This window comes from Artibeus jamaicensis, unplaced genomic scaffold (genome assembly GCF_021234435.1).
Source record: "Artibeus jamaicensis isolate MK-2021 breed Jamaican fruit bat unplaced genomic scaffold, CSHL_Jam_final contig_65, whole genome shotgun sequence".
NCBI lineage: Eukaryota > Metazoa > Chordata > Mammalia > Chiroptera > Phyllostomidae > Artibeus > Artibeus jamaicensis.
Window position 1 is genome coordinate 1,202,035 of NW_026521913.1, and position 72,089 is coordinate 1,274,123.

At 42.0% G+C, this 72,089-nt stretch overlaps 1 protein-coding gene across 2 annotated transcripts; it reads right to left on the reverse strand.

Annotated features, from left to right (window-relative positions):
* Positions 1-12,697: 12,697 nt before the first annotated feature.
* Positions 12,698-44,503, reverse strand: OVOL2 (ovo like zinc finger 2). Of its 2 annotated transcripts, none has more exons than XM_037131050.2 (4): positions 44,272-44,503; positions 41,860-42,086; positions 30,337-30,526; positions 12,698-13,595 (listed from the first exon to the last, which is right to left on the reverse strand). In XM_037131050.2, exons 1-4 carry the CDS (start codon positions 44,363-44,365, stop codon positions 13,282-13,284), a joined length of 825 nt encoding a protein of 274 aa, XP_036986945.2. In that variant the 5' UTR covers positions 44,366-44,503; the 3' UTR covers positions 12,698-13,281. The 2 variants fall into 2 exon arrangements, with proteins under 2 accessions (XP_036986945.2, XP_036986944.2); XM_037131049.2 differs by lacking the exon at positions 44,272-44,503 and adding an exon at positions 42,751-43,136.
* Between the last annotated feature and the right edge of the window lie 27,586 nt (positions 44,504-72,089).

The following is a 72,089-nucleotide window of genomic DNA, read 5'->3' on the forward strand; positions in this document are numbered from 1 at the left end:
GGGATACCCTTACATGTTACCAGTGGGACTGCAAAGTAATATATCTCTGTGCCAGGGAACTGAAAAATTCAATTGACACTGTGGTGGGCATATCTTTAGCCCTCACAACTGCACTTATGAAAATTTACCCCACAGACATGTACGCACATATGTGAAATGACATGTATAAACTTACTCACTTTAGCATTCTTTGTAGTAACAAAACATTGGAAATAACATAAATGTCCATTGGTAGAAAACAGATAACCTCTATTATAGTATATCCATACAACACAATACCAGATAGCCATAAAGAAGAATGAGAACACTTTTTTGTTTTATTATAGAAAAGACTCTTAGATATATTATTAAAAGAAAAATGCAAGGCTCCAAACAGTATGCATAATGCTATCTGCTGATTAAAAAAAAACAGTAGAGAACAAGAATAATATTTATATTTGCTGAGACTTCTGCCAAGATGGAGGTGTAGGTGGAAACACTTTACTTCCTCGCACAATCAAATCTAAAAACAATAAAGTTTCAACAACAATAAACGCAACCAAACCACAGAAAATCAGAAAATACGGAGTCCGAAAATATAGAACTGCTCAGCTAAACTGGTGAGAGGGGTGAAGCCAGCAGTGGAGGGGTCGGGCAAAAATGATCCCCTGACCCGGGTGGGCGGTGCGCAAACAGCCGAGTGGGTGGATCCCAGGTGCGGAGTAGCTACCCCAAGGCACAGTGTGGCTGGCAGTCTGAGGTCGCACATTTGCGCGCAGATAACCAGTGAAGAGACGTGCATTGAGACAGACCGCACAGGCCCTGGCGCAAGGTGTTGGGTTTGCACTTTTACCCTCAGATAAACAGGAGGGGGCAAGCAGTGAGGCTGACTGGGCCAGTGGAGAGGACCACGATTGCTCCCTCTCTGACCCCGCCCCCACATACAGCATCACAAACCAGTGACCTGGGTGGCCCCGCCCTGGTGAACAACTAAGGCTCTGCCCCTCATACATAACAGGCACAAGCAGACCAAAACATGGCTCAAGAAGAACTCAGAGCCCCAGAGCTGATAAATCCAAGCAATGAAGAAATAGCCAAACTTTCAGATGTGCAGTTCAAAACACTGATGATTGGGATGCTCACAGAACTGGTTGATTTTAGTCACAAATTAGAGGAACATATGAAGGCTAAACTAATTGAAATGAGTGGAAATACACAGGAAACGAATAGTAATGGAAAGGAAATGGACTCAAATCAAAAGAGTGGACCAGAAGGAGGAAAAAAATGACCAAACAGAAAAGGATGAAGAAACAAGAATTCAAAAAAATGAGGAGAGGCTTAGGAATCTCCAGGACATCTTTTAATGTCCCAACATCTGAATTATAGGGGTACCAGAAGGGGAAGAGGAACAGCCACAAGTGGAAAACTTATTTGAACAAATAATAAAGGAGAACTTCCCCAATCTGGCAAAGGAAATAGACTTCCAGGAAATCCAGGAAGCTCAGAGAGTCCCTTCTTGGACCCAAGAAGGAACACACCAAGGCACATCATTACATTATACAAGATTAAAATAAAGGAGAGAATCCTAGAAGCAGCAAGACATAAGGGGACAGTCACCTACAAAGGACTTCCCGTAAGACTGTCAGTGGATTTCTCAAAAGAGACCGTCCAGGCAAGAAGGGGCCAGAAAGAACTATTCCAAATCATGAAAACCAAAGACCTACAACCAAGATTGCTCTATCCAGCAAAGCTTTCATTTAAAATGGAAGGACAGTTAAAGTGCTTCTCAGATAAGATCAAATTCAAGGAGTTCATCATCACCAAGCCCTTATTATATGAAGTGTTAAAGGGACTTATCTAAGAAAAAGAAGTTAAAAAATAGGAACAGTGAAAGGACAGCAAACTCACAGTTATTAACAACCACATCTAAAACAAAAGCAAACTAAGAGGACAGCTAGATCAGGAGCGAACCATAGAAATGAAGATCACATGGAGGGTTAGCAACAGGGGAGTGGGAGAAGGAGAAGGGGGGAGAAGGTACAGAAAATAAGTAGCATAGACAGTAGATAGAAAATAGATAGGGGGGAGGGTAAGAATAGTATGGGAAATATAGAATCTAAAGAACTTGAGACACGTGTTCATGAACTAAAGGGGGGATGGTGGGGGAGGGGTGTGCAGGGTGGAGGGGAATGAAGGGGGAAATAGAACAAATGTAATGGCATAATCAATAAAATTTTTAAAAATTTAATAAAAAAATATTTATATTTTCTTAAATATGCATAAAGAAACTCATGAAAGTTCCACAAAAAGCTAACAGTGGTTGGTATTACAGAGAGGAGGGGCTTGACAGATGAGGGACAGATTTAAAGGGACAATCTTTTTCAAATACATTTGAAAATATTTTTTATTTCTCTCTCAAATACCACATCATTTTCTGTAAGTGATTCACTCCTTTAGCTTCAAAAGAGGTTCTCTACCTAAATGTAAATATTTCATGGAGAAATACCTTGAGCTTAAGGACTTCCATAATTTTTAAAAAGATTTTTACTTATTTTTAGAGAGAGGGGAAGGGAAGGAGAGAGGGAGAAAAACATCAATGTGTGGCTGCCTCTTGTGTGCCCCCTACTGGGGACCTGGCCCACAACCCAGGTGTGTGCCCTGACTGGGAATCAAACTGGTGACCTTTTGGTTTGCAGGTCTGCACTCAGTCCACTGAGCTACACCTGTGAGGCCTATCTTTTTTTTAAATTATGTTTTATTAATTAAATAAAAGAAATTTAAAAAGAAAAAATAAATAAATAAAATTATATTTTATTTATTATATTATTATAGTTATCCCAATTTTCCCCATTTGCCACCCTCCACACAACACTCCCCACACCATTGATCATGTCCATAGGTAATGTGTTTAAGTTATTTGGCTTCTCCATTTCCTATACTGTACTTTATATCCCCATGACTATTCTGTAACTATTTGTACTCCTTAATCCCCTTACCTCTTACCTCTGTGGAATTTCCCCCACAACCCCCTAACATCTACCAACCATGAAAACACTCTGTATCCATGACTCTGTTTCTGTTCTTCTAGTTTGCTTAGCTTGTTTCTTCAGATTCAATTGCCGATATGTATTTATTGCCATTTTATTGTTCATAGTTTTTATTTTTTTTAAAATAAGTCCCTTTAACATTTCATATAATACTGATTTGGTGAATTTAGTTTTTTTGTCTGGGAAGCTCTTTATCTGCCCTTTGATTCTAAATGATAGCTTTGCTGGGTAGAGCAATCTTGATTGTAGGTCCCTGTTTTCATCATTTTGAAAAGCCACGTATTTCTTGCCAATTCCTTCTAGCCAGCAAAGTTTCTTTTGAGAAATCAGCTGACAATCTTATGGGAACTTCCCTGTAGGTAACTAAATTCTTTTTTCTTGATGCTTTTAAGATTCCGTCTTTATTTTTAACCTTTGTCATTTTCATTATTATGCATTTGGAGTGGGCCTCTTTGCACACATCTTGTTCGGAACTCTCTCCGTTTCCTGGGTTTGCATGTCTATGTCATTTACAAACCTAGGGAACTTTTTTAAAAAAATTATATTTTATTGATTATGCTCTTATAGTTGTCCTGAATTTTCCCCCTTTGCCTCCCTCCACCCACCGCCTACTACTCCCTCAGGCAATCTGCCCACCATTGTTCATGTCCACGGGTCATGCATATACGTCCTTTGGCTACTCCATTTCTTATACTGTACTTTATAACCCCATGGCTACTCTGCAACTACCTATTTGTACTTCTTAATCCCCTTACTTCTTCACCTATTTCCCCACACCCCTTCCCATCTGGCAAACAACAGTGAACTAACTTCTTTTCTTTTCTTCTTTTTTGCTTTTAAGAGTCCTTTGTAATCTTTAACGTTTGGCATTTTAATTATGATGTGTCTTGGAGTAGGCCTCTTTGCATCCATCATAATTGGAACTTTGTGCTTCCTGGACATGCATGTCTATTTCCTTCTCCAAATTAGGGAAGCTTTCATAGATTTCCTATTTCTTGCTCTATCTCTTCTCCTTCTGGTACTCCTATGAGGCGAATGTTGGACCTCTATAAGTTGTCCCTGAGGCTGTTAATACTATTCTCATTTTTTAAATTATTTTTCTTCTTCTTGTTCTGCATGGTTGTTTTTTACCTCCTTATGTTCCAAATCATTGATCTTATTCTTGGCTTCATCCATTCTACTTTTGTTTCCCTGTAAATTGTTCTTCATTTCAATTAGTGTATCCTTTGTTCCTGATTGGGTCCATTTTATGCTTCTGAGGCCCTCACTAAGTTCCTTGAGTATCCTTATAAATGTTTTGAACTCTGCATCTGATAGATTGCTTATCTCCATTTTGTTTAGCTCTTTTTCTGGAGTTTTGATCTGTTCTTTGATTTGGGCCATGTTTCTTTGTCTCCTCATTTTGGCAGCATTACTGTGTTTGTTTCTATGTATTAGGTAGAGCTGCTATGACTTTGTCTTGGTAGCATGGCCTAATATAGTAGGTGGCCTGTAGGGCCCAGTGGCACAGCTTCCCCTATTACCAAAGCTAGGTACTCAAGGTTTGCCCTTTGCATGGGCTGAGTATAGCCTCTTCTTATAGTTGAGACTCTAGTGCTTCTGACAGATCAATGGAAGAGATTTACACAGGCCAGTCAGCTGCAAGGACTGGCTGTGACCAGTGACTATCAACCTTCACCATCCATGGAGGATCAGCTGTGCAGGGGCAGGGTGGTGATGCTTCTATGTGGTCTGCAGTTGTCTGCTGGGCATGCTGACCCTGGGATTTTAGAGAGATTTTCTTTCATTGTTTTTCAAATAGATATTCAATTTCTTGCTTTTTCTCTTCTACTTCTGGTACCCCTATGATGTGAATGTTGGAATCTTGAAGTTAAAGTACTTCCATCTTTTTTACTCTTAAAAATCCATTACTGATCCTGGCCATGTGGCTCAATTTATTGAAGCATTGTTCTAACACCAAAAGGTTGCAGGTTCAATCCCTGGACAGGACACAGACCTGGGTTCCAGGTTCCATCCCCAGTCAGGGCATGTTAACGTGTAAGGGAGGCAACTGATCAATGTTTATTTCTCTCTCCCTTTCTCTCTCTCCAAAATCAATAAACATCTCCTTGGGTGAGAACTTAAAACATTTTTTAAAAAAGAATCCACTACTGTGATTTCTCTCCCTTCCCTTGGAAACCTCAAAGTGTACCAGCCTCAGCTGCTTAGAGAATTGGCTGCTAAACAGCTTGGTGGTCGTGCCTTTTCCCCTCTCCCGCAGGGGTACCCACAGCCAATGACTGGCCCCTGGCCTCAACATTAGACAGTGTTTATTTTGCCACTCATACTGCCAAGCTTTCTGTAAGATCAGGCTGAGGCTAGACTGCAATTTAACACATATCTTTGCCTAATTTGTACCTCCTCTATTGTACCTTGATCCTTTTCCTCATTGGTTTACCCCTAGAGCTTCCCCAAGTAAATCCCTTGCCTCAAAATTTTTCTCAGGTTTTGCCTGTAGGAACTCAGCCTAAGAAATCAACCAAGACTTCCAGTCAAGATGGTGGCATAGATAATCTTTGTACTTGCCTCCTCCCACAACCACATCAAAATTACAAATAAACTACAGAACAAACATCATTCAGAACCACCCGAAATCTGGCTGAATGGAAGTCCTACAACTAGGATATTAAAAAAGAAGCCATGTCAAGGATGCTAGGAAGGGCAGAAATGCAGAATGGGCTGGTCCTACACCCCTGGGCAGCAGATAAAAATCTTGAGGGCTATCAGCTGCAGAGGTCCATCCTGAGGAGCAAAAGGTTCCAACCCCATACTGGGCCCCCTAGCCAAGGGTTCCAGTGTCAGATAGAAAAATCCCCCATAATTTCTGGCTATAATAACCAGCCAGGAATAAGGCTGACGAAGACTGAGGGCTTATGGAGTCCAAGGCAGTTCCTCTTTTAGGACCCACTCATGGAATTACACGGACTCACTCCCTCTGAGCTCCAATGCTGGCACAGCAACTTGAAAGGCTGAGTGGGCACCAGAAACACAGGCAGGACCTGAATTGTCTGACATAAGGTGGGTGCTGGGGTGGGGGCAGCTTTCTCACAGAGAGAAGTGCTGCCATTGTTCCTTCGATGAGACCTCTCGTCACAGATCCAGTAGGCACCATGTCTGAGAATCCATCTACATGCCTCACATTCTTTACCCAGCCCTGGTGATCCCTTGAGGCCACATCCCATACAACATTGGGGCTCCCTAAGTTGCTTTCAGTGGCTTATCCATGCAAATTGTTTTTATTGCTTCATGGTTTGGACCTTCCAAAAATCTCTCAAACAAGCAGCATATGGCTTTAGTTTGCTCTGTACGTCTCACTAGGTGGCTTTAGGCCAGGCACTAGAATCAGCAGGTACCTTTCCCAGGCACCTCCAAACTCAGGACAAGTAGCAGCCGTCTGCAGATCACTTTGTTGCTCATGCCAGGTGTCCCCAGGCAGAACAAAGTGGAGGCTGACCTTGGCTAACAGGTCCCCAGAGGCCCCAGAGTCAGTGAACCCAGTAGACAGCTTCAGAACACATCAAAACACCACCACCCAACCACCTCCACAAGTGACACACTCAAGGGGTGGACTCAGTGAACACAAGAGCCCTGCTGCAGTAAATCCTGCTCTGTAAAGTGGGCTGTTGCACAGCTCGTCCTCCATGGTGGTTGGTGATCACAGCCAGTCCTTGCAGCTGATTAGTCTGGGAATATATCCCTCTCATCAATGTGCCCAAAGCAATCAAGTCTCAACTACAAGAGGAGGTTGCACCTTGAGTGTCCAGCTTGGGTAATCCAGGAGGCTGTGCCATTGGACCCTAAAAGACACCTCCTACATTAGGCCATTCTACCAAGCCCGGGAGATGGAGCAGTTCTACCTAATACCTAGAAACAAACATGGGAAGGCTGCCAAAATGAGAAGACATAGGCTTTCCCAAATGACAGAACAAAACAAAACTCAGAAAAATAACTAAATAAAATGGACACAATCATTCCATTAGATGCAGAGTTTAAAACACTGGTTATACTTCCGGCCAAGATGGAGGCATAGGTGGGAAACCTGTACCTCCTCACACAACCAAATTTAAAGACAACAAAGTTTTAGTAATAAAAACACAACCAAAACACAGAAAATTGAACTGTATGGAAGTCCAACAACAATGAACCATTCAGCTAGATTGGTAAGAGGGGTAGAGTCAGTGGCAGAGCAGGGTTGGGCAGGAAAGATCAACTGAAGGACCCAGGAGCACAAGTGGCGGTTGATGGATCCCAGGCATGGGGTGGCAATGGGCGGACCCACTGAGGGTGCAGGTGGCTTGCTGACCATGGTCACACATTCGCATGTAGATAAACCAAGCAAAAGAGCGAACAGTGAGACAGACCACTTAGGCTAGGGCCCCAGCAACAGGAATTAGAGCCTGAAAGCACCAATTGGAAAGACTTTTGGAGTCAAGGTGCCAGGAGAAGCTCCCAGGCTCACAGAGAGTTCATTGGAGAGACCCACAGGGTCCAGGAGGGTGCACAGGCCCACACATCTGGAAACCAGTACCAGAAGAGCCCAATTTGCTTGTGGGAAGAAGCAGAGGGAACAGAAATCTGAGAGAAAGAGGAACAAACGCCATTGCCCCTCTCTGACCCTGCCCCTACATACAGCATCACAACCCAGTGACTGGATCGCCCCACCCTGGTGAACATCTAAGGCTCTGTCCCTCATATGTAACAGGCACAAACAGACCAAAACATTATGGCTCAAGAACAGCTCAACGCCCCAGAACCAATAAATCTAAGCAACCAAGAGATAGCTAACCTTTCAGGTGCACAGTTCAAAACACTGGTGATCAGGATGCTCACAGAATTGGTTGATTTTAGTTACAAATTAGAGGAACAAATGAAGGCTAAACTAATTGAAATTAAGGGGGTAATGCACAGGAAATCAATAATGGAAAGGAAACTGAGACTCAAATCAAGGGAGTGGACCAGAAGGAAGAGAAAAATGACCAAACAGAAAAGAATGAAGAAACAAGAATTTTTAAAAAATGAGGAGAGGCTTAGGAACCTCCAGGAAATCTTTAAACGCTCCAACATCTGAATTATAGGGGTACCAGAAGGGGAAGAGGAACAACCACAAGTGGAACATTTATTTAAACAAACAATAAAGGAGAACTTCCACAATCTGGCAAAGAAAATAGACTTCCAGTCAGTCCAGGAAGCTCAGAGAGTCCCAAAGAAGTTGGACCCAAGGAGGAACACACCAAGGCACATCATCATTACATTAGCCAAGATTAAAACGAAGGAGAGAGTCCTAGAAGCAGCAAGAGATAGGGGACAGTCACCTACAAAGGAGTTCCCATCAGACTGTCAGCTGATTTCCCAAAAGAGACCTTACAGGAAAGAAAGGGCTGGAAAGAAGTATTCCAAGTCATGAAATCCAAAGACCTACATCCAAGATTGCTCTATACAGCAAAACTTTCATTTAGAATGGAAGGGCAGATAAAGTGCTTTTCAGATAAGATCAAATTCAAGGAGTTCATCATCACCAGGCCCTTATTATATGAAATGTTAAGGGGACTTACCTAAGAAAAAGAAGATAAAAAATATGAACAATGAAAGGACAGCAAACTCACAGTTATTAACAACCATACCTAAAACAAAAGCAAACTAAGGGGACAGCTAGATCAGGAGCAGAACCACAGAAATGGAGATCATATGAAGGATTAGCAGCAGGGGAGTGGGAGGAGAAGGGCGGAGAAGGTACAGAGAATAAGTAGCATAGATGGTAGACAGAAAATAGACAGGGGGGAAGGCAAGAATAGTATGGGAAATATAGAATGTAAAGAACTTGTGACACATAGACATAAATGAAAGGGGGTGAGAAATGGTAGGGGAGAGGTGTGCAGGGTGGAGGGGAATGAAGGGGGAATAGGATAACTGTAATGGAATAATCAATAAAATATATTTAAAAAATTTTAAAAGTCACTGGTTATAGAAAACAAAAAACACTGGTCATAGGGGGGCTCAGTCATTATTGAGAACTTCAATAGTGTAAAAAGGGATTAGTCAAAAATGAAGGGTACATGGTATTGGGAGATCTGGACAACTACATGCAAAAAAAAAACAAAAAGAAAGAAACTTGACCATCAACTTATGCCATACACAAAAATAAACTCAAGATGGATAAAACCACTGATGGATGGTTGGCAGATGGGAGGGTGGTTGGGGCATAGGTGAAAAAAGTGAAGAAACTAAGAAGTACACATTGTTAGTTACAGAATAGTCATGGGGTATAAAGTACAGCACAGTGAATATACTGAATAATATTCTAATACCCCTGAATGTTGTCAGATGGGTACCAGATTTATTGGGAAGATCATTTAGTAAGTTATTTAATGTCTAATCACAGGGATATACAGCTCAAACTGATATAATAATGTGTGTCAACTGTAATTAAAAAATTAAAAAATAAAGATATCATCAAATAAACTACAGTGATCGATAACAAAGCAAAATTAATCAGTAGGAGACACTTCTGATGAACACAAGCATTAGTTTCTACACTGGGCTGAACTAATACCAGGCAAAAGCAAACATAGTGCTGGGTAGACTCTGTATAGGCTAATAAATGGTTTATAATGAGGGTTATAAAATGCAGATGATGACTCATCCATCAATCTACACCTCCACCACCTATGGACTTAAGATTCCAGGGTCGCCAGCCTGAGATCCAGTGCCCTAAGTCATGACCCAGCACACTCTGGCTGAATCTCCTGACCACTGACTGACAGCAGGAGAGACAAACAGGGATGGGAGGAGAAAGGAGTCAAAAACAAAGGTGGACCTCATTGGTTTGGACTCCCACGGCAGAGACTGCAAGCTATCTACCATAACCCATTCCCGAATTCTGGCATAAAAGAGCATTATGGCTGAGAAGGCTGCATTTTCTCACCGACCACTACCCCCCTCAACTCCCAAGCAGAAGTAATATGGCAAAATCCTTGCCCTGGAATGTGAGTGGAAGGGCCATGTGCCACGTCCAGGCCAGCAGCTTTAGAGAGAGTGACCTTTCCACACCTGTACCAGACCTGGTGTCACCCTGTCCAGGCCTCCTCAGCATTCAGTTCTATGTACTGAAGGCTGCTTATGGCCAACCTGCCACTCAGCCTGAGGGCTTTTCCTGGCACAGGAAGTATGCCCAGGAAGCCAGTGCACAGGGCAGGTTGGAAGGGCCCAGAAATGAATGTCCTTATAATGCCACCACCTCAACTAAACCCCCAGGGATGAGGAGGTAGTGGACAAATGGTTTCCTATGCCCTTATGTGGGGTAACTCTGAGGCACATCTGTACTGTCTCCTAGAGATTCCTGCAGCAAATAAGCTCCAGTTGCGCACAGCAGTAACTTTCTCAATTTAATTCCCTTTGCTTGTTGTCTTCCCATCCCTGTCACATTTCCCTACTGCCCTACAGATGCTTCCTGGGATCACCCTCCACAGCGATAGACTTGAATTTGAACCCTTGCCTCAGAATCTGCTTCTGGAGGAACTCAAACCAAGATAACTCTCCTATAGGCTGAAACCCACAGAAACCCAGTTTCAACTATGCCTATGTTGACAATGTCCTAGGGCTTGGCAGAGTAACAAAGAGAAGAAGTCTCAGTCCCCTAGTGATGGCAGGGAGGAGAGTCACTCATAAGCCTGGAACTGCTAGGTAAAAAAATAACCTTCTTTCTGCCACTGCACTTTTTAGAAATTTTTGTTACTGCAGCTACACCTTGTCTTAGCTAGTATACCTGCCCAACATCCATTTTTCTGTCTGGTTACAGCATCCTGCCTTTCTGCTGGGGAACCACTTTCCCACCGCTCCCAGGCCAGAGGTATAGCTGACCTGCTTTCTCTACCCCTGCTTCAGGGGAGGCAGGAAGCTTATCACTCAGGCCTGGGCAAAGAGTGCCCCATATCTCTCAGAGCAGGGTGATTGGCTCAGGTGCAGGCCCAAGAGCCAAATCAGGCCAATCAGAGACAAGAAGTATTAACCCAAGATCTTTGGTTACAAGACAAACCCCGCTTCTGTTAGGCTGCTGCACAATGGGATAGAAGTCCAGTGGGGGTGGTCATACAACTTCCAATTGAGCCAGCCTGTGAAAGAAGCCACCTGGGGGAAAACCTGATAAAAGAGAGAGATGAAGGATGATAACATGTTTAAGCACTTATACCCAGCCACTCCTGAAATGGGAACAACCCTAGACTTATTATTTAATACATTTTTTTTCTGTTAAAGACATTTTAAACCTACTTTCTGTCACCTGCAACCAAGAGTTCTGTTTATTAAAAATCTGATCCTAAAGAGAAAATCATATCAGCTAGTTCACAATTCCCTGTTCAAAACAGCCTGCAGGTCAGCTGCCCCGACCAGAGTAATTTAGATATTCCTTTATAGGAATGTCCATTTTTGTTGTCCAAAGACCCAGATAACTGAGGAAAGCAAATCAACCACCTTCTAGCTTCTCTTTCCTCTGTATAAAGTGTTAGGAGACACAACACAATGTCAGCAATTTGCCCGTGGAACCAGGGTTGAGCCCTCTGCACAAGCTCTGTGCCTATAGGCTGCACTTCATCCCGTTGTGCTGCTGTGGGCCCCTTTCTTTTGCCACCCAGTGCTGGCCTCTGCTGTCACCTCATCAACTCACAGGCACAGAGAGCTGACCCTTAGTGCTCTAAGGATGGTTCCAGGGAACATGTGCAGCACCCCCTAGGTCGTAGGTGTCCTGCAAAGGGGTAGATTTCCTTCCTTTTGAAAGAAAAGTGCTAATTCAAAAGAGAAGTGTTATAGAATATGCTACTGTCCAGACATCATCATAATGCCTGGCCCACAGTATGAGAGAAGAGAAAAGCGAAGGAAGGTGAAAGAAAAGGAGAAAAAGAAAGGGAAGAGGGGAGGAAGGAAGATGATGGAAGATGGAGACAGAGAAAATAAGAAAATGGCCTCATCAGCCAAATGTTTCCCTCAAACAAGGGGTGACCTAGTCCCGAAGCAAGATTTTCTTTTCTTCCAGGGTGGAAATGGACCTTAGGCACTCAGGCCAGGCAGTGCCCAGGGGACGCGGGGCAGGACAACATGGTATAGCTGATCAGCACTTCACTCAGTTCAGGGTACAGGGTTACTACCTCTCCCCCACACCATGGTTTCCTAAGGCTTCTGGGCCTTTCCTACTACCTCTCCAGGCATGGAAACACCTGAAACTTCCTCACCACCTCCTCCACCATGGCCTGCTGCCTTTCTTTTGGCCTATCATGGTCTCATGTCGGTTTATTGTTAACCTCCCAGGCTTCCTAGGAGAGGAGATACAGGTAGTTAAAGGTCACTGTACTCAGCAGTCACATGCTGCTGCTGCAGTCCCTCCCACGTGTGCACTGTGTGTGCCAGTGAGCATTCCTCACACTCCAACATTTATTACATAATGTCCCCAGTGCTGGACTCACAGAAGGGAAAAGTGCCTTGAGTCAGTATGTGCCAGCTCCAGAAAGCCAGAGGCATCTCTGGAGTAACACCACGGCCACAAAAAGTGACCAAAATGTTTGAGTTACCTACTGATTTGACTCCAGGAGTCTCTGCCCATCAGTGTGGAAGTCAGCTGTTCAGTGCTTTCTTTTCACCAGCTATCTGTGCTCCTTCCCAACACTTAAGATTTGCCTCTTCAAACCCACCCACTGAAACAAAATAATCAAGCCCCAAATAACCTGAAGTCGAATGTCACACAATAAGCCTGAAACAAGGAACTATATAGCTCAATGCTCTCTTGTTTTGTTATTATAAGGAAAGTTTCATGAGGACATTTCATTTATTAAAATAATTCCTATAAACTCTTTTGGGATAATAAAATTATTTTTGCTTAAGTAGCATTTCAAGTGGAAGTACTTTTATTTCAAGGCACCATAACATGATGGTTTTTCTAAGAACACCTCTGGCTCCATGTGTAAAAATCCTAAAAAAAAAAAGAAGAGTCCTGCACAGTGACCACAGCCACCCTTTAAATTTCACTAATATGGTGGTGTTCAGTAGGACATGGGTTAAAGGGGACCTGACACCACTATTACAATCAACAGTCTTGGAACAGATCCCCCTGCTGAGGCCCCAAAAGGACAGAGATCAACTGAACACCTGTAATTAGAAAGAGCCAGTGGGGCCCTCAAAACAAAAAATCCATGTAAACATGTCAGCACTGGCATCTTTCCCTTTTTCCTCCTCATTTCTCCTCCTCCTCACTCAGGTTCGCATTCCCTTGGAGTGTGGATGTCAGCTTGTTTTGCAAAAGAGCTGCCAGTTTTTTGGATGTTTTTTTGAGAAACGCACTGCCCGGGTGGGCACTGTTCACATGCAGGTACAGGTCCTCCTGGGTGGGGCCTGTGTAGCCACAATCCTCGCAGACATAGAGTTTGTCCCGGCGTTGCTTGTAGGCATACTGTTGCTGCACCCCATGGATTTTCTTCAGGTGGGACTCCAAGGAGCAGCGCTGGGTGAAGGCTTTGTTGCAAATGTCACATTTGTAGGGGCGAATGCCTGCAAGGGCAAAGGGCAGACACATCACTGGTTGGTCATGGCCAAGCCAGAGCCTTCCAGCTAGGCTCACCAAAAATTATCGTGTATAACCAACCCAACAGCAAAAAAAAAAAAAAAAAAAAAAAAAACCCACAAAAATACTACCTGATTCAAAATCAGGAAGAAGAACTGAACAGACATTTTTCCAAAAAGGATGTACGAATGGCCAACAGTTGCATGAAAAGGTGTTTAACATCAATAGTCATCAGGGAAATGCAAATCACAACCACAGTGAGATACCACCTCACACCTGTCAGAATTGCTATCATCAACAAATCAATAAATCAACAAACTAGTGTTGGTGCAGATGAGGAGAAAAGAAAACTCTCATATGCTGTTGGTGGGATTACAAATTGGTGCAGCCACTATGGAAAACAGTATGCAGGTTTCTCAAAAAAAATTAAAAATTGAACTACATTATGACTCAGCAATTCCACTTCTGGGTATTTATTCAAAGAAATCCCAAACACTAATTCAAAAAAATATATGCACCCCTATGTTCATTGCAGCATTATTTATAATCCAAGATATGAAGCAACCTAAGTATCCATTGATAGCCAAATGGGTAAAGAATTGGTGCAGCCCTGGCCAGGGTGGCTCGGCTGATTGTCATTCTATAACCCCAAAGGCCAGAAGTTCGATTCCCAGTCAAGGCACATATCTGGGTTTCAGGCTTGATTCTTAGTGGGGGTGCTTGCACAAGTTGATCAATATTTCTCTCTCACATAGATGTTTCTTGCTCCCTCTCTCTCCCTCCCTTCCCTTCTCTTTAAATTCATTAAGCATGTCCTCAGGTGAGGATAAAAAAAAAATTTAAAAAGAATGCAATCTTACCACATGCAACAACATGAATGAACCTAAAGAGTATTAGGCTAAGTGAAATAAGACAAATAACACATGCTTTCACTTATATGTGGACTCTAAAAAATAAATAAACAACAAAACAGACAGGCTCATAGATACAGAGAGCAAACTGATGGCTGTCAAATGGAAGGAGGATTGAGAGGCTAAGTGAAAAAAGTGAAGGAATTAAGAAGCATAAATTGGTATTTAAAAAATAGTCATGGGGATGTGGATGTAAATTACAGCATAGGAAATATAATAAATAACATTGTAATAACTATGCATAGTGCCAGGTGGGTTCTAGACTTATTGGAGGAACTACCTTGTAAATTATATAAATGTCTAACCATTATGCTGTACACGGGCAACTAATATAAAATAATATTAAATGTCAACTGTCATTAAGTTTTTTTTAATTAGAAGTAGGTGTAGGACTTCAGACCAAGATGGGGGTGTAGGTAGATACACTTTGCCTACTCTTATGACCAAAAGAAAGACAACAACAAATTTAAAAAACAAAAAAATAACCAGAATTATCAGAAAATCAAACTGTAGGAAGGTCCAACAACCAAGGAGATAAAGAAGAAACATTCACTCAGACTGGTAGAAGTGGTAGAGACTGGCAGCCAGGTTGGACAGAATGTGAGGAAAGGAGGTGGATGGAGGACCAGGCAGGGGATGTGGTGAATGGTGGACTGGCTAGTCCCATATCTGTATGCAGATAAACCAGGAGGAACAACTTGGGAGTGAGACAGACCGCACAACCCAGAGTTCTAGCACAGGGAAATAAAGCCTCAAATCCTCTGGCTGAAAAAATTTGTGGGTATAGTGGCAGCAAAAGAAACTCCCAGCCTCACAGGAGAGTTCATTGGAGATACCCACAGGGTCATAGAACATACACAAGCTCACCCACCCAGGAACTAGCACCAGAAGGGCCCAATTTGAATGTGGGTAGTGGAGGAAATGACTGAAAGCTGACTGAGAACTGAGCAAGTGTCAGTGTTCCCTCTTGGGCCCCTCCCCCACATAAAGTGCCACAACAAGCAGCAATCTGGGATGCCCTGGCAAATACCTAAGGCTCAACCCCTTACTAGGTAACAGACTCACTGAAACAAAAATATATGGCCCAAATGAAAGAACAGATCAAAGCTCCAAAAATAGAACTAAGCGATGAAGAGATAGTCAACCTATCAGATGCAGAGTTCAAATCACTAGTAATCAGGATGCTCACAGAAATGGTTGAGTATGGTCACAAAATAGAGGAAAAAGTGAAGGCTATGAAAAGTGAAATAAAGGAAAACACACAAGGAACCAGTGAAGGGAAGGAAACTGGGACTCACATCAACAATTTAGAGAAGGAAGAAATAAACATTCAGCCATAACAGAATGAAGAAACAAGAATTCAAAAAAATGAGGAGAGGGTTAGGAACCTCTGGGACAACTTTAAACATTCCAAAATTGGAATCATAGGGGTGCCAGAAGGAGAAGAGGAAGAGCAAGATATTGAAAACTTATTTGAACAAAGAATGAAGGAGAACTTCCCCAATCTGGTAAAGGAAATAAACTTCCAGTCAGTCCAGGAAGCTCAGAGAGTCCCAAAGAAGTTGGAGCCAAGGAAGCACACACCAAGGGACATCATAATTACATTAGCCAAGATGAAAGATAAGGAGAGAATCCTAGAAGCAGCAAGAAAAAAGGAGATAGTTACTTACAAAGGAGTTCCCATAAGGCTATCAGCTGATTTCTCAAAAGAAACCTTGCAGGCAAGAAGGGCCTGGAAAGAAGTATTCAAAGTCATGAAAGACAAAGAACTACATCCAAGATTACTCTATCCAGAAAAGCTTTCATTTAGAATGGAAGGGCAGATAAAGTGCTCCCCAGATAAGGTCAAGTTAAAGGAGTTCATCATTACCAAGCCCTTGATATATGAAATGTTAAAGAGACTTATCTAAGAAAAACAGAGTGATAAAAAGTATGAATGGTAAAATGACAACAAACTCACAATGATTGACAACTGAACCTAAAACGAAACAAAACAAAAACAAATGAAGCAAACAACTATACAGGAAAAGAGCCACAGAATTAGAGGTCACATGGATGGTTATTAGTGGGGAAGGGGAGGGAAGAGAATGGGGGAAAAGATACAGGGAATAAGAAACATAAATGGTAGGTACAAAATAGACAGGGGAGGTTAAGAATAGTGAGGAAATGTAGAAGCCAAAGAACTTACATGTATGACCCATGGACATGAACTAAGTGGCGGTGGGGGGGCAGTGAATGCTGGTGGGAGGGGATGCAGGACAGAGAATAAAGGGGAGAAAAAAAAATGGGACAACTGTAATAGCACAACCAATAAAATATATTTTTAAAAGTAGTTGTATTAAAATTCACATTTAAATTGTTTTATTTTACAATAATAGAATTTACTATGCTTTTATTATGTTTGCTTTAATGGGTGTATTTATCAAAGAGATTTTCAAAATCTACTTATTCCACTTAACACTATTCCTGGAGTTTCCTCCATTTTGGTGCTTACAGCTCGATTTCATTCCTTTTTAATAGCATCACACCATTTTGTTGTGCAGCTATACCCAAATCCCACCTTTTAAAACTATAGAGGTTGAGGGAGCATTGCACCAGCCCACACCCCCACATCATATGCCATACTGCCTTGTACAGCCTGGTTCGAATGTGGTCCATGGACCAATGGTCAAACTGTATCACCTGCAAGCTTGCTGGAAACAGTCTCAGGCCCCACCCAGATGCACACTAAATTGAATGCAAAGCTGTGGCTCTTCAACCCAGTAGGGTTGTGAAAACACAAGTTCAAAGCCCCACCTGTGGTTCTGGGATAAGGCTGAGACTTCATTGCTAACATGCTTCCCAAGTGATGCTGAAGGTGCTTGTACAGGAACTTCAGCAAATTAAGGGTAAGGTAATTATTCCCCCCACTCCTCCCAATATCTTCTCTTCAAGGTTAAATGCCACCAATTCCTTAATGATGGTTTGTAGGTGGGATAGGGGAGCTAAGAGAGCTCCAAGAAAGCTCTGCTTATTAATATTTTTAACATATATAGATGATAAAAGAAGTCAAAATGGAAAAAAAATTTCCCCTAATTCTGTCCAACAACCTGAACAAATCAAGTCATTCATTTTTCTTCCAGTAAAGAAACACATATCATTTCCTTTAACACTCTGTGATAAAAACTGTGTTGGGCCCTGGCTGGTGTAGCTCAGTGGATTGAGCACGGGCCTGTGAAGCAAAGGGTTGCTGGTTCGATTCCCAGTCAGGTCACATGCCTGGGTTGCAGGCCAGTTCCCCAGTAGGGGACACATGAGAAGCAACCACACATTGATGTTTCTCTCCCACTCTTTCTCCTTCCCTTCTCTTCTCTCTAAAAATAAATAAATAAAATATTTTAAAAAATAAAATAAATAAAACTTGCTTAAAAAAAGAACAAAACTGTGTTGGATCAGTGTTATGGTGAGATGTTACTCCAGCCTACTGAAGCAGAATGCAGGCCTGTATTATATTTCACACATTGTAGAAAAACTGCCCAAAATTAAAGAGACATTTTGAAATAAATTGAATGAACAAGAGTTTACATCTATGGAGCTAGCTTTCTAGAAATTTAAAGGCTATGAGACCTTTCCAGTCTACGGCCATACCACCCTGAACGCGCCCAATCTCGTCTGATCTCGGAAGCTAAGCAGGGTCGGGCCTGGTTAGTACTTGGATGGGAGACCTTTTCAAAGGAATAATATGCCCACATACATGGCATCTGGCTGCCCCAACCTCTGGCAGATCAAGCAACAAATCTGATTTGATTTCAAACCCACAGCCCCTCAAAATAGAAATTCACCCAGAGACCAGTTGCTCCTTTCAATAGTTAATGGAAAAAACCTGCTTTTAAAATATCTAAACTGATCACATGGACAAATTAGCACACTTACACCAGGCTTTAACTTGGATGCAACAAACTCTGGATTATCCTAGAAATAGATGCTTCCAAACTTACAGCAACCACCTGGAAGTGGCTGAACTACTTTGCCTGATCCCTTAGGCCCTGGAACAGGCCAGTACGCCAGAACCACCTCTGGTGAGCACAGGGTCTTGCCTCCTTCCTCTCTCCATTCAGTAGGTCAGCCAAGCATCTTCTTTGAGCAGAGCTCCCTGCAAGGCCTACACAGCAAATGCCAGAAGATTTCAGAGCCCTGCCTCTTCTGGACAATAAAGAGAATGGGGGTGACTACAGCATGGGTTTTCCCCCCACCCCCAGGGAGGGGTGGGAATGAGCCTGGCTTAGAGGAAGGGTGACTCACAGACAGAGATGGAAAGGAAACAGTAGGCTCTGAAAACTCTAGTTATAGCAATTCTGACTTTTATAAACCTGCTTTCCCTCCCTTCTCTGTGAGTACCGTATTCAAACCTCACCCATTGGTGTAGGCAGACACTGCCATGCAGCAGCCCTTTGGTGACCTTTCTGGAGTTGGGAACAAGCCTCTGCCTCCTGAAGCCGCCATCCTCCACAAATTCACTGGTGGAAGGTAAAGGTGGCCAGACAGCTGCCCTGATCAAGGGGAACGGATGCCAAGGCCTCCCCGACATTGTGGCCTCACCCGCCTTAGTGCTTTTGAGCAAAGGCCAATCTTGTCTATGTCTGGAGCCACTAGGGTATTAAAAAACACCACCCCTTCCCAGTCAGGGCACATGCCTGGGTTGCAGACCAGTTCCCTGCAGGCCAGTTCCCAGCAGGGGACACACGAAAGGCAACCATACATTGATGTTTCTCTCCCTCTCTCCTTCCCTTCCCCTCTAAAGATAAATAAATAAAATATTAAAAAAAAAAAAAACACCACCCCTGCTCCTGGCACAATTAACCTACTGACACCTAGAGAGCAAGAGAGTTCAAGGCCACTAAAAACCCAGGCACCACACAACTGCTCCTCATTAACTGAGTCAGTCCATGGTCAAATTGTTGGAAAACCTCCATAAGCTCCAGTTTTCTTACATGTAAAATGGGGATAACATTCATACCCCTTTGTAAGGATGCTCTGAGGATTAACCGAGACATCACATGCAAAGGGATGGTACATACTACTGCTCAACAGGACACAGCTACAACAGCTTACAGTCCAGCTCAAAATAACACAGATACACTTCATTCATAAACTGGCTGATGGGAAGACGAGCAGTTAGTATTTGTCCTTAAATTGTACCTATGTATATATTTTTATATTTGTATGCACTTTGTAATTTATTACTTATTTCACAATAAAAAAATGGGGTGGGGGACGGGATAATTTTTAAATGGTGGTCATTAAGTGGAGAGAGGAGGGAAGGGACTTCATTCATTATCTTCTCTTGAATGTGTGTTATAGGCCTGTATTACCCAGTCCAAAAAATATTGTGTGTTGGGTTATCAGAAAAGGTTTCTCCTTTTTAAATCTGCTATTTCTGCTACCGAAATCAAGCATTAAATAATTGAAAAAAATTCTTCATTATTGGTGCCTTCTGCTTGTCTTCCTTGCTATAGCTAAGTGGTCCATTATTTAAATGGTCCACTTTATCCAAACATGAACGTCAGTGAGAAACTTTTTACAGGCCTCCTTGTGGGAGTGGATATTTAGGGTGCCCTCTTTGGAAGGTAATGTGCCAATACCCATAAAAAAATCATACTGTCATACCCTTTGGCCCACTTCAGGAACATTAGCTACAAAGAGACTACACAGGTAGGCAAAGGTTATACAAAGATATTTGTGGTAGTACTGTCTGGAATTTTAAAAACAAATAAAATGAAAAATGCTGAAACTGGAAATAAGTGTCATCAATTGGGAAAAGGGAAAATGGTGGTGCCTACATATTTGAAATTATGTCATAATCTCATGTTTAAGAAATGTTCTGACAATTAAAAAAAGTAAGGTGTGTCTACCTGTGCAGATGTGAAACAATATCCAAGATATACAGTGCATTAAAAAAGCAATGTGTACTTAAAATTTCTATAAAATTTCTTTTTTAAAAAGTTTATTTATTTTTAGAGAGAGGGGAAGGGAAGAAGAAAGAGTGGGAGAGAAATATCAATGTGCAGTTGCCTCTCATGTGTCCTCTACTGGGGACCTGGCCTGCAACCCAGGCATGTGTCCTGACTGGGAATTGAACCAGAGAGACCCTTTGCTTCACAGGCCCGTGCTCAATCCATTGAGCTACACCAGCCAGGATAGAAAATTTCTTTAAAAAAATTAATAGTGTTTCACTTTCAGGAGTGGAACAAAGGCATGAGGAGGGAGGCTTACTTTTTTTTTTCCTGCCATTTTTCCCTTCATGTTACTTTTTAAGCTAAAAAGTAAGTCAAAATAAAACAGAGGAGGGATGGTTTGATGAGTGAAGGAGGCAATCCCACAAGACAAACATTCAACTGGCTAGAGGTAGAGAATACTTATTCTTTTTCCTTCATCTCTCCTGCTTCAAACTTTTCCCAATCTGCATTTTCCTCAATCCAGTCAACCCTTCTCTTTAGTCCCCAAAACAAAGACACTATTGTTTCCTCTTCTTCAATCAAAATGAGTTTCGTTTGCCTTCGGTCCCTCTCAAGGTGGCTGATGGAAGATAAAACAGAAGTCATCCTAGTGGATGGGGCAAATATTCCACTTTGGCCATTGCCGCGTCTCTATTTCCCTGACCTCAGAATGAGAATATCCTCACCTTCTCTCTGTGGAACTCAGAAGCCTCTCCAGGAATGGTAGGAACCTTGAACCAAGTCCTCGAATACTGTCACAGTTGTAAAGTTATAATCAACATGGCATATATCCCTGAGCACCCTGACCCCAGAAAACTGTGCTGGGGGTCCTACAGATATGTGTGCCTTTTCAACTCTTTATAGTGGCTTACACTTTCTTCCCTATAGCTTTTACATTGGCTGAAGTCATTATACAAAGGAGAAAAATTAAATACTTTCAATAAACCTGGACTTCTCTCATGAGCCTGGCACATCTGGTCATACTAGCAAACAACGTCCAGACCATACTTGACATGTGGCCCTCAATAAATGTGATTCTGTGGTTCTAACATGCTCCCAGGTGCTGCTGGTGCATGCACAACATGCATTTTGAGTATGAGGGCATAGACAGAGTGCAGAGCCTGGCACAAGCAATTGTTAGTAGCATTATTTTTTACTCAAACCCAGATCTCCCTCCACCAAAAGCAAACCATTCCTTCAACAGATGGCTACTCTTAGAATGCATCCCAGCTGATTCAACCTAAACACTTAAATCCAAAAGAATATTCTCTAAAAACAGGCTCATGATGGTTTTCATCAGCTGTGAATTGAATATACACTGGTTTCTTTAAAGCTCATCTCTCACTTGCCCCCTCATCCACTTTGACCAACAGTCATGATTTCCCATGTTGGCCTCAGTGATACTGTCACCTTAAATAGGGCAAGTCCCTTTATTATGTGTGTACCAGATGCTGTTGGTCCCCACTCCAGACCCTTAATGCAAGCCAGCATCTCATCCCCCAACTGTCGTGTTTAGCGACCTAACAGTGCCTGGTTGCCCCCTTCTCCAAGGAATGGGCACTGAGTAATTGACCTGCCTGCCCAGGGAAGAGGCAGCCCTCAGCCAGTGCCTAACTGACATGACGTAGAAGTGTTTATAGATTGATTGCGGATAGATAGGAAAAGGCTGTGGTGCTGTCCACACCTGGGAATCGCAGCGGGATAAGGCTGGTGCTGGAGGGCACAGTCCTGCTCCACCCTCCGCCCTGCCCAGTTCCTTCCTCCCTTACATGTTTCTTCTGACTGCTCTCCCTCAAAAGTCATTTTATGAGAATCTGCTTCTAATGAACCCAACCTAAGACAATTTGGATTGAAAATAGCCATTCGTTTTCTGAAATATTTTCACAAACTGTTATGGAGTTTTTTCTGCTCTAGTTTCTCTCTTCCAATCTTGAATCAGATATCATTTGGCCCCATCTGATACACACTCCTCTGGTTTACTCTTCTCTTGGAGAAGTCATATCCAGAAAAGATGTCTTAATCTTTTCTTTCATCTGCTTGAATATTAAGGTAAGACATTTTCAGGCTCTGGTTTCCCTGGATCTTTTCCAAGATGTTCCCATGTGTTTTGAGTCTTTCCTTAGATGCCCTGTCCCCTTAGTAGTTACAGGGCACAGGAGGAGATGGGGGTGAGGAGGCGAGGAATTAATCCTGATTCTTGGATGGTCCCACTATCTTCACCTACCTCATCAATATTGTAGCTACAATCTCAGAAGGGTCCTGGGATCCCAGAGAAGTCTTTGAATCAGTTGCAGCCTGGCTAATCAGACTATGAGCAAACATACCCTTTGCTCAACTGTCTATTGTGTTTGTGTTAACAGTGTCTATATCTTTGCTTCTGGTCTAAATACAGCATTCACTTAATAGTCATAAGCAAAATCCAACATTTGTGTCGCATCCAAAAGCAAGACTGACACAGAATTCTGGTGACATCATTTGGAAACAGGGAGATTGTTCAATAAACTAAAAAAAAAGTCTGGAAATCCCAAACTTTTGCTCATTTTACAGATTATCTTTTTTGTATAGAGCTCAAGAGATGGCAGGGCAGGTGTCTCACACCAGAAGGCCAGGCCTGTTCCTCTAGCTCCAGGCACAGCAGCATCCCCCAGCTAATCTGCAGTAAACCCACGGGTCCTCTTTCTGGTTCATTATTACTTGAAGACACATCTCCATCAGAAAATAAACCAGGGCAGGGAAAACAGGTTGAAGATATTTTCATAGTTCTATTTTTTTTTATCAATTTAAGAGTCAAAATTATGATTAAGATTTTAAAAAATGGTTATCTGTAGATTTCAATGATCTTAGTGCTGTCCAGTAGAAATCAGAATGCAAGCCACTTTGTAATTTAAAAATATCTAGTAGAGCAAAAGAAATTGAAGCAGTAATCAAAAAACTCCCATTACATAAAAGCCGCGGACCAGATGGATTCACAGGAGAATTCTACAAAGCATTTAAGGAAGAGCTAACCCCCATTCTTCACAGACTATTCCAAAAAATCTAAAAGGATGGAAAACTCCCAAACTCCTTTTATGAAGCCAGCATCATGCTAATTCCAAAACCAGATAGAGATACAACAAAGAAAGAAAACTTCAGGCCAATATCGCTGATGAACATAGACGCTAAAATCCTCAACAAAATATTGGCAAATAGCATCCAACAATATATCCAAAAGATTATACACCATGGCCAAGTGGGATTCATCCCAGGGATGCAAGGTTCAAAATGATGGTTCAACATTTGCAAATCAGTAAATGTAATTCATCACATAAACAAAAGCAAAGACAAAAACCACATGATCATATCAATAGACGCGGAAAAAGCTTTCGATAAGGTACAACACCCATTTATGATAAAAACACTCAGCAAAGTGGGAATAGAGGGAACATTCCTCAATATAATAAAGGCCATTTATGAGAGACCTACAGCCAATATCATACTCAATGGGCAAAAACTAAAAGCTTTTCCACTAAGATCAGGAACAAGACAAGGATATCCACTTTCACCACTTCTATTCAATATAGTATTAGAAGTTTTGGCCACAGCGATCAGGCAGGAAAAGGAAATAAAAGGCATCCAAATAGGAAAAGAGGAAACAAAACTGTCACTGTTTGCAGATGACATAATAGTGTACATGGAAAATCCTAAAGACTCTACCCAAAAACTGCTCAAACTAATTAATGAATTTGGCAAAACAGCAGGATACAAAGTCAATATCCAGAAATCAAAGGCATTTTTGTATACCAACAATGAATCAGCAGAAGGAGAAATCAAGGAAAAAATCCCATTTGATATAGCAAAAAGAAAAATAAAATATCTGGGAATAAACCTAACCAAAGAGGTAAAAGACCTGTATGCAGAAAACTACACAGCACTGAAGAAAGAAATCAGGGAAGACACAAACAAATGGAAACATATACCGTGTTCATGGATTGGAAGAATTAACATCATCAAAATGTCCATACTACCCAAAGCAATATACAGATTCAATGCAATAGCTATTAAAGTACCAATGGCGTATTTCACAGACATAGAACAAACACTTCAAAAATTTATATGGAATCATAAATGAGCCCGAATAGCAGCTGCTCTTTTGAGAAAGAAGAACAAAGTAGGAGGGATCACAATACCTGATATCAAATTCTATTACAAAGCCACTGTAATCAAAACAGCCTGGTACTGGCATAAAAACAGGCACATAGACCAATGGAACAGAACGGAGAGCCCAGAAATCAACCCAACCCTCTACAGTCAATTAATATTCAACAAAGGGGGCAGTAACATAAAATGGAGTAAAGATAGCCTCTTCAGCAAATGGTGTTGGGAGAACTGGACAGCTACGTGCAAAAAAATGAAACTTGAGCACCGACTTACACCATACACCAAAATAAATTCAAGGTGGATAAAAGACTTAAATATAAGCCGTGACACCATTAAAGTCCTAGAGGAGAACATTGGCAAGAAAATCTCAGATATTCCACACAGCAACATTTTTACGGATATGTCCCCTAGAGCAAGGAAGATAAAGGAAAGCATAAACAAATGGGATCTCATCAAAATAAAAAGCTTCTGCATGGCTAAAGAAAACAGTATTAAATTAAAAAGACAACCAACTGTATAGGAAAACATATTTGCTAATGATACCTCAGACAAAGGTTTAATCTCCAAAATATACAAAGAACTTACACGACTCCACTCTAGGAAGACACCGAACCCAATTAAAAAATGGGAAAAGGACTTGAACAGACACTTCTCTAAAGAGGACATAAAGAAGATCCAGAGACACATGAAGAGATGCTCAATATCGTTAGCTATCAGAGAGATGCAAATTAAAACCACAATGAGATACCACTTTACACCAGTCAGGATGGCTATAATAGACAAAGCAACAAACAACAAATGTTGGAGAGGGTGTGGGGAAAAGGGGACCTTAGTTCACTGTTGGTGGGATTGCAGACTGGTACAACCATTATGGAAAACAGTATGGAATTTTCTCAGAAAAATAAAAATTGACCTGCCTTTTGACCCAGCAATTCCACTGCTAGGATTATACCCCAAGAATCCTAAAACACCAATTTCAAAGAACCTATGCACCACAATGTTCATAGCAGCACAATTTACAATATCCAAGAGCTGGAAGCAACCTAGGTGCCCATCAGTAAATGAATGGATCCAAAACCTATGGTACATATACACAATGGAATTCTATGCAGCAGAGAGAAAGAAGGAGCTACTACCTTTTGCAACAACATGGATGGAACTGGAAAGCATTATGCTGAGTGAAATAGGCCAGGCATTGAAGGACAAATACCATATGATCTCACCTTTGACAGGAAGCTAAAGAATAAAACAAACAAGCAAACAGAATAAAAACAAAGATACTGAAATAGAGAACAAGTGGGCAGCGACCAGAGGGGAGAGAGAAGGGAACTTAAGGGGAAAAAGGGGGAGGGATTTTGAGGAACAAGTATGAAAGACACAGAGATGAGGACTGTGGGGGGGGGGAATGGGAGGGAGGGGGGAGACCAGGCGGGGGGGTGGGGTGGGATGGGAGAAATAGATAAAAAAAAATGTACTTGAAAAGTAACTAAATAAAATTTAATTAAAAAAATATCTAGTAGCCTCATTAAAATAAGTAAAAAAAAAAAGTGAAATTAAGTTTAATGATAGATTTTGTCTAACCCAATATATTCAAGTATTACCATTTCAAAATGAAATTAACATTAAAATTATGATATTTTACATTATGTCTTCAAACCCTAGTGTCTGTTTTGTAGTTACAGCATGTCTCAATAGAACCAGCCATGTTGTGGCAGCTCAGCAACCACACATGGCCAATAGCTGCTGCCCTAGCCAGTGTGGCTACAGGTTTTCCGATTTGGTTTGAGAGTATGAGATAAACTATGTGAAGCCCTTTGGGAAAGCATCATATGGAAGGCATTTTTATTCACCAACTTCAATGATTTCAGCCCCTCCTATAAGTCACGAGAAGTATCATCTTTTAGTAGCAGGAGGTGGAGGAACCAGGAGTCGGGTGAGGGGCATGCATCCCCTTTCTTTTTTAAAAGACTTTATTAATTTATTTTTAGAGAAGGGAGAAAGAAAGGGAGAGGAACATCAATGTATGGCTGTTTCTCTCACATCCCTTACCAGGGACCTGGCCCACACCCCAGGCATGTGCCCTGATTGGGAATCAAACCTGCGACCATTTGTTTCACAGGCCAGTGCTCAATACACTGATCCACACCAGCCAGGGCCCAAGCCATCCCCTTTCTTGCTCACTCTGTGGGCAGAGGACATCTAGACACCACTGAATGAATACACATGCTCAGGCTCCTCTGCAACCTGCAGAACCCCAGGCTAGAGTGTGTAGTTTGTGCCAGGTCTGAATTTCCTCTTTTATCTCACCTTCTGGCAGAGCAAGCAAGCTTCTAGAAACTGAAATGGGGAAGGCTGGCGAGGCCCCAGTCTTAGGGATGAAGCTAAGGAAGACATTGGGAGGCAAAGGGGTAGAGAAGGGAATATAGAAGATAAAAGAACATGAACTTCAGAACCTGCCAGGCTGGTTCTCAGCTCCACCACCTCTGGCTGTTGAGCTACCTGAGCTTGTTCTCCTCATCTGTGAAGTGAGTGTAACAATAGCACCAACTCCTTAGGGTTGTTTTGGATAAGAGGATAAATGTTGAGGGCCTGGTATGAAGGAAACTGACCAATTGCGGCTTGCTGCCTTGTCAGGAAGCTGAGTAACCCTTTGTAGGGTCTTCATTCTCTGCCGAGCCATTTCCTTTACTTGCTAACCCTTTTTCCTGGGAAGACACTCACCCAAATCCCCTCAGCCCGCCCAACCCTCCATCCAAATCCTCTGAGCTTCCAGCCAGGTTATCTCAGGCAGCTCATTTAAGGCCAGTGGCTTCCAGAATCTCCTGCTTGAGGATGTTCTCAGGGGAACATAAAGCCTGCAAGGGCCTGGAGGTTGAGGACTGCCTATGACTCGAGGGTCCCAAAATGACCCTCCAAGGAAGGAAGGATAAGAGTCAACAGATCAATACTCTAGCTTTCCCACTCCTGGAGCAATTCTGTAATGCATTCTACATAGTTTTTCAGAGGAACTCCAGTGGGATTGAGCACCAGTTGCCCACAGTGGTAACCTGCTCATTAACTTACACTTACAGGCTGTATTCTCCTCACTGTGCCTCCTGGGACCATCTCCCAAATAAACTGCTTACATAGCTAACTCAGATCTAGAGTTCTTAACGACTATAGCTGTGACTCAACTTGCAAACTCTTCCTTGAGAGGCAATTAGTTTCTAATATTTCCTGGTTAATTCTTTATCAATGGAGAATTAACTCAGGCATTGATGAGGCAGCTCCATCAGTTGTTTACTCCAAATGCTGGTACCTTACCAACAGCCAGCAATGTTCCCTGAGCCCTCTTCACTTTATCTTAAAGGACCTTAAAGGATCTTAATGGGGGAAGTGACCCTATCTTAAAGGATCTTAATGGGGGAAGTGACTCTAGAACCTCCCAGGAGAAGAAATAGGGCATGCCCTCAAGGACATCCTCAGACAGAGATAAAAGACTGTGAACTCTCCAGGACAACCAATGACAAATGACTGCATGAGTGGTCCCCAATTCTCGCCAGCCCTTGGGTCAGTTCTCTATGAGCCTAGATTTGCATTCACTTGATGGATCCATTGAGAGCCTTGGGACCTGCCCTCACCTACAGGACCATCTACTTCCCCCTCGCTCCCAGAGGCCCCTCCCCCTCCCTGACACTCCCTAAGCATTCTCTTCGTCCCAAGCTAAGGCACAAGCCTGGCCACATAGAGGTAAACCTTCTACTGATTCACTGGTGCTAGGGGCCAAAAAGGAAGCCTTATACCCAGACTCACATTCTATCAGGTTCAAAACCAGGTGACAGCAATTTAGCTTGTTAGAAGTCATGATCTAGGTGCCTCTTAGAAGGAAGGAGATAGTGGTTTGAAGGGAGCACAAGGGAGGGGGCAGTAATTTCCAGGGTCTGGAAATACTCCCTTTTTTGGCCTGAGTGCTAGTTATATGGGTGTGTTCACTTTGTGAAAATTCCTACATTTGTTGAATTATGCACTTATAATTTGTACACTTTTCTGGATGCATGTTACATTTAAATAGAAAATTCCCTTCAGAAAAGTTTTTAAAAAGGAATAAAAAGAAAAGGAAACCTTTTAGTATGCCAGCCCACCCTCTAAGGTGGAGGATACTCTCCCCAGTCCAGGGAGGCAACATATGGCCAGTACTCTAAAAACAAAGAAGCATAAGGGCCATGAAAGAAACTTGAATTAGAGGATCTGAGAAAGGCCCTGTGGGCATCTAGAGGGAGCCATGGACATTTTCCCATTAAAATGCCAGGGGAAACCCTAACCCCTGAAAAGGCTTCAGGGATCAGGGGCACTACATACAGTAAATTCTATGAGGATGTAGACAGAGTGGGTAGCAACCAGAAGGAAGCTGAATGGGTTAGGGTGGGATAGCCTTAAATGATATGAAATGGAATAGGATGGGATGGAATTGGGCTGGGCTGCAACAGAATGGGGATTGAAAGACGGGACCTAGATACTGAGGGGCTTTACATGAAGCCCATCAAGACTAGGAGTTTGGATTTCTTCTTGCCTAGAGCTGGAGACTTTTTTTAGCAAGAAAGTGGCATCCTCAGAATTTTGCTCAAAGGATCACTCTGGCAAAGGTGTTGACCATGAATCTCAAGGAGAAGCTTGGAGGCCAGGTGTTTCTAAGATAAAATAAATGAGACTGTCATCAATCAGAAGAGCATGGAGAGAGCCCCACGAACACCCCCAGGATTCTGTGTAATGAGCTGGAAAGGTCCCACATTCACACTTCATGAGAAGGGAAACTGAGAAAGGCCTAAGGGGAGGAAGACAGCAGGCTCAAGCAGGAGGCTCAGACAGCTCTAAGTCAGTGTGCTCTTTCCTTCCTTCCTTCCTTCCTTCCTTCCTTCCTTCCTTCCTTCCTTCCTTCCTTCCTTCCTTCCTTCCTCCCTCCCTCCCTCCCTCCCTCCCTCCCTCCCTCTCTCCCTCTCTCTCTCTCTCTCTTTCTCTCTTTCTCTCTTTCTTTCTTTCTTTCTTTCTCTCTCTTCTCACAGGAACATGATGCTATTTGGAGACAGGCTTACTTCCCAAGAGAGGTGCATAAAAGCACAAAGCAGGACCACAGGAACTACATTCCTGAAGTCAGGCAGGACTGAGGGGGTCAGACTATGATATTTCACAGCATTGTATCACGCATCACAATTATCAGAACATCTCCAGCCAGTGACTTATTATTTTTTTAATTTATTTAATCTTTAGAAGGGAAGGAAAGGAGAGAAGGAGAGAAATATCAGTGTATGGTTGCTTCTGGTGCATCCCTTGCTGGGAACTGGCCTGCAACCCAGGAATGTGCCCCAACGGGGAATCGAACTGCGATCGTCTGGTTCGAAGGCCTGCACTCAATCCACTGAGCTACGCCAGCCAGGGCTTCAGCCAGTGACTTATCTTAAGCTATGCTAAAACTTGTATCATTATCCCCATGTTACAGGAACAAAAACAGGCTAAGAGAGGTGGCTTGCTTGGCCCAAGGTGACACAGCTGGAAGGTGGCACAGCCAGGAGGTAAACCCAGCTGGGCTGGCCCAAATGCCCCATCCTGTGGTCTTTCCAGAAATACAACATTGTTTCATGCTGTCAACATGGTTTTTTGGTGGGGAAAAAACAGGAGGAACTATTGGTCAGAAAAACAAAACTAAAATTAAGCACACAGCCCTTCCTCACCTGTATGTGTGCGGACGTGCCTCTTTAGGTCGAAGGTGTCATTGAAGCCCTTGCCGCAGAAGGTGCACAGGTGCCTCTTCACCTGGTTGTGGCACTTAAGGTGACGATTGAGCATACGCTGTAGGCGGAAGCCCTTGCCACACAGGTCACAGCTGTGAACTGCGGAGTCGCTGCATGTGCCTGTGGTGAACTGGGACAGAGAGAGAGGCTGTGAGGACCACAGTGCAGGGGAGCATATCCCAGGAGCTTACTCTGGGAATCCACCTCCCTAAGTCTGTAGGCTTGGCCTGGCTGGGGCCTTCTGCTCCTAAAAATTCCAAGCAGGTTTTGGCTTTGAGGGAAGATGGAACAACTGGCAGCTCCTCCCAACATTCATTCATCCTCCCTTTCTTCCTTAGAACAGACTTTGGATTTCTAGCAGGACACTCTGCCCCTAGCTAAACATCTTCATTTCCCAGGAAGGCATGGCTCTATGACTACCTGGTTGATGAAATGTATTCTCTAAGGGGAGAGGATGTTGCCTTCTCTCTCTTTACTCCTTTCTTGGACCACAAAAGGAAAGCCAGTGCTGAGGATGGAAGAGCAGAAAGAAAGGAAGAGTCTAGGTCCTGATGACATGAAACCTGTGGTAGAAGTCCCCAAAGGAAGCCACAATCAATTCCTTCCTCTCCTGAGCCTGCATCCTGCTACATCCTTCAAGAGATGGGTACTATTACCTCTCTCTGTGGACCAACAGGGATGCCGAAATAATGTGTCAGTTCCAGGTATTAAGAGACCATGCAGCTTGTACATGGTTTCCCTCTAGAAAGCCATGTACCTTGCTACAACTCTAAGACCACCAAGCTATGAGGAAGCCCAAGCAACCATGTGGAGAAAAAGGACTCATGGAGGAGCACAGAGGTGCCAGGTATGAATAAAGCCTCACTGGACCTTCCTGCCCAGCCATGGCTGCCACCAGCTGAGTGAGTGACCTCAAACAATGCCCCCTGGAATAAAGTTGACTAGCTCAGCCATGCCTCAATTGCTGATGCACAAAATCATGAACAAAAAAGAGATCATTTTGGGAAGTAACTTGGTGGGGATCTCACAGCTTCATTACCAGCAAAACCACAACCAAATTGCAGGCTCTGGGCTCTCACTCCAGTGTTCTCTCAGCCATGTTTGCCATCTCTAAGAAGGAAACTGAATCTATAATTATGTGGTAAAAAACACCAGATATAATATATTCATCAAAGGTTTCTGCCCTGGCCGGTGTGGCTCAGTGGATTGAGCACCAGCCTGAAGACCAGGGGTTGCCGGTTTGATTCCAGGTCATGGCACATGACCGGATTGCCAGTCATGACTGGTCCCCAGTTGGGGGTGTGTGGGAGGCAACCGATTGATTAAAAAAAAAAAGTTTTCCTAGTTACCAAATAAGATCCTTTAGAAGAATGATCCAACTGCTCTGCCAAAATTCTACTCATAAAAGAGCCTAAAAATGTATTTTCAAACTGACATTATTAGCATGAAGAATCAGACCTTTCTTGGCTTGAAATCTTCCTAGCCTCAAATACCTTTCTCCTTTCATCCACTCTGGGTGTTGCCCTCTGCTGAGACCCAGTTCATCCTTTCCCTTCCTGACACAACTTCTGTAACTACTGCAGCCCCTGCCTGCATTGTTCTCTGACCCACAAGACCAGTGCCTCTCAAACCCAGAGTGTACATGAATCCCCTGAGGGCCTTACTAAAATTCAGGTTCTGATTCAGAAGATCTGGTGGGGCCTACATATTGCATTTCTAACCAGCTCCACTCTTCAGACATGAGGCTGGAACACTGGCCCTCATGCAGTTCAGTACTTCATTCCACCTTATTCCAGAGGGTTTTATTACCCACAAATGTTTCCTCAGAGTTTATCAGTTATCTTCAACTAAGTTCCCCAAGTGAGCAAGTGTTTGTGCGCATTGCTGTCCCTCAAGCCCAGACTCAGGTCAGTGCACATTCAGAAAGTGTTGATGGAGAGTGGGTTCACAGGTGGCAAGATACAGAGATACAAAGAGACCTGAAGGATGCACAAAATTCCAGAATTAAAATTTCCAGTTAACCTCCTCTGTAACAGTTCTTCCTTATCTGCTCAGAGTTTAATTTGTCTCAGACAACTGCCTAGTGCCTGTGTAACAGTCCCTGTGCTCAGAGCTGTAGGGAGTACACTCACCAGGATGACTTGTCCCCAAGAAACTGCCAGTCTAATGGGAGAGCAGACCAGTCAACAGGACATTGACATCTGGGAAGCCTAGGTGCCATGTGGACCTTGAAGGGGCACCTACCCCTGACATGGGGCAAGAGGAGAGGTACCTCTAGAGGAAGTGAGCTCCTCAGCCAGGCAAAAATGAGGAGAAAGAGAGGAGGAATAACAAAGAATATTCCAGGAGAGGGTTGCAGGAAATAGGGGGACTGTATGTGTTTTCACATGGCTAGCCTGAGCCCCAGGAAAGCAGTTAATGAAGAGACCTATGGTAGCGGAGAAGGGTAGGGTCTTCCTTAGGGCTCTTTTTTGGGCGGAGGTAAGCTTGACTCTATTCAAAGGGAGTGGGGGAAGGTGTGGGGGGGACAGTGGAAGGAAGACAGGTACGGGGGTTGAGTATGATGACTCAGAAAGGTGGCTGTCCTAAGCTCCCAACTGCCTCACACCCTACCGCTGCCATGTGTTTCCCAGAGGGATAGGACCTGGCACTCAGCCTCAGGGAGACCCAGCTGTGCTCAGGCTTTTGTATTCCCATCACCCGGACAGGTCATGGTCTCCTCCTTGTTTGGGCAATCCTCACTCTGGTTCGGCCTCCCTTGAAGAGATGTGAAAAGACTAACGATGGCCCTAGTCTTGGCAAATGGAGTTTTTGAGCTTCTCAAGACCTAGGCTATACAGGGTAAAAGTCATTTGAGAGGGAGTGAATGGCTAATAGAATATAGACAAGTGACCCTGGTAAGTCTGATTAAAAACATGTAGAAAGCTATAATCATCTCCTGAAAGTCCTCTAGAATGTGCCTGAGGACTCACCAACTACAGTTCAAAACTGACTTCTTGTTTACTTTAATCCTTTTGGTAAATTCCTATTTTTAAAATGCTTAGCATGTAATATAGATACCTTCTAATATAGTGCAGGATGAAAAATATCAAATAACTGGTGTTATTTTGTTTGAAAAGAGTAAACTCTTGAAGGGCAGAAGGATGGGCAATTAGTGACAATTTAATCAAGTCCAGGGCCAGTGGATCTTCTGACAAAGATACAGAAAACTTTTTAACATGGGGAGAAAATGACAGTGAGGAGAGGGGATGGAGAATGAGAGCACCCCATTCCCCAGGGAGAGCTTTCCTCTACTTTACTTGGAGCCAAAATAGAAGTTCTTGGAATATGCCTCAGCAAAGGCAATTTTTCCATTTCTCCACCTTTATATACACCCTCATTACACAGCATGGAAAACTGAGCACAAAGTGGCTCATTTAGGGAATTCACCCAAAGTACATCCTCTGATTCGTGAAGTGCTACTTGTCACCTACACACATCTATGGCCAATCTAGTCACCACACATTAAATTATATTTGAAGCTTTAAGAGAGCCTTGTTGAAACAAGATTTAAGGCTAATTAAATGGTAAGAGATTATGGCTGATGAAGCCAGATTCTGACAGACTAGTTCACTTCTCAGAAAAGAAGGAATGGACCTGTGTAGAATAAATTCCTACGTGTGATATTTATCCCACAGAGTGAGACATGCTACTTGCCTTGAAATGTGGTCTATGATAGTGAAAGCCTGGAAATTACCTATATGTCTATCAATAGAAACTTATTTTTTTAATAGAACCATTTAATCAAAGCAGCTGGAAAAAAGAAAGGAGCTTCAATTGTCAGCCATGTGAGTGAGCTCTCTTGGATGTCCAGCCCAGTCAAAGCCCTCAGAAGAGTTCAGCTCCCACTGTCATTTGACTGCAACAGCAAGAGAAGCCCTAAGGAAGACCCATCCAGCAGAGATGAGTCATTCCGCAAAACTAGAAGACATAACGATATATTATTTTAAGGGACTAAATTTGGGGTTATTTGTGAAGCAGCAATAAGTTAAGTGGAATAGTAAGAGATTCATCACATCCTCTCCACAACCCCAGACCTGCCACATTTCTGAATGTTCTAACCCAACATGGGCTACATAACACGGAAGACACACCTGATGTCTGGAGTAACATCCTGTGAGCCAAAGGACCAGCAATCCCTCCAGGGCACATGTCTGCTCACTAGGCCATCTTTACCATGTTTACACAGGTTTATAGCTAACACTATACCTCTTAAAGTTTCAAAATAGGGTTAACTGATTGTACCTTGTTACTGTACTCTGCAAGTTATACCTTAGTCATTGTAATTAAAAAATGAGAGTGGAATGTTGAGACAGAAATGCTGAGGATCAAATGAAAACCTAGACCTGGTTAGTTGTGTGATGTCATGTAATATTCCCAGGCCATAATTTCCCACATGTAAAAATAACAAAATGGAATTAGATGACCTCTTCAGTAGAATAAGAAGCTAAGAGTAGAGTCTGTTTTCCAATTTCCTAAATTCAAATCTGGTTCTGCCTCTTACAGACTGTGGGATACAGGCAAGTTATTTAACCTTTCTAAACTTTAATCTCATCACCGGTAAAATGTAGACAATAGTGATTTGCCTCTTGGGGTTATTAAGGAATTAAATTTAAAAAGCTACTTAAAAAGAAGTGCTGCTGGATAAGTCCTAACTCTTACAGTTAGCCCACCTCCAAAATTCTGTGATCCTAACTAAAAGTCAATTAGTCAGAAACCCTTTGTTCATCCATTTGGCTTTTGAATTTGTCTCTCTCTGATGAAAGAAAAAGGAGATTAACCTTCAACGTGAACCACAAATCCCCAGTTCTTCATCTGAAGCTGAGGTCCAAAAAGCTCCAAAACTTGACATTCTCTCCCTTCTCCTTTGGCACTAAAATCTGACCCAAGCGGACATGGAGCTACAAACAGACATTATCCCATTTGGTATCAATATTCATGTGTTTTAATATGGAAATTATTCATGTGTTTAATTACAGGGTACTGCTCCAGACCTGCCAGGAGTGGTATTTACACATGCTACCTTCTGAAAAGCTTAATAGTCTCACCCTTAACAGAAATTAACACTTTGCAAAGGCTTATGAATGAAGTGAGAAAGCTACCATGGAGGGTGAGAGATGACAAGAGTATGGAGATTAACTTAGGGCAAGAAAAATGAAGACAGAGCAAGCAATTCTCCAACCCCACAGTGGCACTATCTTGCTTGCTGTCCTGTTTTCTACAGTATCTCAGCTTTCACACAAAGTTCCCCTCTAGTTTTTTAAAGCACAGGTTTCTGCAGCAGAAACAAACCGATCATTGTATCAGTGCTGCTGAAATCTACAGGAGCGTTTGGGGAGACAGGGACTTCTTTGCCTGGCCCTGTGACCAACTTCAAAGCTGGCTAAGGTCACTTACCTGTCAAACTTCTAAAGTAAAACTAAGAAAGCCTTTATTTTCTCTTGATGCTTCCACCAAACAAATTTGTTAATATTAACAGTCCTATTTTCTATAAGAGGATACTGTGACTCCAGGCTACCTTCCAATGGTCAAATGGACAAGATTTCCACTGACACATTTTATGCTGGAGTGCTCAAAACATATTTCCCCAATTCCTTTGCAGTAAAAATTCCCTTTCTGGTTCCATTTACCATTTTCTTAGGTTTTACCACCTCGCTATATGGCAACAGAGAACCTTCTCAAATGCAGAGATGACGGGAATATATCCTTGTAATACAGAAAAAACTGAGGCTCCAAGAGCTGTAAACTGTCCATGGCCATATGACTTACAGGCGTTCGCACTGAGATTTTGAATGCAGTTTGTCTGCCAAACTTGTGCCTACAGTTAAACTGCAGGGGAGAGGAAGGGAAGAACCCTGTTGTTGGCCTCATATAGTGAGAAACAGCTTCAAATTCCTTTATCTCAGACTGTCAATGCTAATGGCTAAAGTGTTAAAGATACCTCCCACAATGCAATACAATAACGTTAAAAGAATAAGAATCCTTAGTTTGGGCTTTGCCACTAACAAATGTGAGGAATTCAGCAAAACCTTCCTAGTATTTACTTTTCTCCCATTCAAAATAAGGGGACTGGGCCACATAAGCTTTAAAGGTCCCTGAGGTGAATCCTATGGATATTCACTCAGCCTCTATTCCTACTTCTCTGCTGAGTCTTCCCGTACTGCAGAGGCCACTACGGTAGAAAGTACATTTCCCAGACTCCTAGATGTAGCCCAGTAGTATTTGGATTCCACCAATTATATGAATTATCAGAAGATTTAAATTCGGATCTGGGTTACATGAATAGGGGCAGGCATGTGGCAATTGTTTTACACTCTGCATTAGCAGAAGCGTCATGCTGCATGAGCAAGCAGCCATAGAGGCAGAAGTTGCAGCTCCCTAGGTTACACATTTCTGCAGTGCAACTCAGCCTGGACTTTCTTCAGTCCATCTAGTGCCCTATAATTAACCATTCTATGCTTAAGCTAGCTACAGTGGATTCTGTTTTCTGTAACTAAACCCACACAGTCCCTTCTAACAATAAAAACCCACTTCACCTATATTCACATTAAAAACTGATGCAGTTAACACATATTGTTCTCCTATTCCTTTTCTTGCCTTTAAATGAAACTTTTTTTTGAGATCCATTTTAAGCATTTCCCCCAGATCTCCCTTTTCTTTTTGCTTCCTACTTTCCTCCAAATGTCATCACTTACAGCTATGAACTGTTGACTCCTTCTTCCCTGCCTGTCCTTCTATTCTGTGTTGACTTATGTCCCCCTATGAGTCAGGCACTGCTGTACCAGGTGCTGAAGATACAAGCCCAGTAGGGCTTTCTCCCTGCCTTTGGTGTTTTGAGATCAAGAGGAGTCAGGTCAGCCAGATGCATAGTTAAGGAGATGATCAGTGTGTTACAATGGAGGCAGGAAGAGGGGCGTCCAGTTCTGTCTTGGGAAATGGAAGACAATTAGGGATAGTGTTTATGTTCCCTTCCAAATAGCAAATGGATGGGTTTTTATAAAATACTTAAATCCATGATTCACAACAATATTTAAAAATAAACCAATTGGCCACCACTAGAAAATTCTGGTGATGCAACTGATTCTCCAGAAAACTGGTAAGTAAAGGGAATCTTATTTTACCTTTCCCAAATGAACTGTTTCACTTGGAAACAAAATAGTAGATAAAGGGAAGTATCTCCCTATAGAAGAATTTCAGCTAATAAATAAGGGGAAGAATTAACGTATTATACTATTCTGCAAACCTTAATAACCTAAAATATTTAGACCTTGAGTATCAATGGTTGCTACCATCACAGAGACAACCAAACATTAGGTACCTCCTAATGCAAATAGACACCTCCCACTGGGACAGATTTTAGCTAAAATTAACCTGATCAAGCATCTAGTTGTCCAACAGAACTTTCTGTGATGACAGAAATGTTCTAGTCTGCATTGTATAATACAGCAGACACTAATCACATATGGCTACTGAGCACTTGAAATATAGGTCATGTGACTAAGGAATTTAATTTTTAGTTTAATTTAACTTAAATTAAAGTAGTTACATGTGACTATGGCTACCATTTTGGATGGTGCAGCTGCAGATACAACTACCATTTAAAGAAAATCTAGGGGAGTAAAAAGTGTTAGACACCACAGTGATGCATTCTGCAAAATCCAGATTGCTGGAAACTGTGCAAAAACAAATTAGCCATCTCTTCAGCAATTAACTAAGAAAGAGAGGGAGAAAATAGATATAAATTAAAATACTTAAAAGATATATCAATCAATTACAATGTGTGGACATTATGTGGACCTGATTCAGTAAAGTGAAACAAAAAGTATGTATTTATGAGACAATTAGTAATGAGAACAGCATTGTTAATATAAATAGAATAATGTATTTTGGTCTTTATCTATTAGAGACACATTCTAAAATATTATGATGGCTGAAATTCATATCAAAATAGTACCAGGGGGCAGATGGGAGATAGATGGGCAGGACTGGCCATGGGTTCCTTGTTGTTGGAGCCAGGTAACAGGTACTCTGCCTTTGAAAATCATAATAAAAAATCATGGAGCAAGAAAAAGACTACTCCACATTCACACATCCATCACTACTGGAAAACTCAGCCTACGGAGCCAGGTAAAAGGCCAAGAATACTTTTGAAGGAATTCTAAACTCAATTCTTTTGAAGAATGCTTGGGAAAAACCAAAAGAAGAGAGAAAAGAATGGGATGGGGTAAGAAGACATTCACTTCCTGGTCCACACTTACACCTGGGACCCACCAGCCACCCTGAGCCAAGAATAAATAACATCAGTCAACTTAATGATTTAACTTCAGAGTTACTTTGTTTCTGATTAGCCCTGTAAGGACAGTGGTGATTGAAGTTGGAGGGGGGTGTCTCTACCCCACAGCTGGAGACCTGCAAGTGAGACCAGCATAAAAGGGACTTAAAGTGACCTAAAACTCTGGCGTGAACATTTTCCCAAAGGTACATCATCTCCCCACTGCAATATGTTTTATAAATTACAGAATCCTCAGTAGTAAAGAAACAATTTTGACAATGTTTAACAAATGTTAAACATTTTTTGCACCCATTATCTCATTTAATTTATGAAACATTTCTGAGAGGCTAATTCTATTATTTCTCCATTTTACACAACAGAAAACTGAGGATCAGAACAGGTCACAAATCCCTGGCCACAGCTGATAAGATACACCTAACTGAAGTTTTCCTCCTCAAAAAACCTTTCAGAGGCCCTCCCCCACCCCAAGGGAACTTCCACACTTCTTAGCTTTAGCTTCTTTACCATCCCACCCTGTACTAGTTACATTTTGAGCTTCTTCAGCGTTCTCTGATCCCAGCAGTTTCCCATTCTGCAGCCACCATAGCAGGGTCCTTTCCTTACTCAAGTTTTGGGCTGAGCATGCACCACCCTAAAGCCTGCTTCTCCCCATCTCCAGAGGCCTCAAATCCACACTTAAAAAACCTTACTCCACTCAGAATTTATCACATCTTTGCTTGTTCTTCTGCATTAGCATTCACATTCCCATCATAGAGTTAATAAGAAATATTTGAGTCTCCCCACCAAACCAAATCATTCTAGCTAGAGTTCCTGGATGCCTACACCTTCCACTCTTAACTCATTTATCCTCACAACTCTATAACTATCATTATTGCTCCCTTTTTAAAGACAAGGAAACTGAGGCCCAGAGGGATTAGCAATTTGCTCAAGGTTACACAGCTGAGAAGTGACCAAGCCAGAGCCTAGAGGCTTAACAATTACTGTCCAAAGATTCTGGAACACCAGGGTGGGAGCATTTTTATCTCCCAACTGCCTGGTAGACAGCAGGCACTCCATACTGTTAGACGGGATGTTGCTTCTCTCTGCAGGTCATACTTGCCCTTCCTCTGCACCTAATGGCCAACTGCAAAGTCGCTGAAAATAAGTCATTAAAATAATGCATCATCTATGGGCCTCATCCGTGAGAAGCTTTTCACATCTTCTGGTCAGAAAACCAATGCTTTACATAGAAATCGAGAGTTACGGAACATGGTAAATCATAAGCAATTTGGCCTGTCAATTGAAAATGGACAATATCACAATTAATAATTCTGGAGGCTCAAAGCATCTTAAAGCCAAGATGTCTCCTATTTGTGGGTAGAAGCTGAGAGGGAGAGGGAACCTGACTGTCCTCCTCAGTAAATTGTGTTAACAGTTGAGGGGCAAACTCTAAGGTCCACCTCCATCCCTGGGAAAACACATAGGCAGGAATCAATGAAATAAAATCAATTTATTCATTCCCTTAAGTCAGGGATCCAATGGCGTTGTTTGCCTCGGGTAGCAAAGAAAGCTCTCTGATTTTTTACCACTTTCTCTAGAGGGTAATCTGGGCATCCAAGGACAAACTGTCTACAATCCATTCCAGAACAACGTGGCAATTGTCCTTCCATCTTGGTGATAAATATGCAAGCAGGACACTAGAATTTCCTGGAGGGTAGAGCTACTAGCCTCAGGCAAACTGAGCCCTCCTACTTAACCCCAGCTGGTCCACAAAAGCCTCAGGCTAGCTGACTTTGAATCTCAGCAGAACCGTTAACACTGAGTAGCATGCCTTAGCTAGCAACGTCCTCTAAAGATGTCTTCCCTAAGGATTCCGGCTCAGGCCTCTAGCCTCAATTCATAAGCAAATGCACCCCAGCCCACCTCCAGCCAAGCCCTAGGTGCAAGGAATCAGAACTATGCATAGGGTCTCTCCCAGGAAAAGTAACGGAGACTTTCCTAAAACACAGCAAACACTAGGTGTCTTCCCCAGCTCCACCCACCCACCCCTACCCCACCCCCAGCCAAGCCCTGGGAGCCAGGAGTTACGCGTAGGGGAGAGTCGGCCACTCTCGGGGAAAAGCAGCGGAAGCTTCCCAATCCATAGCAAACGCTAGGGCTCCTCCTCTTGGTCCTCCTCCCGCCCCTCCCGCAATCCCGGGCAGTGGGACTGCCGGAACGCCCAGGAATTATCACCTACACTGAGGGCCTAGAGCCTGCAGAGGGTCCCATTCTGGCCCACCCGGCAAGGAACTGGGTTTATATGATTCTTAAAACACCACTCCCTGACTGCATCTGGCTGTGCGTGGAACGGGATTCCTTAACCTAGCGGGTAGCGGATACCTTCGAGCCGGCAATCAAGGAAACGCAGATGGGCGTCCAGATAAGATATCACCTACAATTTTAGAAGACTGGGGGGTGGGCGGGTGCGACAGGGGGAGACCGAAGCGTGAAGACAGAAGGGAACAAACTCTCCAACCCACTGGGCTCGGGCCTGAGGCAGTTCGCAGTTGAACTCGTTTATTCATCATTTTAATTCAAGAAAATGTGAGACAGAACAAATTTAAAGTGCCCAGCATAGACCTCTTTTCTAACAGGCACTTACTCCATACTTGGCACTGGGATTCACTGTCATCGTGAGAGGTCCACTGTGTGCCCAACGGCCACCACTGTCTCCAAAACGCAAGAAAGGGTATGATATTCAGAATTCACGTAGCGCTAGACACTGCGCCTCAGCGGGTGGAGTTCCGGTGTCTGGGTCCCTCCTTTCCAACCACTGGAACCCCGAAGGCCTGGGTATTCCTTGGGCCTTGCACACTGAATGGGAGGAACTGTTGCCTGAGCCTTTCAGGTAGTTTCACAGGCCACCAGGCACACTATGACCGCTGGGGAAGCTGGCCTGGGGGGCCTGGCGGCGCAGGCGTCTGGCTCCCTATCTGCTGGAGGGCGCGCGGAGGCGCCCTGGCCACCGCCCAGGGGCAGGTGCAGGAACCGCGGGTGCGTTGAGTGCCCCTGTGCCGGTGTGAGCCGGCGCGTCAGGGAAGGGCGCAGGCCCCGAGAGTCCGACGCCAGGGTGTGGTGCAGGTGGTGTGGTGGCAGAGTCGGCACCGTACCTTGATTTTCGACCTGGCGACGGGGCGCTGCTTTGCTGCCAGGTGTCCACCGGGGCCCTCCGTGTCTCCAGGCGCCAGGATTTCGCACTCGGGGGTGCGAGGGGAAGAGTTGCTTTCGGTGCCTCCGGACTCCCCCGCGGTGCTGCTGCTGCTGCCCCCGCCGCCGCTGCTGCCTCCGTCGCTGCGGCAGTCCTCGGGGGGGTCGCAGGACAGACGGCCCAAGCCCACTGCGAGGGAGGGGCAGAGACCGAACACACATTCAGCCGGCGTCAGGCCCCGGCGCCCTAGGTAGTTTGACCTTCGGGCGGGGCCGCCGCCGCGGCGGCAGCCCTGCCCCGGACCTGGGCTTCAAGCCAAGTGGGCAACGCCGAGGGGTACGGGAATGAGCCCCCGGCTCGGCCTCCCGAGTGAGCTCGGGGTTCTGGGGGCCGATCCTCAGTCCCAGTCCTCGAGCCCACGAGGAACTGAGGGAGTCCCCCTCACCAAGTTTCCTCTCCCTGGGTTGGGGGTGGAGGGGTCTGGCAGCTACCCATCCAGCCCCAGAGGGGCACACGGATCCTCGTGCAACCCCATGACGACGTGGACTGGGGGCAGCCCCTACTGGCCTTCAACCCCACCCCCCTCCTCCGCCTCCGGGGCCCAGGTTGCAGCCAACGGTCCAGCGGCCGGGCAATTAGAGACTCCCACTAGGGGGAAAGGGGAGCGCGATGCCCTGGGGTTCCCAGCCTCTCGCTCTCGGTCTTCCCGCACCTCGAAGACGCCCTACTACCCACTGGAAGAGAAGCAGGGGTTGGGGAGTCCAGCCCCAGCCAGTGAGCAGCGGGGACCCGGTCACCTCTGTTCTCACGCCAAGAGCCCCGCGCCCAGGCCCTGCCCCCGCGCCGTGCTCACCTGGGATGTAGGTGTCTGCCCTTTCCTCGTCCGGGAGCTCATCCCAGTTGCGGACCGAGACCCCCGGGCTCCTCCTCTTTACCAGGAAGACTTTGGGCATGGTGGGGCCCCCTCCCCGAACTGCGGCCCCCTCTTCCCGGCTGCTCCCCGCTATGGGCGGCGGCGATGGCTGGGTCCCCGGCTTCTGGCGGCCAGAGCCCACCTTCCCGCCCAGCTGGCTTCTCCCTCCGCCCCCCGCCGCAGCGCGGCCCCGGCCTCTCTCGCGCACTTCGGGCGACTCCCAGCTTCCACGCTCGGCGACACCAATGCCTTAAACCGTGGGTGAGACCACACCGAGGAAAAAGTTTCATAAGGTGGAATAGAAAAGGCACCAGGAAACTTGGGAGTGAGCATGCGCCCTGCAACATAACGGTGTCAACAAGCTCGCTACCTGTCCGACCGGTTCCGGCGGCCGCGGCAGCTTGTTCCAGCCCTTCCTTAGGCATGAATGTTTGCAAAAGAATTTAACGTCTGGTTCTCTCCCCCCCCCCTTTTTTTAAAAAAAAGGGAAGGACGTTTTTAGATCAACCCCAAGTACCATTCCCCATCGCAAATGCCTCGAGCGCGATGTCTCAGGTAAATCCCAGGTGGGTTTCCCATCCCTCCTGAGAGCAGGGGCCTCTTGGGAATGCCCTCCCCCACCGCCCCCCGAGAGTTTTTTGTCTCTGACAAGCAAGCCAGAAAATGGCTCAGTTCCTCTGGACCTTGTGGCTCGTTCCCGGGGCTTGTTGAAATCTTGGCGGGCGGAAGGGAGAGGGTGTGGGGAGAGGCCCCAGGGCTGTGATCTGGTAAAGGGGAATTTGGGGGGTTTAAGCACCCATCAACTACAATAGTCGCCCCAAACAAACACAGTAATACTAAGCTAAAAAAATTCAGCATCTTTAGAACACATTATTTCGTGTCATACAATGAAAGAAAAACAAGTCGGCTTGTTCCACCAAAGCAGCTTCCACTCCAAGACCTTGCACTCCGACAGCACCATCAACACACATTTTAGCACAATGGAAATAAAAGTCAAGTGCATATTATGCAAATGCAGCTTGGAAATTAATTCTTTTCCTCGCACACTGCATGATAGCCTCCTCTAACTGTGTGCTCCCCAAATTCTGAGGCTGGGAAATACATTTTCAGGAAGCCAATAAAGATGGCTACATCCCCTAACTGCCCCAACTGCGAAGGTGGCTGGAGAGTTTGTATTTATTTTTCGATGTCGGATTTTCCTATCTACCTTTATACCTGGCGGGGGGAGGGGGAGACGAAAAACACCAAGTTTCTAGGAGCAGTCAGCCCGCGTTGGGGAATTCGCTACCCTCCCACGGCCCCTGCTTCTGTGCGCCCGAGGAAGCACAGCATTGCCTCCACCGTTGCGGTCTGCGCACCCCTCCAGGCGGTGGTCAGATGAGTGCCAGCTCCAGGGACGACTGAGGTGCGTCTGCCCAGGGGGTTCCTGGCGCCCTCAGCTCGCCCACCCGCCAGACTCACCTGTCTGTAACCTGAGCCGCTGCGCGCCCAGCCCACAGACCTGGGGGATGTACACAACGGTTTCTCCGTCCTCTTCCGTCCTGGAATGGCCCATAGGGACACAGCCGCCCGGTAACGGATTTCTTGGCTCCCCAGGCGTGCTACCGGTGAATGTAGAAGGGGCGCAGCTCTCTCGAGACTGCGGAGGCCGCGGACACGCGTTGCCTCCGGGTCTGCCCTCAAGGGGTCGCCGTCTCTGGGCTGAACCCTGTCTGGACTCCAGATTTTCTCAGAGAACAACCAAGAATGAAAGACTTTGATCTGGGTAGCCGGAGCCGGGCCGGGGTGGGGTGGGGGAGCGGAAGGGTGGGGAAGGAAGACATTTGTACTGCAGCACAAGGAAACGAGGCTTCTTTCTAATCTATGCGACTGATGGCGCATCTTCAGGGAGACGCCGAGAAGGTACTTTTATCTGCCAAAAAGCTGGAGACTTGCTAGAAAGGAGGCCAATTGAATGAAAGTAAAAATAAAGCAAACTACAAAATCAGAATTATCACTTATCTCATAAAAATCTTTAAAATTTCATTCACTTTGTTCAAAATTCTTTATTTTACAGACTCATCGACTCCATTACACAGAATTTGTTTTCTTTTACTGAATTTCAAAGTGATGAGTGACAGAATCACTTTGTCCGTTATTTGAAAAGATTATAGAGTACTGAGATATAAAGCTAGACACTTAAAAAATGCAATGTTTAGGGAATTGAGGGTGAAAAATTGATAACTACACTTTTATTCAACAATTCTTGGATGCGCACCAATTATGTTATTTGTTGTGTTTTTTTAACAAAAGGAATTCGAATGTGATATTTTTCTGTTTCTTGATCAAGCTTGATAAAAGTTTATCAATATTATTAACATTTGCAAAGAACCTGTTTTGCCTTTGATGACTTTTCTCTGTAAAGTTAGTTTTTTAAGTATATTGAGAGAAGTTCATAGAACACCCTCTAAAAGTGGGATAAGTGGGTTAGGAAATGAACCCAATTCTTTAAAAATCTCAAATCTTGGAGCGGGAAGACAGCTGACATGACCACACCTTACCCACCACTGGGGAGAGAAGATGGCCCTGCCTAGTCAGTACCCTTAGCAGGTGGGTATCCAGTCCTGCTAGAATACTCAAGTGCTCACTTTTTCAAAAAGCAGACTATTCTCTGGTTAGAAAACAATGATATTAAAAGCTTTTCATTCTTTATGGAAACCTATTTTTCTGTATTTTCATCTCCCATCCCTGTTTTACCCTCAGGGACTGCTGAGACTATGCATGGACCCCCTCTCCCTGTTAGTTCTTGAAATGCATGAAAGTGTCCATCTGCGTTCTCACTTATGACTTGTTTTCTCCAGTAATGTATAGTCAGGCTGAAAATAGACAGGTACAAACCTGCTCAGTGACACCCTCAGAGCATACAGTTATAAGAAAAGGTTAGCGTCAATTGTAATTGAAAAATAAAAACTATTTTAAAAATAAAGTAAATAAACCTAAAAAAGCCTAGGATGTTGGGGAAATATTCCTAAATTAAAAAAAAAACTTTTTATTGAGGTATAACAGTGTTTGAAAAATGCATAAATCATAAGTACACAGCCAGGTAAATTTCCACAAACTGAATTCACCTGTGGAGACAGCATCCCAAAACAAGACAAAGCTGCTTGCTCTCATCACTCCTTTCAATGTTAGACTGGCTTCCTTGTAGGTATGACAAGACAAAAAAAAAAGAAAGAAAGATATAAAGTTTGCCATGAAAAATACAAAACTCTCATTATTTGTAGTTAACATGATTGTCTATGTGAAAAACTCAAAAGAGTCTATAAAGAAATTATTAGAATTAATAAGAACTTAGCAAGGTTGTAAAGAAAATCTCTGTGTGTGTGTGTGTGTGTGTGTATCAATTGTATTTTTACATGGCAGTAACAGTAAGAAGAATGAAGTCCAAGAAAAAATGACCTACAGCTCTACCCAAAATTCAAACTGCTTTGAAATAAAAATTTAAAAATACTGTGCAAGTTCTTTGCGGACTAGATTAGGAAATATACTATTGGAAGACATTAAAGAAGACATTAATCAATGAAAACTTTACTGTATTAATAGATTAGAAGACTCTGAATAAAAAAGAAGTTAAACCCCCTAAATTATTCTGTAAATTTAATACAACTCTTAAAAATACATCTTTGTGTGATATGACAAACTTGTTCTAAAATTTATATGAAAGAATAACCCAACATTTCTGAGGATCAACAAGGCATGGAACTTGTTCTATCAGATATCAATAGTAATCAAAATAGGCCTCCTCACACAACCAAAAGGACAACAACAATTTAAAAACAAAAAATAACCAGAACTGTCAGAAAATCAAACTGTGTGGAAGTCTGACACAGTTTGTTATAATCTCAATGTAATATTCAGATTGTCCCACAGTGTAGCAAGGTGGGTTGCCCCACCCTGGTGAATACCTAAGGTTTCATCCTCCATAACATAACAGGAGTGCCGAGACAAAGTAATACAGCCCAAATGAAAGAGCAGATCAAAACTCCAAAAATAAAACTAAGCTATGAAGAGATAGACTATCAGATGCAGAGTTCAAAACACTGATAATTAGGATGCTCACAGAAATGGTTGAGTATGGTTGCAAAATAGAGGAAAAAGTGAAGGCTATGAAAAGTGAAATGAAGAGAAATGTAGAGGGAACCAATAGTGAAGGGAAGGAAACGGGACTCAAATCAACACTTTGGACCAGAAGGAAGCAATGAACATTCAACCAGAACAGAAAGAAGAAACAAGAATTCAAAAAATGAGGAGAGGCTTAGGAACCTCCAGGACAACTTTAAACATTCCAATATACAAATCATAGGGGTGCCAGAAAGAGAGGAGAAAAAGCAAGAAATTGTAAACTTCTTTTAAAAAATAGTGAAAGAGAACTTTCCCAATCTGGCAAAGGAAACAGATTTCCAGGAAGTTCAGAAAGTCCCAAACAAGTTGGACCCAAGGAAGCACACACCAATGCACATCATAATTATATTACCAAAGATTAAAGACAAGGAAAAAATCTTAAAAGCAGCAAGAGAAAAAGAAACACTTACCTACAAAGGAATTCCCATAAGACTATGAGCTGATTTCTTAAAAGAAACCTTGCAGGCAAGATGGGACTGAAAAGAAGTATTCAAAATCATGAAAGGCAAGGACCTCATCCAAGAATACTCTATCCAGCAAAGCTATCATTTAGAATAGAAGGGCAGAGAAAGTGCTTCCCAGATAACATCAAGTTAAAGGAGTTCATCATCACCAAGCCCTTATTATATGAAATGTCAAAGGGACATATGTAAGAGTAAGAAAATGATAAAAATATAAACATTAAAGTAACAACAAACTCACTGCTGTCAACAATCGAACCTAAGAAAACAAAAACAGAAACAAACTAAACAAACAACTAGAACATGAATAGATTCACAGAAATGTAGATCACATGGAGGGTTATCGTCAGAGAGGTGGAGCAGGGAGAATGGGGGGGATGTACAGGGAATAAGAAGCATAAATGGTAGGTACAACATAGGGGGAGGTTAGGAATAGAGTGGGAAATGTAGAAGCCGAAGAACTTACATATATGACCCATAGACATGAACTAAGGGGCGGGGAATGCTGGTGGAAGAGGGGTACAGGGTAGAGGGGAATAAAGAGGAGAAAGAAAAACAAAAAAAAAAACAAGAATAAAAGAACAAAAAAGAAAAAATTAGTAATCAAAATAGTGTGTCATTTGTGCACAGCTAAACTACCAGTGCAGAACAGAAAGCCCAGAATCAGACTCACACATATGTGGACGTTTGATTTATGAAACAGAGCATTGCAGAGAGTGGAAAAAGATGTGCTACTCAACAATGTGGATGTGGACCTGGAAAGCTTGGTAATCCACTGGGTGGTGAGAAGAAATTAAATAATGCACACACATATCAATTTCTGGTGGATTTAACACTTAAATGTGTGTGTATACCAAAGGAAAAAAAGAAAGAAAGAAAGAAGGTAGATAGATAATGTAGAATAATATCTTTAAGAGCATAGATAGAGGAGAATTTCTTAAAACACAAAAAAGCATTAAAAATTGGTAAGTATGACTACAGAAAAAAATTAAAATGACTATCAAAGACACAGTAAGGCCCTGATTGGCAAAGCTCAGTGGATTGAGCATGGGCCTGGGAACCAAAGGGTCACCAGCTCTATTTCCTGTCAGGGCACATGCCTGGTCTGTGGGCCAGGTCCCCAGTAGGGGGTGTGTGAGAGGCAACCATACATTGATGTTTCTCTAACTTTCTTTCTTCTTCCCTTCCTTTCTCTCTCTAAAAAATAAAAAACAATAAAGAGAGTAAGCTAAGCAACAAACTGAGGGAATCTTTGCAGCAATTTATCTTACAAAGGATTAGAATCCAAGATATATAAAGAAGTCTAATAAATGAATAAGAAAAAGACAAACTCAATATAAAATAGACAAAGAAACATAAATAAGCATTTTCCAGAACAAAAAACATGAATGGCTCATCAACATATAAAAAGATGCTCAACTCATTAGTAAACAGGAAAATGAAAGTTAAGACAACAAAGAAATACTATTTTGTGTTTACCAGATTGGCAAAATTTTAAAGTCTGACAATACTAAGTGTTGAGGAGGATATGGAGACATGAGATTGTTCACACATTGCTAATGGGCGTGTAAATTGACTCAATCATTTTGGAAAATAATGTAACTTTATTTAGTAAAATTAGATATACACATATTAAATGAGCCAGAAGTTCCCATCCAAGTTTTGTAATCTAGAAAAAATCTTGAACTTTTGCACCAAGACTCACAAGTAAGGATATTCATAGTAGCATCATTCCTCACACACACAAATTAAGACCTCAACACAACCCAAATGCTCATCAATAACTAGTTGAATTAATATATGGTAATAAATCTACACAGTGAAGATACATAGCCCACAGCCACACACAATAACAAAGGTAATCTCAAACACATATTGTTGAATAAAAGAAAAAGCTACGGGACTGCACTATGAGATTCAAACTATTTTTAAAAACAGATCAAAGTAAACAATATCTTGTTTAGGAATACAAACCCATATATTAAAACCACTAAGCAACAAGCATTCTTCTCAAGACATTGGAAGAATGTCTAGAGAGCTCTGCTGAGTAAAAAAAGCAATCCCAAGTGTTACTACCTGTATGATTCCATTTAAATAACATTTAAAAAATGACAAAATCATGAAAATGGAGCAAAGATTAGTGGCTGTCACAAGTTAAGAATTATAAAAGGGCCCTGGCTGGTGTGGCTCAGTGGATTGAGTGTGGGCCTGTGAACCAAATGGTCACTAGTTATATTCCCAGTCTAGGGAATGCCTAGGTTGCTGGCCAGGTTTCCAGTAGGGGGTGCACAAGAGGGAACCACACATCGATGTTTTCTTCTCTCTCTCTTCTGCTCTCTAAAAATAAATAAATAAAATCTTTTAAAAAAGGATTATAAAAGTGAAACATATACAAGGATGCTTGTGGTTATGGAATTGTTCTATATCTGTGGTAGATGATACCTGAGCCTACCTATATGATACAATTGTCTAGAACTAAATACACACATACTCACACACACACAAAATGAGTACAAGCAAAACTGGTTAAATCTGAATAAGACATCCTGCTGGTGATACTATGCTCTAGTTTCTGCAAATTTTACCACTGGGAAAACTCGATGTAAAGAACATTGCTGCATACAAACTAAATGACTTTGAGACTTTGTCCCTGGCACTTCACCAAGTCCCCTCCTTCCAAATCCTGACAGGCTCTGTGACAGCTTTAACCAATAGAATAAATGATGTGCTAGGTTCCAGGCTGTAAGAGATCAGAAGTTTCTACTTCCTGTTTCCTTGAATGCTCACTCTGGGGGAAGCCAGATGTAATGTATGAAGTCCCAAGTATCCTGAGAGGAAGACCAAGCTAGCTATTAGGTTGGGACCACATGGAGAGAGAGAGATGCTTGACCAGCTCCAGCTCCTCCAGAAGCTCCAGACTAGAGTCCAGCATGTAACTGAAGGCAACCAACTGACAGTGAACATTCAAGGGATACCAAGGAACAGCTACCCAGCTGAGACCATCAACCTCTCAGGATCACAGGAGATAATTGAGAGTGTATTTAAAGCTTTTCAGTTCTGGGTGGATTATTACATACCCAGAAGAGGTTAGACACTATTCTTAGTGTTATTTTAGAGATAGGGAGATGGAGAATGAGAGTGCTTTTCTAGTAAGATCAAGCCAAGATGTGGCCAGCCTGATGTGAGCCCATTACCCGACTCCAGTTGTCCTTCCTGGTTTGAAGAAAGTTTGAAAAGGTGGATGTGGCCAAAATTGTCACAGGTGTTGGGAGCAGAAAAGTGTTCCTTGACTATGGAGTCCTAGGGAGCTTAGCCTGATCGACTCTAGGGAAGAAACCTGAGCAGATGCTGGGCTGCATGATTAGAGGCATGAATAGAAAGACAGGATGTGAAACAATAGAGATAATTCCTTCAAGACGTTTGACTATCAAAGGAAGGGGAGAGGCAGGTTCTTATCTGGAAACAGTATCCAGAATAGGAAGAATTATTTTTTTAATATTTATTTATTTATTTATTTAATCCTTACCCGAAGACATTTTTCACTGCTTTCAGAGAAAGAAACAGCAATGAAAGAGAGAAGCATCAACCATTTGCCTCCTGAACGCACCCAGACCAGAGATCAAACCTGCAACCCAGGTATGTGCCCCGGTTGACAATAATACATGTGACCCTTCAGTTAAAGGACAATGCTATAATCAACTGAGCCACATCAACCAGGGCAGGAAAAATTTTAGAAAAATATTTTATTTACTTATTTTTAGAGAGTAGGGAAAGAGGGGGGAAGAGAAGAAGAGAAACATCGATGTAAAAGAGAAATATCAATCAATTCCCTCTCGGGCACGCCTCAACCAGGAAACAAACCTACAACCAGGCATGCACCCTGACTCAGAATTAAACCTGCAACCTTTCCCTTTGCAGGACAACTCCCAACCAACTGAGCCAAACTGGTCAGGACAAGATTATTTTTATTTAACCTTGTTATTATGAAAAAATTTAAATATACATAAAGAAGAAAGGTTAGCAGAATGAAGATTCAGATATGCATCACCAGCCACACTAATCATCAAACAGCCCTTTCTTCTATCATTTATGCCCCACCACTGACAGTATTTGAAATACATCCCAGATATATTAATCTCACTTGTTAATATTTCAGTGTATATCACTGAAATACAAGGACACCTAAAATACATAGCCACAATATCATTATTGTTGATGTGTCTCAGAAATATTTTTTAGGTTCCCTCTTCAGCTCTTTTTCCTCCTTGCAATTAATTTGTTGAAGAAACCAAGTTGGTTATTTGGTACAATTTTCTACAGTCTAGGTTTTACTTATTCTATCTCCCCGATGCTAACATGTTCTGTAAATTTGTTGTTGAATCTAGGAGCTTGATCAGACTAAGGGGTTTTTTGGGGGGTTTGTTTGTTTGTTTGTTTGTTTGTTTGGCAAGGATACATCAGGTCGTGTTGAGTTCTATCAAAAGGCACAAAATATCTTCTCCCTTTTTTTAGTGGTTCTTGCAACCATTGATGAGCATTGCATATATCCATTATTTCATTAGGGACTTACAGATGGTTAATACTCTAGTTCTATCACTCCTTTATTATCTGAAATACTGTATAAAGGGAAATTTCCCCTTGTCAATGATTTATTTTTGAGATAGAAAAAGTAGATAATGCTTTATTCCGGAAGTGTCATATAACAGTGAGGACAATTTGTGAGTCCTCTAGGCTGCATTACTCTTTTTGTCTCGCGTCCTGGACTAGACATCCCATAGTCCTGTATTATATCACAGTGTCACCAGTACCCTTGACTCTTTGGCCCTCTCTTCTTATCTCCTACTTATCTCTGAAAAATCCAACCCTGAAAGGCTGCATCATTGACCTCCTCTGGGCCTGTTGCGGAGCTGGCAACTGTTGCTGGTGAAAAATTACAAACCAGGTCTGGCTTGTTTCGTAAACCTTGAGAACACTCTCAACATAGCTCGAGAGCCCAACTCTGTTACTCTAAGAGTGTACCATTGACACTTGATATGTGACAAATGAATCTAAGAAACTAAATTTATATTTTTATTTCACTTTAATTCATTTAAGTATAATTGTCTTGTGTGGCTAGTGGCCACCATATTAGACAGCACAAATTATAGAACATTTTTCCAATTACAGAGAGTACTATTAGGCTGGTCTAGTAAAGCTGACTTCTTGTTCTTTAAGTCAAGTAGATCATACCTTCTTCCTTTGCCTCAAATATCTTTCTTCATTTTTTCTACTTTCCTCATTCTTCCTTGAGAATATAGAATACAGAAGCTTCCAGAATACGGAATATAGAAGCTTGTGCAATCTCCTACCTCTAATCCCCTATGAACACTTGTAACCAACAGGTAAATGTCCATTCTTCTATCAGAGGTCAAAGCACCCATAATGCTAAAAATTCAGTCCCTTTTGAATTATCAAGGACTTTGTCTTTTTATTTTTCTCCCTTCATTCTGCATCATCCATCTTCCCCTCTATCAGATCTTTTCCACCAGGAAGGAAATATACCGTTACCTTTCATCCTGAGAAATCCTCCCTTATCCTCACCCTCTTCCACTTCTTTGATGCCTATTTATAGCTAACCATATCAAAACTGTTTATTCTGGCAGTGTTTCTCAAAGTGTGATTGGTCCTCAGGCTAGAGGCATGAGCATCACCCAGAAAATTTTTAGAAGTGCAAAATCCTAGGTACCATCCTAGAGCTACCCACTGATTCAGAAACTCTGGACCCAGAAATCAAGGTTTTACAAGACCAACAGGTGATTCTGATAATTATGTGAGTTCGAGACTATAATATGTACTTTACTGTATGTACCAACACTTAACTTTCTGTTCACTCTTCCTTTCATTGAAACCCCTATAGCCTGGCTTTTGTCATCTTCCATATCTGCATTCTTTCTCACAGAAGTCTTTCTCTTTTCTTAGTGTTAAATTTTTTACCTTCAAAGTCAAATGTACAACCTATACCTTCCTTAAGATTCCAGATTCCCCTGAATCCAGTTATTTACATGGTATCTCAATCTAAATGTCTCCTAAACATCCCAGTAAGTCTGAAAAAAGCCTTGCTATTCTCTTCTAAATCTCTCCTTCCCAATATTGCTGCCCCAGGCTTCTTGATTTCAATAAATAGCACTTATTTAGCAGCCCCAGAAAGAAACCTAAAAGTCATCTTTGATTCTTCATTTTTCTCACCACCCCTTCACATCCCTAATTCCTCTTTGCTGTGTACTATATTGATAAGTTTCGGGATTAGGACATGGACATCTTTGGGGAGAGTATTATTCTACCTACTGCACCATTCTCTAAAAGTGCAGCATAACTCTCTACTCCTTAAAAGCAGGTTGCACAGTGACTTATTTCCAAAGAGGACCATGTGGAAAATGGAAACACAAGAGTAACTTCAGTGGAGAAACCAGACAAACATCTCAAGACCAACATCAAGAGTGATAAGTCACATGGATAAGATACACTGTTGGTAAGATGTGATGAGAATGGCACTTTACCTCTGTGGTGTTTTTCTCCAAAACAATAATCCCTGTCTGATAAGTAGAAAGAAAAAAAAAACTCAGATATTTGATGAGGTCCCATTTGTTTATTCCTTCTCTTACATTCCTTGCCTTAGGGGACATATCAGTGAAGATGTTGCTGCATGGAATGTCTGAAATTTTCCTACCTACGTTCTCCTCTAGGGCTTTTATGGTGTCACAACGTATATTTTAGTCTTTTATCCACCTTGAATTTATTTTTGTGTATGGTGTAAGTTAGTGATTGAGTTTCATTTTTTAAGAAGTTTTAGGCTTAAAAAATTTATTTATTTATCTTTAGAAGGGAAGGGAAGGAGAGAAGGAGAGAAATATCAATGTATGGTTGCTTCTGGTGCATCCCCTGCTGGGAACTGGCCCCTGCTGGGAATTGGCCTGCAACCCAGGCATGTGCTCTGATGGGGAATTGAACTGCGATCTTTTGGTTCACAGGCCCATGCTCAATCCACTGAGCTACACCAGCCAGGGCGAGTTTCTTTCTTTCTTTTTTCTTTTTTTTTCTTTTTTTGCACCTAATTGTTCAGATCTCCCAACACCATTTGTTAAAGAGGCTATTTTTACTCCATTTTATGCTTCTTCCCCTTTTGTCAAATATTAATTAACCATAGAGACTTGGGTTGATTTCTGGGCTCTCTGTTCTGTTCCATTGGTCTATGTGCCTGTTTTTATGCCAGTACCAGACTGTTTTGGTTACAGTGGCCTTGTAATACAGTTTGATATCAGATATTGTGATCCCTCCTGCTTTGTTCTTCTTTCTCAAAATTGCTGCAGCTATTTGGGGTCATTTATGGTTCTACATATATTCCTGAAATGTTTGTTCTGTATTTGTGTAATATCTGAGATGTCATTGGTACTTTAATAGGGATTGCATTGAATCTCTAAATCCCTTTGGGTAGTATGGCCATTATGATGATGTTAATTCTTCCAATCCATGAGCATGGTACATGCTTCCATTTGTTTGTGTCTTCCTTCATTTCCTTCTTCAGTGCTGTATAATTTTTTGAGTACAGGACTTTTATCTCCTTGGTTAGGTTTCTTCCTAGGCACTTTATTTTTCTTGTTGCTATATCAAATGGAATTTTTTCCTGATTTCTATTTCTAATATCTCATTGTTGGTGTACAAAAATACCTTTGTTTTCTGAATATTGACTTTGTATCCCACTGTTTTGCCAAATTTATTTATTAGGTCAAGTAGTTTTTTGGTGGAGTCTACAGGATTTTCTATGCACACTATCATGTCATCTGCAAACAATGATGGTTTTACTTCCTCCTTTTTGGATGCCTTTTATTTCTTTTTCTTGTTTGATTGCTGTGGCTAGGACTTCTAATACTATGTTGAATAGGAGTGGTGAAAGCTGGCATCCTTGTCTTGTTCCTATTCTTAGTGAGAAAGCTCTAAGTTTTTGTCCATTGAGTATGACATTGGCTGTAGGTCTCTGATACATGGCCTTTATTAGGTTGAGAAATCCTCCCTCAATTCCCACTTTCCCAAGTGATTTTTATCATAAATGGGTGCTATACCATATCAAATGCTTTTTCTGCATCTATTAATATGATCATGTGATTCTTGTCTTTCGTTGTGTTTATGTGGTGTATTATGTTTATTGATTTCAAATATTGTACCATCCTTACATTCCTGGGATGAATCCCACTTTATCATGGTGGGTTATTTTTTTAACATATTGCTGGATGCAGTTTGCCAATATTTTGTTGAGGATTTGAGCATCTATGTTCATCAGTGATATTGGCCTGAAGTTTTCTTTCTTTGTTATGCCTATATCTGGTTTTAGGATTAGGATGATGCTGGCTTCATAAAAAAAGTGTGGGAGTCTTCCATCTTCTTGAATTTTTTGAAGTAATTTGTGGAGGATAAGGGTTAGCTCTCCCTTAAATGCTTTGTAAAATTCTCCTGTGAAACTGTCCAGTCCAGGGCTTTCTGTGTCAGAAGCTTTTTAATTGCTGTTTCAATTTCATCGGGTATTACTAGTCTGTTCGGGTTTTCTATTTCTTCTTCATTCAGTTTTGGAAGATTATATTTTTCTAGAAATGTGTCCATTTCACCTAGGTTTTCAAATTTCTTGGCATATAGTTCTTTGTAGTAACTTCTTACAATCTCTGTGGTATCAGTTGTAATCTGCACTGTTTCATTTCTAATTGTGTTTATTTGGGTCCTCTTTTTTTCTTGATGAACCTGCTTAAAGTCTTGTCAATTTTGTTTATCTTTTCAAAGAACTAACTCCTGGATTTATTGATCCTTAGAATTGTGCTTTTAGTCTCTTTGTCATTTAATTCTGCTCTGATCTTATTGGTTGTTTCCTTATACTAGTCTTATTGGCTATTTCCTTTCTTCTACTTGCTCTGTACTATCTTTGTTGTTGTTCCTCAAGTTCTTCTAGGCATAAGGTTAGGTTGTTTATTTGAAATATTTCTGTCTTTTTTAGGTAGGCCCATATTGCTATGAACTTCCCTCTCAGAATTGCCTTTGCTGTGTCTCATAAGTTTTGGATTGTTGTGAGTTCATTTTCATTAGTTTCCAGGAACTTTTTGATTTCTTCCCTAATCTCATTCTTGACCCATTCATTGTTTAATAGCATGATATTTAATCTTCAGAGGTTTGTGTATTTTTTTTCCTTGAGGTTGGTTTCTAGTTTCAGTCCTTTGTGGTCAGGGAAAATGCTTGATATGATTTCCATTTTTTTTAATTTGTTGAAGCTTGTTTTGTGTCCTATCATGCAGTCTATCTTTGAAAATGTTCCATGTGCATTTGAAAAGAATGTGTATTTTGCTTCTTTGGGATGAAAGGCTAGGCTCTAAATATATCAGTTAAGTCCATTTCATTTAGGGCATTGTTCAATGCCACAATATCTTTGTTGATATTTTGTTCAGAACATCTGTCCATTTTTTACAGTGGGGTGTTAAAATCCCCTACTGTTGCTGTCAATATTTTTGTGTTGCTGTCAATATCTTTCTTGAAATCCTCCAAGATTTTCTTTATGTATTTGGATGCATATATATTTACAACATTTATGTCTTCTTGATGGACTCTTCCCTTGAGTATTATGAAGTTACCTTGTGGGTCTCTTTTTATGGCTCCTTTTTTGAACTCTTTTGTGTCTGATATGAGTATTGCTACTCCAGCTTTTTTTTTTTCTGTCCATTTGTTTGGAATATTTGTTTCCAGCTCTTCACTTTCAGTCTGTGTAGGTCTTTTGTTCTGAGGTGGGTCTCTTGTAGGCAGCATATGGGTGGATCATGTATTCTTAACCATTCAGTTATTCTGTGTCTTTTGATTGGGGCATTTAATCCCTTCATGTTTAAGGTTATTATTGAAGGTACTTATTAATCGCCATTTTTCCCATATCTGTGTTCCTCTCTCTCTCACTATTTTTCTTCCTGTTTGTAAAGCAGACCCTTTAGCATCTCTTGCAGGGCTGGTTTGGAGGAGGTACATTCTTTGAGGCTTCTTTTGTCTGGGAAGCTCCTTATTTGGCCTTCCATTTTACTTGAGAGTCTTGCTGGGTAAAGTAGTCTTGGTTGCAGGCCTCTGGTTCTCACTACTTGGAATATTTCTTGCCATTTCTTCTGGCTTGAAGTGTTTCCATTGAGACTACAGCTGCTAGTCTTATTGTGGCTCCTTGGTATGTTACTTCCTGTTTCTCCCTTGCTGCCTTTAAGATTCTCTCTTTGTCTTGGGATTTTGCCATTTTAATGATGATGTGTCTTGAAGTGGGCCTCTTTGGGTTCCTCTTGATTGGGACTCTCTGTGTTTCCTGGATTTGTGTGACTTTTTCTCTCATCAAATTAGGAATGTTTTCCATCATTACTTTTTTCATCATTACTTTCCCATCATTACTTTTTCTATCTCTTGCTCTGTTTCTTCTCCTTTTGGTATCCCTCATCAAATTAAAAAGTTTCTGCATGGCTAAAGAAAACAGCATTAAAATGAAAAGAGAGCCAACAATATGGAAGAACATACTTGCCAGTGATACCTCAAACAAGGGTTTGATCTCCAAAATATATAAAGAACTCTCATGACTCTACTCCAGGAAGAAAAAAACCCAATTAAAAAATGGGCAAAAGACTTGAACAGACGCTTCTCCAAAGAGGACATACAGAGGGCCCAGAGACATATGAAAAGATGCTCAGTATCACTAGTCATCAAAGAGATGCAAATAAAACCACAATGAGATACCACTTCACACTCATGAGAATGGCCATCATAAACAAAGCAACAAATAAGTGTTGGAGAGGATGCAGAGAAAAGGGAACCCTAGTGCACTGTTGGTGGGAATACAGATGTGCAGCCACTATGGAAAACAATATGGAATTTCCTCAGAAAACTGAAAATGGAATTGCCTTTTGACCCAGGAATTTCACTGCCAGGATTATACCCTAAGAGTCCTAAAACACCAATCCAAAAGAACCTATGCACCCCAATGTTCATAGCAGCACAATTTACAATAGCCAAGTGCTGGGAGCAACCTAAGTACCCATCAGTAAATGAGTAGATCAAAAAACTGTGGTACATTTACACAATGGAATTCTACACAGCAGAGAGAAAGAAGGAGCTTCTACCCTTTGGGACAGCATGAATGGAACTGGAGAGCATTATGCTAAGTGAAATAAGCCAGGTGGTGAGGGACAAATACCATATGATCTTACCTTTAACTGGAACATAATCAACAAAAGAAAAAAGCAAACAAAACGTAACCAGAGTCATTGGAATTAAGAACAATCTAACAATAGCCAGAGGGGAGGGGGGAGGGGCAGTGGGGAGAAGGGTTTTTAGGAACTACTATAAAAAACATATGGACACCCTGGCTGGTGTAGCTCAGTGGATTGAGCGCGGGCCTGCGAACCCGAGTATCGAGGTTCGATTCCCAGTCAGGGAACATGCCTGGGTTGCAGGCCAGTTTCCGGCAGGAAACATACGAGAGGCGACCATACATTGATATTTCTCTCCCTCTCTCTCTTCCTCTCTGAAGATAAATAAATAAAATCTTTAAAAAAAAAAAGAACACATGGTAGAAGCAAGTGAGGAAGGTGGGATTGGCTGGGGTGGGGGTGGAGTGGTAGGGGATAATGCAGACAACTGTAATTGAATAACAATAAAATAATTTTTTTAAAAAACCTCAGATAAATTTCAAGTGAGAGATGTTCTACAAAATACCTACTTGTACTCATCAAAACTGACAATGTCATCAAAAATAAGGTAAGTCTGAGAAACTATCACAGTCAGGAGATATAATGACTAAACAATGTTATCTGGAATTTTACAGAAAAAGTTTGCTGACTGCTCCCCTCCCCCAAGCCTGTGGTTTGGTTTAGGGATTAGAATCCCTGGAGGGATTGTGAGTACACATATTGCTGAGTCCCATTCCCAGATTTCTGATTTGCTCCATCTGGGGTGGAACCCAAGAATTTGCATTTCTAACAAGTTCCCAGAGATGCTAATGTTGCTCTTCCGGGCCACACTTTGAGAACCACTACTCTAACCTCACTAAATCAATATTTAACATAAAGCCATTTTTTTCAATGCTCTCTTAGATAGCTATGGCTGAAATGGCCCCAGACTGCATGGTAATTCTTTTTTTTCTTTAGTGTATTTTATTGTAATCCTTTTAATAAAACCAAGTACTTGTTGACAGCTGCTCACACTGGCTAATGCAGGAAGTTCCTAGGATCTGCCCAAAGCCAGACAGACAGTGTACTTTTTGTCAGTGAAATCTAGAGTAGCCCAAGAGAAGGACCGTGGCTCTTGTCAAACACAGCCTGAAGTGGCAGGAACCATTCATTACCTAGGCATCCCAGCCATTACAACAGTACTTTTCCAACAGTAGTAACTTTAGGCTTTCAGTCACCAGTTTAGTGGTGAATCTGGGAAGGGGCACTGCCACTGGCTGGGCTTCCAGAGCTCATGCTTTACTCAAGGATAACATACTGGTCTATGTTTTAAAGCCCCTTGTTACTCTGTAGATTGGCCCGTGAGAATCAGGGTCAGCAGACAGCTGTGCAAGGATGCCCGTAGCTCTGGAGACTGCCACCATCCTCTCCTTAGGAGGCAGGTAGCATAGCAGCCACCAAGCACACTACAGGAGGAACTCTCACCAAGGAGCAATTCAGACAAAAGTACATGGTAATTCTGAGTGACTTTAACCTATTAGGAAATTCCACAACTGCAGCCTATGAGCCCCAAGTCTCTGCCACTTGTGGTTGTAAGATGACAGCTGCACTAATAAACATCTGGGAAAGGGCAGAGACTTAGCTGTTGCAACAAAGAAACTTCAAAATATAACAGCCTAATTAAAAAAGACATTTTTTTCTCTCACATCAACATTCTAGATCATCTAGGATGACAATGTGATTCTGAATCACATGGTCACTGTGGCTCTGCCATCCCCCAAGATATGATTCTGGTCTGCACAGTCAATGATGGGTCCTTGCCATCTCCATATTCAGGCACCTGAGAAAGAGTAAAAGCCAAAGTCCATGGCAAGTGGCTCATCATATGATGGAGATAACCAGAAAGTCTCATCTCTTTCACATCTTCCTATTGCCTCAATATGAGAGGTCGGGAAATTCAGCCTGTATTCAGCTCGTTAGGCAGCCTGTATCCAGGAATATGGAGAAGAGAGGAAATTAGCCAGCTACCCTAGTTATTTCACTATTTTCTGGTGGCTTAAGGAAATAAAAGCTTCATTCTCTATCATCCTATATGTCCCTGCTAAGTAACTAAAAGCTTGCTCCAGCTTGTTGTCCTCATCTTTGCACCTACATTGAAAGCAAACTGCTACATATTTCAAATTTTGCTTTTTAAACATTTGTATTAAAATACAACATGTACAGAAGTGCACAAACCAAAAGCATATGCTCAGTGAATTTTTTCACAAACTGAATACACCCAAGTAGCCAGCTCAAAGACAAGAAAAACAGTACAACCAGTGCCTTAAAAGTTGTCTCATACCCCACTGAGTTACTATCCTCCTACCAAGAATAACCACTATTGTACCAAAACCATAGATTGGTTTTTATTGCTGCATAATGCTCTACTGATGAATACGTTGTTCATCAATTCTACTGTTGATGGACACTGTTTCTAATGTTTGACTATTACTAATAGCGTCTTATGCACATTATAATATATGTCTCCTGATGAACATATGTCTCCATGATGAGCATTTGTCTTGGGTATTTACCTTGGAATGGTACTGCTGGGTCAGAGGGCTAGTCTTACTGCCAAAAAGTTCTTCAGAATGGTTGTACCATTTTACACAGCCACTAGTAGTGTGTGAGAGCTCTGGTTGCTCTACATTTCCACCAACACCTATTATGTCAAGCACTGAGTCTGTTTTGGTTGGACCTCGATAGAACACACATACACACAGGCCAATTTACATTTTCAAAAGCCACAGGATGTCCAGAGAGACATGTGTGGAATGTATGTTGAGTATAACACCTAATGCAGTGCTCTCATTCTCTGGACCACAATGCTGAAATTGGCAAAACAACATATTGTAGCCCAGATATAAAATCTACAGATTTTATGTAAAAAAAAGTCTGGCTATTTTGCTTCTGAAAAAGAATAGATGATCTAGCAACACAGGGCCCATATTCCCTCACGGCTATAATTGGCTGGAGTTGAGTGAAAGAATGGTGGCTCCCAATTCACTATTTCCTACCATTCCCTATGCCTTCCATAACTGACCCCCTTTATTAATTTACCTTATCTCCCTCACTGTAGTAAATATATAATTGACCTTCAACACATGCAGAGGATTCCCAGCTTCCCCCTTGGCCCTGACCAACAGGGCTAGGCATCCAACATGACCAATCAAGACATGCCTTACCCTTGTTAGGATATGAGGAATGTGTCAGAAATATTTCCTTTCCCAAGATATCTCCACTATTACAACTTTTACTTTATATTAAAAACAGCTATCTTTTCACAGGCATATCTTAAGTAGAATAAAAACTATTGGCAATGATGAAACAGTAAAGTGTCCTTTTGATGATGAATACCTCCTGCTTCAAATATGTTTTGCTGTGTAGCAAACCACTCCCCAACTTAGCAGCTTAAAACAACATTTTGAGTATGATTTTGTGGGTCAGTAACTTCATCAGAGCACAGTGGGAATAGCCCAGCTCAGTTCTGTGATGTCTGGGGCCTCAGCTGGAATAGCTCAAATAGCTGAGGTCTGGCTGGAACAACTGATATCATATGTCTAGGCTTCAGTCCTTGCTGTCAGTTGGGTTCTTCAGTTCTCCTCTGCATGGTCTCTTCACAAGGTTCTCTTGGACTTCCTCATGGCATGGTAGTTTCAGGGCAGTTGGATTTCTTACATCGGGCTGGCTTTCCCCAGGGAGCAAAACTTAGGCCTAGAATTGTATTGTGTCAGCCTAGATTCAAGGGGAGTAGAAATAGACTCTGTCTCTCAGTGGGGAAAACACAAATAATTGGTGACATCTTTAATCTACCCCATCTTCCTCCCTTCTTGACTCTCTTTCTTTATTCTCTGCCACTTTGCTTTCCACAAACATGTATAGGATGTTCCAGTTACTATAGGAACATAGTAGTAACCGGAACAGAGTAACAGGCCAGGTCCCCAGCGGGGGGAGTGTGAGAGGCATCCACACATTGATGTTTCTCTCCTTCTCTTTCTCCTTCCCTTCCCCTCTCTCTAAAAATAAATAAATAAAATCTTTTTAAAAAGATGTGCTATTAAAAAGGATGGTACTAGTGATGGGTATCAAAGGAGTTATATGAGTGGAAGAAGCCACCTTCCAATGGTTATACACTCTGCTGCTAATTATAGGAGCATAGACATAAAACATAATCCTTGACCTCAAGAAGCTTACAATCGAAATGGATAAAAACAGCAAACTGACAATCACAAAAGAGTAAAATGTGCAATGATAGGTGTACATGAAGAATCTTTAAAAGAGAGGTCAATGTATTATTCATATTTGTAGTCCTTGCAACTTACTTAGAACTTGGGCCAAGGCCCTCTATTAATTGACCCAAAGAATTTATGACTGTCATCAAAAACTGAACATGGATTAGTTTATATGATTACTTCTCTGAGAAGAAATAACTAGAGGGATGCCTTGAAAAGTTTAATATAATTAAGTGTGCAGTTATTAATTTGCCTAATGATAAAAATCTCTGGAATTAAACATTTCTATTGTTTGGCATAAAACATTAATTTATGTGTGCAGAGTCTTTGAAGCACACAGTAACCTAAAAATTCTCAATTTTTAACTGAAAATTACTGAGTATTCTGATATCACTGAGACACATGGGGAAAAGCAACAAGAGGGACCAACCAGGAGGAAGGGTCCTGAACAGCTATTGGGATGGTCAAGGGTAATCCCATTTATCTCATAGCTATGCCTGGAAACCTGCCACTTAACTAGCACTTGTCACATTGAGACAAAAGTTGCTTGAGAAAACACACAAACCCTCGTTTGTTTAAGCCACTGCTTATCAGGTTTTCTGTGGGTTGCAGTCAAACATCTAGTGTTTCTAACAGCATACACAGAAAGTGAGGCCTTCGGGTCCAAGGATGGAGAAATGGATGCTGCAAAGCTGTGTGGTGTCAAGTTTCTTTAGAAGCACAGCCAAAAATGGGAGTTCTTCTCCAATTTCTCTTTTTAAATTATTAATTTATTTATTTTTAGAGAGAGGGGGAGGGAGAGGGAGAGGGAGAGGGAATGAAACATCAATCTGTTATCTCTTACACACCCCTAACTGAGCCCTGGCCTGCAACCCTGGCATGTGCCCTGACTGGGAATCAAATGAGGACTCAATCCACTGACTCACACCAGTGAGGGCTCTTCCCAGTTTCTTTTTTTTTAATTATGTTATTGTTGTTCAGTTACAGTTGCCGGCATTAGCCCCCCCTACTGCCCCCCACCCGAGCCAATCCCACCTCCCTCCCCTGTTTCTACCTTCCCCCTTGGCTTTGTTCACATGTCCTTCATAGTAATTCCTGAAAATCCTTTCCCTCTCTTTATTGGGGTTGTGCTTACCGGAAAACCTTATAAGGGAGTGAGGGGAGCAGGACTGGGTAGGAGGGAAAGCCAAAGGAGGATGTGGTTTCAGGTGAAATCACTCTCAGCCTGATCCCCTCAGGAGCTCAAAAGTATAAATTGCAACATTATGAATGTCTGCCTTGAGGCAAAGGAACTGGGCTTTTGTACCCCATACAGTCAGCATTGCCTGTGACCACCCCAGTGTGTTTGGGGCTCTGGGTGATAAAAACTGTGTGGCAGCTCTAATGGCCCAAGGGCCAGCCCTGGATAAAGTTGCAGGTGCAGGTGGTTAGCAACAGCACCTGCAGCAGCACTGGGACAGTAAAAAAAAAACCCCAGGGGATCTGAGCAGGGCACCAATAGCTTCTGTAACAAAAGATGATAATTCTTTCCATGATTTATGGCAAACTCTAAAATCTAATTTGCACACACACCTATGAGAACGACTAAAATGTACAATCACACTGACCAGGATGTTTCCCAAATGCTGGTGAAGACAGGGAGCAATCAGAACTGTCTTACATTGCTGGCTCAACCACTTAGGGAAAATATTTGGCTGCACCTACTAAAGTTAAATATATGATTAAACTATGACCAAGCAATTGCCCTCCTGAAAGCATACTCAATAGTTGTGATAACTATGTGTGGCGGCAGTTGGGGTACTGGAGATATTGAGGGGAACACTATGCAAAGTATGATTGTCTAATCACTAAGTTATACACCCAAAACCAATACACAATAATAATTTTAAAAGCTAAAAAAGAAGTATACCCAACAAAAGTGAGGGTTTTGTCTACCAAAAATCATGTAATAATGTCGGCAATAAAAAGGAAGGTCCTAGTCCTGGCTGGTGTGTCTCATTGGACTGAGCACGGGCTGTGAACCAAAGAAAGGGTCACCAGTTCAATTCCCAGTCAGGGCACATGCCTGGGTTGCAGGCCAGGTCCCCAGTAGAGGGTGCATAAGAGGCAACCACACACTGATGTTTCTCTCCCTCTCTTCCTCCCTTCCCCTTTCTCTAAAAATAAATAAATAAAATCTTTTAAAAAGATGTGCTACAAAAAAGGATAGTACTAGTGATGAATATCAATGGAGATATATGAGTGGAAGAAGCCAGCTTCCAATGGTTACACACTCTGCAATTCCATCTATCAACATGAGATTCTAAAAAGGCAAAGCTGTAGTGATACAAACTAGTTTGTCAGGAATTAGGGATGAGGAGTAGTGGGAGTTTTTTTGGATGATGAGACTGTATCTTGATTGCTTGATACATCTATACACATATTAAAATTTATAAATAGTACAACAAAAAGTCAATAATAAATAAGAATAATTTTTAAACAAGCTAAGTGTACAAATGTTCATAGCACTTCATTTGTGACAGCCTAAACTAGAAGCCCCCCAAATGTTCCTTCAGAAGAATAGGCATGTCAAATAGGTTTATATTAAGAAACACTGCCCAGCACTGAAGAAGAATAAACTACTGTTATGTGCAATAGTATGCATAAATCAAGTGAAAGCGGCCAGACACAAAAGAGACCACATTATATGATCCATTTACATAATGTTTACAAACAAGCATGACACATCTAAGATGATACAAACAGGATTGTGACTGGGATGGGACATAAAGGTGCTCTATGAACATATTCATTTATAAAAGTTTATTGTGCTGTGTACTTCAGATTTGTACTTGAACTTGTATAAGTAATACCCCAGTATTTTAATATGCTTACAAATTTTACAGAATTATTTTAACCTGCTTTGTATATGTCTAGGTGGTATTGTACAAAAGTGCTGAACTTCCCTGCAGACTGTTGGTTCCTGGAGAGCGCACTTCCTGTCTTCACTTGACAAACATAGATAGAGCACCGACCGTCCTTGGTTCTAGGGACCCAAAAAAGCAAAGGCTTGGTCTCTGCTCTTCAAAAACGTTGCTGTTGCTAACAAAGGGGATGATGATATTTGGAATGCACAAAGTCCCAGATTACATTTTGTCCTGCTTAGTAAAAATGTAGCTGCATGAGAACAAATGATCATTTTCCTCATAACAAAATAAGTTGTTTTTCTTTTAAAGATTTTATTTATTTATTTTTAGAGAGAGGGGAAGGGAGGGGAAGAAACAGCAATGTGTGGTTTTCTCTTGCATGCCCCGTACTGGGGATCTGGCCCACAACCCAGGCATGTGCACTGACTGGTAATTGAACCAGCAACCATTTGGTTTGCAGGCTGGCACTCAGTCTACTAAGTCACACCAGCCAGGGCTGGGAAAAATTTTAAAGGACCTATGACACCACCACTGGGAGGGGATTGGACCTTACCACAGACTACTTCTAAAGAAAAAGATTTGACATGGTCTATGAAAAAGCACAGATCAGAAATGATCAGAGGAGCAAGGGCTTTGTGTGTTATTTAGCATCTAATAGATCTTCCTGAGAATATATTATTCCTTCTTTTTGTCCCCATATTAGTTTGATATATACTTGCTTTATCTTATGCCTCCATGTTCCTCACAGAAAGTTCTTAAGTAAAAATGTAAGTTCATACATTGTAAGAAAAATAGTAAACCTTGACTTACTTATTTAAGGTTAAACCTATATGTTAGGTTTGTATGACATTCTGGTATGATTTTTACACTTGTCTTTTTCCAATTTCTCAAATACATCAGCTTATCCTTAAAATGTCAAAAAAAATCATTTCAAACTGAAGAAAACTGAGACAACTATACATTATAAATAATTTTCAGTTGTGTTTTTAAATATATTTTATTGATTATGCTATTACAGTTGTCCCATTCCCCTCCCCTTTACTCCCCTCGCCCTGTGCACCCCCTCCCACCCTCGTTCCCCACTTTAGTTCATGTCCATAGGTCATTTATATAAGTTCTTTGGCCTCTACATTCCCTATACTATTATTAACCTCCCCATGTCTATCTTCTACCTACCATTTATACTACTTATTCTCTATACCTTTCCCTCCCCACTCTCTCACCCGCTGATAACCCTCCATGTGATCTCCATTTCTGTGACTCTGTTCCTGTTCTAGTTGTTTGCTTCGTTTGTTTTTGTTTTAGGTTTGGTTGTAAGCACAGTGTTTATAAAATAGGTTACTATTAGAAAAGATTAAGTGTTACATACATTTTCCTAATTTTATACGTCACTTATTCCACAAAGATCTGTCCATGATTTTTTCAATGTAGTTTATGTTACCTTTTTGGTAAAAAAGAGGAAAATATTTGTAGTTGTTTATATATACTTAAAGGTTTGTAAAAAACTGAGACAGAAGTTATTCTGGGGCAGTGAAGTAAAGTGGGCAAATAGGAAGAGGAGTTTTCACTGAGTATCATCTTATACTCAGAAACCTTGTGAAATGTATAAATTTGTTTAAAAATTACTCAGGATTTGTTTTAATCATGTATGGTAAGTCACACAGACATAGAAATGACTGTCACAAAGGAAGAAATGTATATACACAGTTCCCTAGAAACAGGAGGTCCCACTTGCACAGCCACTCAGGGAAGCACCAGGGCTGGTCAGGAGGCAGAGGGCGAGAAAGAGGATTTGTGGGCAAATGCCTTTGGTGATTTCCAACGGAAGGAATGGGTGAGGTAGGGTGAGGAGGTTTAAGATTGGCTAGTTGATCATTACAGTGGAGTCTGGGACAAAGGCTGTAATTAGTTTGCTGGTATCTGACCTGAGTGTTAAGAGCCTAATAAAGGGAGCAGCTGGGGTGTGGACTCTGGATTGGTGGTTTGCATATGAAAGGCACACTTGTAGGCAAGTCCTCTGCTATCTCTAGGAATTGGCTAGCTAGCCTTGGGAGGGAAGGGAAGTGTTCCTAGGTTCAGCAAAGCTACGAGATGTCAAAACATCAGGAAATTATAGAAAACAATAAACATGATTACTGTGCTATTGTATGTGAAGTGATTAAATATTAACATGAGTGCATTTTCTTTCTCTTGAGATAGCTGCCTGATTCATAGCTCCATCTTCTCTGCTACCCAAGATGGCCCCTACTGGCTAGGTCTTGATTGTTACATGATGGCTCCTGGCCATGACTGAGTGGTCCAGAGTAAGCCCAAGAAAGACCAATGAGACTCTTTAGAAAATGTGATACTTTAAACAGAGACACAGGCAAAAAAATTTCTGGACGCAATAACAATTATTTTTTATACCTGACTGTTCAATATGGTAGTCATGAGTCACATGTGGCTATTCAGCACTTAATATGTGGCTGGTCTGAACTAAGATATATGGTAAGTGCAAATTACCAAATTCTAAAGACTTAGTACAAAAAACAAAACATAAAATATCTCAATAAATTAGTATATTGATTATATGTTGAAAGGATACTATTTTTAATATATTGGGTCAAGTAACATATATGAATATTAGTTTCACCTGTTTTTCTTTTTATTTTGTGATATGGTACTAGAAAATGTATAATATCTGTGTCTTACGTTTGGTCTCTTGGACTGCACTACTGTAGACAAAAGAGAGATCTATGAACACTCAGTAAAGTCTTTAATTTCTTCCTTTCTTATGCCTCCACCATTTAGCTCTCCCCTCAATTATTTGAAAATCTCATAATGCTTCATATATGTGTGTATGTAAAATAGCTGGAATTCATTTCTATTTTTTGCCACAAAAATAAATCATAGGATGTTGTGAGGGTTTGGGAAATACTAGAGATGGGTTGCGTTAGTTATCTATTTATTGCTAAGTGGATTTTTTAAGCAATACTTATTTATTACTAAGTATTATATTTTATTAAGCTCCAAAGCTTAGTGGTTTAATAAAAATATAATTATACATAATTTTTCATGGTTCCTGTGGGTCAGACATCACACAGGGCAGTGTGAGGATGGTTAGTCTCTGCTTCACAGTACTTGGGGCTCAGCCGAAAGACTCAGGTTATGGCTAGAGTCACCTGAGGGTTTACTTACTCACATCTCTGGTAGTTAATGCTGGCTCTTGGTTAGAACCTTAGCTGGGGTTGCTGGGCAGAACATCCACATGTGGCGTGAGTTTCCTCACAACTGGGTTCTGGTGAGCATCCCCAAAGAGAAGAAAGAGCCAGGATAAAGTCCTGTCACCTTCTTTGACCTAGCTGGGAAGTCACAGGGCATCACTTTTGCTGCTTTCTGTTGGTCATAGCAGTTACAAAGTACCACCCGTATTCAAGAGGAGGGAACATAGACCCACACCTCTCAATAGAGGTATGTCAACATCAATTTGTAAACACTGTTTGTGGGGTAGGATATATATTGGTATGACTATTTGGGATTTGCCATGGGTTAAGGGGTGGGGCATATTACAGGGATATCCATGTAAAGAAGGAACAGTTAGAATCCTGAGGCTGCTCTCTATCCCATGCTGTCCATCAACTCCTACCCAGCCCAGGAATGAAGAATCTGAACCAGAGAATTTCTTCTCAGGGACACCAGGCACAGATTAGGCCTTACTAGAAACAGCAAAATTGACTGCCAGACTATTATATCAAAGGCAGGACATTAGAGGATTCTTTAGTGAAGGAATTCTCCAACATAAGAGAAAAGAACTAAATGTGTAAACATTCAGGATTCCTCAATGAAATGAAGAATAAAGTATTATAAAAAACGATTGTTCATAGACAAAAAAGGGAACTTCTATTTCTAAAATAATGGAGTTAACATTTCTTTTTCCTGATGTGAAATATCCAAAGTAACAAGGAGACAAAGAAACAGAAATGCAAATCCATCATCAGGAAAGCTAAGACTGCTCTGAAACCTTAAATCAAAATATGGGATTCAAAGAGCAAGATATCAGTCCCAGCTACAAAAAAAAAAAGGGTATGAATAGAGGATACTTGCAATTGCAGAGGTCAGAAAATGACTAACATAGAATCCTTTCCCAAATAAGTGTTAAATTCTGAGATGCTAAAAGCAACAGCCTTCTGTTTGCAAAAGCAGGCAAGGGTTATATAAGCTGTTGGTGGTGTCTTCACTGGACCCTCTTGCTAGAAGTCTTGAGACATATACCTTCTGAGACCTTTTATCCCCATGATTGGAATCAAGAGGGGACCCATTTCCCCAAGACTTCCTTATCTCCATGAATGAGGATCAGGAGAGATCACCACACCTCCCATCTTGTCTATACCGAACTCAGCCCTGCTTTAACGACCTGTCTTGAATCCAGGACTTCTATCAGTATACTTTTTATTTTATTGATTATGCTATTACAGTTGTTCTATTCCCCCCTTCATTCCCTTCCACCCTGCACACCCCCCCACCATCCCCCCTTTAGTTTATGACCACGAGTCTCAAGTTCTTTAGATTCTATATTTCCCATACTATTCTTGCCCTCCCCGCTGTCTATTTTCTATCTACTGTCTATGCTACTTATTTTCTGTACCTTCTCCCCCCTTCTCCTTCTCCCACTCCCCTGTTGCTAACCCTCCATGTGATCTTCATTTCTATGGTTCGCACCTGATCTAGCTGTCCTCTTAGTTTGCTTTTGTTTTAGGTGTGGTTCTTAATAACTGTGAGTTTGCTGTCCTTTCACTGTTCATCTTTTTATCTTCTTTTTTCTCAGACAAGTTCCTTTAACATTTCATATAATAATGGCTTGGTGATGACGAACTCCTTGAACTTGATCTTATCTGAGAAGCACTTTATTTGTCCTTCCATTCTAGATGAAAGCTTGCTGGATAGAGCAATCTTGGTTGTAGGTCTTTGGTTTTCATGACTAGAATACCTCTTTCCAGCCCCTTCTTGCCTGTAAGGTCTCTTTTGAGAAATCTGCTGACAGTCTGATGGGAACTCCTTTGTAGGTGACTGTTCCCTTATGTGTTGCTGCTTCTAGGATTTTCTCCTTCATTTTAATCTTGGCTAATATAATGATGATGTGCCTTGGTGTGTTCTTTCTTGGGTCCAACTTCTTTGGGACTCTCTGAGCTTCCTGGACTGACTGGAAATCTATTTCCTTTGCCAGATTGGGGAAGTTCTCCTTTATTATTTGTTCAAATAAGTCTTCCACTTTTTGCTCTTCCTCTTCCCCTTCTGATACCCCTATAATTCAGATGTTGCAGTGTTTAAAGATGTCCTGGAGATTACTAAGCCTCTCCTCATTTTTTTGAATTCTTGTTTCTTCATTCTTTTCAGTTTGGTCTTTTTTTTCTTCCTTCTGGTCCGCTCCCTTGATTTGAGTCCCAGTTTCCTTTCCATCACTATTGTTTTCCTGTGCATTTCCCTTCATTTCAATTAGTTTAGCCTTCATATGTTCCTCTAATTTGTGGCTAAAATCAAACAGTTCCGTGAGCATCTTGATTACCAGTGTTTTGAAATGTGCCTCTGATAGGTTGGCAATTTCTTGTTCACTTAGATTTATGGGCTCTGGGGTTCTGAGTTCTTCTTGAGCCATGTTTTGATCTGTTCTCACCTGTTACGTATGAGGAGAGGAGCCTTAGCTGTTCACCAGGATTGGGCCACCCAGGTAGCTGGTTTGTGACGTTGTATGTGGGGGTCAGAGAGGGAGCAATAGCGGTCCCCTCTGCTCCTTCTTGCTGCTGGGGCCTGCCCTGTCCATCTCACTGCTCCTTCCTTTGCTGGCTTATCTGCATGCAAATGTGTGACCGGGGTCAGCCTGCCACCTTGCACCTTCACTGGGTCCACCGGTCACTACCCCAGGCCTGGGATTTGCCCTTGGCTGCCTGGGTGGGGGGATCTTTTTTGTCTGACCAGCTCCGCTGCTGGCTCCACCCCTCTCAGCGGTCTAGCTGAGTGGTTCGTTGTTATCGGACTCCATTTTGTTCAATTTTCTGTGATCTGGCTGCATTTATTGTTGCTAAAACTTTATTATTTTTAGATTTGATTGTGCAAGAAGGTAAAGTGTTTCCACCTATGCTTCCATCTTGGCAGAAGTCGTCCTATCAGTATACTTTTGACTCACATTTAAGAAGCCCTAGAGGCCCAGCTTAGCTGTCACCTCTGCATTCCAGTCCTAGAAAGGCCCTGCACATTCCTTGTTCTGTCCTTTTCCCACCACTGTCTGCTCATGAAACCTTCCTTCTA

Coding starts and splice junctions, on each gene's coding strand:
- OVOL2 (XM_037131049.2), bottom strand. CDS start 42,850: ATGCCCAAAGTCTTCCTGGTAAAGAGGAGGAGCCCGGGGGTCTCGGTC. Junction 42,087..42,750: donor GGCAGACACCTACATCCCAG/GTGAGCACGGCG, acceptor CCTCCCTCGCAG/TGGGCTTGGGCCGTCTGTCC. Junction 30,527..41,859: donor TCGCCAGGTCGAAAATCAAG/GTACGGTGCCGA, acceptor TCTCTGTCCCAG/TTCACCACAGGCACATGCAG.